Source organism: Lactuca virosa, chromosome 3 (genome assembly GCF_052849685.1).
Source record: "Lactuca virosa cultivar CGN04683 chromosome 3, Lactuca_virosa_CGN04683_v6, whole genome shotgun sequence".
Classification (NCBI taxonomy): domain Eukaryota; kingdom Viridiplantae; phylum Streptophyta; class Magnoliopsida; order Asterales; family Asteraceae; genus Lactuca; species Lactuca virosa.
In genome coordinates this window covers 112,949,506-113,021,594 of record NC_136428.1, presented here as the reverse complement: position 1 = coordinate 113,021,594, position 72,089 = coordinate 112,949,506, and the positions used below count along the sequence as shown (strand labels likewise).

Below are 72,089 nucleotides of genomic sequence, written 5' to 3'. Positions count from 1 at the left end.
ATTTTGCAGAATCTGGGCCTGCCATGGCTTCCTTGTAGCTTTTAGGCTCATCCAAATTTATTAGTGTACTGTCACTAATAAACGTATCACCTTCACTTGTTATATGAAAACCATATAACACAGGCGGAACACTAACTCTACTGGAACGTGTAAGAGGTAAGGACTCGTCAATTGGTTCAATAGGAGTTTCCTCCTCAGGTTGAGTGTCAGTGTTAGAGGTTCCTTCATCGTTCGATTCTTGAATCTCTTCAAGATAGATTTGCCTCCCATTGTCTCCTTGGCTTATGAGTTCTCGCTCTCAGAAAACCCCTCTCCACGCAACGAAGACAACATTGTCACTCGGTCTATAGAAGAGATATCTAAAGGACTTTTGTGGGTAGCCGATGAAAATACATCGCTCACTACGAGGTTCAAGCTTGTCGTGAGTCTCTCGTCTTACGAAAGCCTCACAACCCCAAACCTTGATATGTGCCAATGAGGGAGCTTTCCGTGTCCACATCTTGTGAGGTGTTTTGGCAACCTTCTTTGTATGGACTAAGTTAAGGATATGGGCGGTAGTATCTAAGGCATACCCCCAGAATGAGATAGGTAGAGAAGCACGACTCATCATGGAACCAACCATGTCCTGCAAGGTTCGATTACGCCTCTCAGCTACACCATTTAATTGTGGTGTCCTAGGTAGCGTCAATTGCGAAACGATTCCGCATTCCTTGAGGTAGTCGTGGAATTCAAGACTAAGGTACTCTCCACCTCGTTCAGATCGAAGCATCTTGATTTTTCCTGCCCAACTAATTCTCCACTTCCTGCTTAAACTCTTTGAACTTTTCAAAGGTTTCTGACTTGTGCTTGATTAAGTAGATATAGCCATATCTACTATAATCATCAGTGAAAGTCACATAGAAGCGGCTTGCATCCCTTGTGGTGGATCTAAAGGGCCCACATACATCTGTATGTATGAGATCCAATAAACCCTCACCCCTTTCACAAGTACCAGTGAAGGGTGACTTGTTCATCTTTCCAAGTAAACAAGACTCGCACACGTCATCGTCCCTAAGGTCGAATGAATCCAACACTCCATCATTTTGGAGTTGGGCTATGCGTTTCTTGTTGACATGTCCAAGACGACAATGCCACAAGCATGATTTGTCCAAACTATTGGAAGAATCGATACACAACACATCATTTACTAGATTGTCTACAACCATCACAGTTTCATATATTCCATTACAAGGCAATGCTTCAAAATAGAAAACACCATTAAGATAAGCATTAATAGAACCCTTTTCATTATCGAATGAATATCTAAATCCTTTTCTATACAAACCATGAAAAGAAATAATGTTTCTTTCCATTTCTTGCGAATAGCAACAGTTATACAAATCTAGTCCTAATCCATTACTAAGAACTAAAGAGTAAACTCCAATCTTGGTGACAGGCGGCGCTCTTCTGTTCCCCATGATCAATTTTATCTTCCCATGCTACACATCCTTATTTCTTCTTAGGCCCTGCAAATCAGAACAAATATGAAAACCACACCCTGTATCGAGAACCCAAGAAATAGCATGCGATGAATCATTAGATTGAATAATGTAAATACCTGCGTAGGATGGCTTGATCTTTCCATCCTTGATATCTTGCAGATATTTTGGGCAGCTTTGTTTCCAATGCCCTTTGTCGTGGCAGTGATAGCACTCTGTATCCTTTGGGTTGGAGGAGGGTGCAGTGGTACCAGCCTTGGTTCCACTAGAAGAGGTGCCATCGTGAGACTTTCCCTTATGGTGGCTCTTTGAAGGAGCCTTCCTCTTCTTACCCTTTCCTTGCCCAATAGCCAAGACTGGGGCAGCAGTAGGAGTGGGATTTGGTGCAACAGATTTTTCCTTGAGGTTGCTCTCAGCAGTCCTCAACAAGACTTGAAGCTTGCTCAAGCTGACCTCCTCTTTGTTCATGTGTTAGGTCATGCGAAACTGGTTGAAGCAGGGTGGCAGTGAGTGAAGAATAATATTAATCGCCAGCTCTTCATCGAAGTTAACATTTAACTTCAGCAGGCGGTCGACATATCTCTGCATTTTCTGCAGATGAGAAGTGACAGACTCTCCGTCTCTCATCTTGGCTGTGATCATCGAAGTAATGATCTCATATCTTTCCTGCCTGGCACTCTGGTGGTACCTGTCCAGTAAATCGTGGTGCATCTCATAGGGATAGTAGTCCTCGTAGGAATTTTGGAGTTCTGCAGTCATAGTCACGAGCATGATGCAATGGACTTTCGTAGCATCTCGCTCGTGGGCCTCAAAGGCAGCAATCTCCTCTGGAGTAACAGTGTTGACATTCACCTCCTTCAGTTCCTTGTCGAGGACATATTCCTTGTCCTCGTAGCGGGTGACCATTCGAATGTTGCGGGTCCAATCATTGAAATTGGTCCCATCGAAAATCACCCTCCCACACAAATTCATGAGTGAGAACAAGCCTGAAGAGGTTGAGCCTGAAGCGTTGTTGTTGTTCGAGTTAGACATCTGAAAAGAAAAAGAGACAAAGTTTGATTAGATAAGAGTCCCCAATTAAACACCCAAATAAGAAATTAGGGCTAGGATCCAACAACATTATTTGCAATTTAGAAGAGGGATGTCGTAATCTAAACAACAAATAATTTGAAGGTAAGTGAATGACGATTCACTAATTTTCACCATGAAAAACGAAAAAGAAATTAAGTTTTAGATGTATTGAAAACTCCTAGATCTTTTGAGATTCATTGAACTTTTCAATGGCATGTTTAAATCTCGATACGCCCTTCAAGTTTGTGACTGGGATACCGAGGATCACAAACAAGGTGTGAATAACCATGCGAATGTACTTGGTGCCCTCGATGTTACATTCACCTAATCAATGTGTCGGTTAGCCACACACGCTCCATTGATCTATGACAAACAACGAGTTACCCTTTGCCACCTTTGCTTAGAGCCAAATTAGTGTGTCGGTTAACCACACACGCTCCACTAACGTCTTAGCAAGGGTACAAAGTGGAATTCCATGGAATAGCATCAAATTCACATTTTTCCTAAAGTAACTAAGAATGGGAATTTTATAAAAACATTTAGTTACTTTATTAATCATTATAATTTTAATGAGGAATTAGTTGCCATATCCTACCCGTTCGGCTAACGACCCTCCACTAGTCAAGGGTGCGGTGGGTAAGAATGGATACCCAATGGCGGTCATTTTACAGGCCGCTTCCTTAAAAACCCCTTATAGACCAGCTTCGTGAATGAGGCCTACTAACGGTAAGACTAGCATTTATCTTATACATATATAATAATTATTCTTATAATATTATAATAGTATAGGGTGAATTTTTAAACTTGTAAAATTCTAGGGTTTAGAATTTAAATATTTCAAAATTAAACTTTTAATCCAAATATTCAAATTCAAAACTTGAGGGCAAGTTTAAAACATTTCAAAACTATCTAGATCAAAATTCAAATAATACAAATAAACAATAAATTTGGTGATTATCTAATTTTGACCTAATCCATTTGCATGCAAGATAATTGATCAAAAAATTCAAATAATTAAGATTTATCTTATAAGGAAATAATTATCTAATTAAATGACAAAAATATTTTATTTTGACAAAGATAATCATATAGAATCAATAAAATTCGGATTTTATTAATTAGAAGCAATAATGGAAATTATCCTAAGTCAAAATAAGCAAAAATCCCGAAAATTCGTCTGTCCGACAGCTCGACTCGCCGCGCCCTTTACTGGACTCGCGGAGTTCATCCTACTCGTCAAGTACCTCCTTGGGCTCGACGATTCTGTCAAGCAGAAAGCACAAAATTCAATTTTAAGCAATGGAAAAACATACCAAGCATCAAATACAATAGAAACCAAGCAAGGCTCTGATACCACTGATGGGTTTTGAACAAAAGAACATCCTATGTGCACATGCGAAACCCTAAAGCTTTGGATCTAGGTTTCTCTATTGTACATGCAAAATTTTCCAAAGCTTGTAAACCCTAATCTAGCATACTATGAAAAAGAAATCTGAAATAAAATAAGTTTAGATGATACCTTTCAATAGTTGCAAGAATCTTCAATCTTCAAGAGCTTAGTATCACAAGTGTAATACCTCTAATGGCTCACAAACACCAAAGCAAGAAGATGATCTAGAAGAGAGAGAGGAGGAGGCACAATTTCGACTATAGTAACTCTAGGGTTTCTTGGTGTAGCCGAAACTGAAGCCCTGGGGTCCCTTAAATAGCTGAGCTGCTAGGGTTTCAGTCAAAACCCTAATTGTATGACTTAGGTCCTAAGAAGCTTAAGAACCTTTTGGAAGAAGGCCACTTGGACGAAATTAGAGTGGGCTTCCACTCCAAATTTCGTCCCCCTTATGCCCATGAGGATTCACAGCCCAAATTCAATTATCTTATAATTGACAGTTTCAGTCCCCCTTATGTAATTAATTTCTTTTAGCCACAAAATTAGTTCTTAATTAATTCTTGACTAATATTAATTAAACTATATGATTTATCTTTGAATATATTATTCATATAATATATTAATAAACCATAATAACCTCTCTCTCCATAAATCATCCTGTCCAGTTGCTTCAGTGAAGGCAACCCAAAAGGACCATGCGCGACCGGGTCAAGTACATACCAAATATAATTACGGGCTTAGACACTGATCCAACAAGTTGTGGGTCGGAAGGAAAGTCAGACTCACACTGTGGGCCCAGGGGTTAATCCAGTCTGTAGAGTTGTGGACCCATTACATGTTGTTATTATGTGTGTTGTTTCTTATGTATCAGTATATTGGAGGAACTCACTAAGCTTCAGGCTTAAAGTTTCAGTTGTGGTTTCAGGTACCTCAGATGATCGCGGGAAGGCAAAGGCGTGATCATACAGCTCCTCACATTTTATGACTATGTTTCTGGGATACTCTAATATAGAACTATTTTGAAAACAAATTTGTAATAACTTTTGGTTTCTGAATGTTTTTAAAAGTTTAAATTTGGCTTGATTTTAATGGATGTTACACCCACTCAGTCATCGGACTAGAATACCCTCGGGTCCACTCAGTCATCAGACTGGAATACCCCCGGTCTGTTGACTCACGCACATAGCAGTAAAGTCTCGACCCAACACAATATGTCGACATATACAGATAACAAACATATTCAACCGACAAATAATCATGCAGACAGAAATCACAGTTAGTCCTACAGATCTACTGGTCACTACCGCATATATATCATGATACAGATCTAACAGATCACTACAACATAACAACATACTATCACAAAACAGGATATCCAATCCAATGGGCCGACCTTGGTGCCTTCGACCCATGAGTACAGTGAGGAAAACTCACCTCGCAGACTGATGAAAAGTTGATCAATACTCTGCTCTCGAATACCAGCTCAACCCAAATCCTAAATGTCAAAACATTTCCATCTAAATTAATAACATTTCCCCACAAATACCCTTGTTCAAAACTGGTCAAAGTGAACAAGTCAACTGAGTCAACACAGCCGAGTCAACTCAGCCGAGTTGACCCAGGCTTCGTACGCGGGGCGTACTTCGGAGGTACGCGGGGCGTACATGCATGTCCAAGGCATCAGGTCCAGATCTGCGTATACGCAGCTTACCCTGCGGTATGCCCATCGTACGCAGCAGCCCTCATCTTAGCCTATTAAGCACTTATATCTTCGACTTAACACGTCCAATTGCAAATCCAAGGCTAAAATACCATCATGAGTCGTAAAGTTTCCAACTTTATGACTTAACATGTCCAATAACTGCTTAAAACACAAAATCTCAACATCTTAATGCATTAAGACCTTCTATGGCATGCATGGAGTAAAACCTGTTGGGTTTTGAGCAAACTAACACTCCTAAGGTGTTCATGCAACCCTGGAAACCTTGGATCTATGTTTGTCTAAAATACATGCAAAATAATTTTCCAAGGTTCATAACCTATCTAGCATACATGGGGTACTTTTAAACATAAAAGATACTAGAAGAATTACATACCTTTGTTAGTGAGTTGATTCCTTGGGAGTTTGAGAGCCAAGCACCAATAATGTGAATGCCTCAAATGAAAATCACAAATCACCACAAACTTGGAAAACTTATGAGAGAGCACTCTAATACTCTAGAAATCGGCCACACCTTATGCACACACACATAGTGTCTTCTCAAGCACCATAAGCCTCTTTATATAGTGTAGATGATTAGGGTTATGAACCATGCAAACCCTAATAACCCATGTTTTTTCCTATTCCAAGGATCCATGGTTTAAAAGCTCCATGGATCATCCATGGACTCCCATTCAAGCTTAGCCCATTTCCTTATGAGTGTTAGCCCACACTATATAAGTACAATAGCCCATTATTTAATTAGTCACCTTATGATCACTAAATTAATTCATAATTAATTTAAGATCAATACTAATTAAATAATACAATTTCATATTAATATATTATAACTTATAATATATTAGTAGGCCGCAAATATACTCTTCTCATAATGTTATCCATATAAATAGTTCGGGTGAAGTGCAACCCAAATGGACCATGCCGGGTCGGGTCAAGTATATACCAAATAAGTTATGGACTTAGACACCTTATCCAACAGTCTCCCACTTGGATAAGTCTGATAACTGTATTTGCATATATAGCTTCAGGAACCAACCGGCAATCGTAGCTCTCGAAAACTCTGTTGAACTATGAAGCGCCATTTTAGATAAGTGATCACATAATCCTCTGCTCTTATGATATCAGCCGGACAAATACATGGAACAATGTCTTACTTATTGTCCAGCAGTTTTTTTCCCGATTTCCGATTTGTTTGACAAAGAACTTAATCGAACACATCAATTTAGTTCTGATCGGGCCCGGTACATAGGTCAAAACAAAATCATCAAGGGGCCCAGATATCGCTTCTATTTCTAGAAGGAACAGATAAACTTCGACTCATATGCTTGTTCTATTACTTATTGAATTGCACACAAAGGCACGTTTTATAACATCAAGTTACTGATGCGTTTACGTGCAATCAATGCACAACCAACTCATAGGTAACAACTCATATCTCTAGGTTTGAAGACTTATATGATATTACCGTCTCACGATCACTCGAGATAAATTCCATGAAGTGATACAAGTGAGTGTGGGTTTATTCCAATACTCATAACTTATGAGTACTCATGAATGTTGTAGCAACCATTGCTATGGCTAAACACCTTTAGTCATCTACAATCCCAATTCATGACAGTCTTGATTCATACCTACTTCCGACATATGACCGACTGTGGAGAGTTTGAATAAACTTATTATTCTGGAAGTCAAAACATGCAAAGCTGAAACAATAGTAAATAATTGACAATGATAGCAACACCTTACTCATGAATAAATCACAATTTTTATTCATCATCAAACGTCGATTACATTTTACAAGTTTCAGTAATAACTATCTAATCTGTAAAACGAATATCGTCCCTCAGCCCGATGCGTCTCGCATGCTGCAAATGCTTCACCCTCATCAGTCCCTTCGTAAGGGGATCCACAGGGTTCTCATCTGACGATACCCTCTTTGCCACGAGGAGTCCCTCTTCTATCTTGTGTCTTATGAAGTGATATTTTCTGTCAATGTGTCGGGATCTGCCATGATCTCTTGGTTCCTTGGCTAAGGCAACGCACTATTGCTGTCACAGAAAAGCTCCATAGGCTCCTTAATAGCTGGTACAACTCCAAAGTCTCCGATGAAGTTCCTCAGCCATATCGCCTCCTTTGCCGCTTCACTCGCTGCTATGTACTCTGATTCACAAGTCGAATCAGCTACAGTCTCCTGTTTGGAACTCTTCCAAGTGATTGCCCCTCCATTTAAGGTAAAGACCCAGCCCGACTGAGAGCGGAAGTTATCCCTATCAGTCTGAAAGCTAGCATCACTATACCCTACTACTCTCAAGTCATCACTCCCACCAAGGGTAAGGATCCAATCCTTAGTCCTCCGCAGGTACTTGAGAATATTCTTTACCGCAGTCCAATGAGCCTTGCCAGGGTTCCCCTGATATCTGCTGACCATGCTCAAAGCGAAGGCCACATCAGGACGGGTACAAGTCATAGCATACATGATCGAGCCAACAGCGGAAGCATAAGGTAATCGACTCATCTCAGCTATCTCATCTTCTGTACTCGGGCTCTGAGCCTTGCTCAGTTTGGCATTGCTTTAGATCGGTAATTCTCCTTTCTTGGAATTCTGCATGTTGAACCTTTTCAACACCTTATCCAAGTAGATACTCTGACTAAGTCCAATTAGTCTTTTACTCCTTTCTCTTAATATCCTTATCCCTAGGATATAGGCAGCTTCTCCAAGGTCCTGCATAGCAAAGCACTTCCCAAGCCAGGACTTAACCTCCTGCAAGGTTGGAATGTCATTTCCTATGAGTAGTATGTCATCCACATACAGTACCAAAAAGCTAACTATACTCCCACTAGCTCTGACATACACGCAGGACTCATCTTCACTTCTTGAGAAACCAAACTCTTTGACCTTCTCATCGAAACAAAGATTCCAACTTCGAGATGCTTGTTTCAATCCATAAATGGATTTCTCAAGCTTGCACACTCAGTTGGGGTACTCTGCACTGACAAAACCTTCTGGCTGATTCATGTAAACATCCTCAGCCAACTTTCCGTTAAGGAAAGCGGTTTTGACATCCATTCGCTATATTTCATAATCATGAAATGCAGCAATGGCTAGCATAACCCTAATAGACTTAATCTTTGCTACTGGTGAAAAGGTTTCATCATAATCAATACCCTAAGTCTAAGTAAAACCCTTCGCAACCAGTCGAGCCTTATAAGTGTGCACCTTCCCATCCATGTCGGTCTTCTTCTTGAAGATCCATTTGCACCCGACTGTCTTACGGCCTGGTACATTGTCAACCAAGTTCCAAACTTGACTGTCATACATGGACTGTATCTCGCTGTCCATAGCCTCCTTCCATTTAGCAGACTCTGGGCCTGCCATGGCTTCCTTAACACTGTTAGGTTCATCCAGATTTACCAATGTACTATCACTGATAAATGTATCACCTTCCGTAGTAATATGAAATCCATAATAAAACTCAGGTGTGTTCCTAACCCTTGTGGAACGCCTCGGAAGTATAGACTCGTCAGCTGGATCAACAGGAATTTCCTCCTCAAGTTGATTGCTAGTGTCTGAGGTTCCTTCACCAATTGAGTCTTGAATTTCTTCAAGGTCAATTTGCCTCCTACTGTCTCCTTGGCTTATAAATTCTCTCTCTCTCTCTCGAAAGACCCCTCTCCTTGCCACAAAGACCACATTCTCACTGGGTCTGTAGAAGAGGTAACCAAAGGATTTTTGTGGGTAGCCGATGAAAATACACCTTTCACTTCGAGGTTCGAGCTTGTCATGAGTCTCGCGCCTCACGAAAGCCTCGCAACCCCAAATCTTGATATGGTCCAAATTGGGAACTTTCCCAGTCCACATTTCATGAGGTGTTTTGGCAACCTTCTTTGTAGGGACTAGATTAAGGATGTGGGGGGCAGTCTCTAAGGCATACCCCCAAAAAGAGATTGGTAGTGAAGCTCGACTCATCATAGAGCGAACCATGTCCAACAAAGTTTGATTACGCCTCTCAGCTACACCATTCAGCTGTGGTGTCCTGGGAGGTGTCAATTGTGAGACAATCCCACACTCCTTAAGATAGTCGAGGAACTCAGTACTAAGATACTCACCACCTCGATCAGATCGAAGCATCGTAATGTTCCTGCCCAATTGATTTTCTACTTCCTGTTTAAACTCTTTAAACCTTTCAAAAGTTTATGACTTATGTTTGATTAAGTAGACATAACCATATCTACTAAAATCATCAATAAAAGTCACATAATAGCGATTAGCATCCCTTGTGGCGGTTTTGAATGGTCCACATACATCAGTATGTATAAGGTCCAACAAACCCTCACCCCTTGCACAAGTACCAGTGAAGGGTGATTTTGTCATTTTTCCAAGTAGACAAGACTCACAACTATCATCCGACTTGAGGTCGAACGACTCCAAGACTCCATCCTTTTGGAGCTGGCCTATGCGTTTCTTGCTTACATGTCCAAGACGACAATGCCACAAAGATGCTTTATCCAAGCTAGTAGAAGAATCAATACATAATACATTATTTCCTAAATTATCTACAACCGATACAGCTTCATACACACCATCACAAGGTAATGCTTTAAAATAAAGAACATTATTAAAGAAAGCATTAATACTACCAACTTCATTATCAAAAGAAAAGGTAAAACCTTGTTTGTACAAAGCATGAAAGGAAATAATATTCCTCGCCATTTCAGACGAGTACACACATTTATTCAAATCTAACTTTAACCCACTATCTAGCAACAAAGTATAAACTCCAATCTTGGCAACAGGTGCAACCTTCTTGTTCCCCATGCTTAAGTTTATCTTTCCGTGCTCCACATCCTCACTTCTTCTTAGGCCCTGCAAGTCACAAGAGATGTGAATACCACAACCTGTGTCAAGAAACCAAGAATGAGAATATGGTGAGTTATTAGACAATATAGTGTAAATAACTGCATGGGATGGTTTCACTTTCCCATCCTTGACATCCTGCAAGTACTTTGGGCAGTTTCGCTTCCAGTGCCCCTTATTTTGACAGTAGAAGCATTCAGCATCCTTAGGGATGGCAGAAGGAGTGATAGAACCACCTTTGGTTCCAGATGAGGAGCCTTCAAGGGACTTTCCCTTGGTACCCTTCGAAGGGTGCTTCCTCTTCTTCCTTTTGCCTTGCCCGATAGCCAAAACAGGGGTAGTAGTAGGAGTAGGAGTAGTAACCGACTTACTCTTAAGACCACTTTCGGCAGTCTTCAGAAGTCCTTGAAGCTTACTGAGTGTGACTTCCTCCTTGTTCATGTGGTATGTGATACGAAATTGATCATAACACGATGGCAAGGAGTGCAAAATGATATCAATTGCCAACTCCTCAGGGAAGTTCACATTCAGTTTCATTAGACGGTCCACATACCTTTGCATTTTCTGCATGTGGCTCGTGATTGGTTCGCTATCCTTCATACGGGTAGTGATCATGGAGGAGATTATTTCATACCGCTCTTGACGAGCACTCTGATGGTACCTTTCCATCAGATCCTGATGCATCTCAAAAGGGTAATAGTCCTCATAGGACTTTTGGAGTTCAGCTGTCATGGTGGCCATCATGATGCATGCCACCTTGGTGGCATCTCTTTCATGTGCCTGATACTCAGCGACCTCCTCAGGAGTAGCAGTGGACTCATCAAGCTCCTTTAGCTCCTTATCGAGGACATATTCCTTGTCCTCGTAACGAGTGACCATTCTGATGTTCCGGATCCAATCCATGAAGTTGGAACCATCAAAGATGACCCTCCCACAAAGGTTCATGAGGGAAAAGGAGCCAGTAGGGTTAGAGCCCGAAGCTTTGTTGTTGGAAGACATCTGAAAAGAAGAAAACAAGTTTAGATTAGATATATCGAATCCTTAATAATACACCCAAATGTAATATTAAGGCTAGGATCCAACACAATATATTATAACTTAGAAGAGGGATGCTGTAATCTAAGCTATAACATATTTGAAGGTAGGTGAATGACGATTCACCAATTTCCACCATGAAAACGAAATGAATTATTAGGTTTAATTGGTTTTGAAATTCCTAGATTCTTTTGAGATTCATTGAACTTTTCAATGGCATGTTTCAATCTCGATTGTGTCCTTCAAGTTTTGTGACTGGGATGCCGAGGATCACAAAACAAGGTGTGAATAACCATGCAAATTCACTTGGTACCCTTAATATTATCACCTAATCAATGTGTCGGTTAACCACACACGCTCCACCGATCTATGATAAACATTAAGTCACCCTTCGTGATCCTTACTAGTCCAAGTTAGTGTGTCGGTTAACCACACACGCTCCACCAATGACTTGGTAAGGTACAAAGTGTGAATTTCATGGGTTAGCACCATATTCACATTTTCCTAAAGTAACTAAGATTGGGAATTTATTAAAGGTTTAGTTACTTTATAATATTCATCATACTTCTAATGAGAATTTAAAGTCATTGTCCTACCCGTTCGGCTAACGACCCTCCACCGATCAAGGAAGCGGTGGGTGAGAATGGACACCCATTAAGTTGCCATTTTATAGGCAACAACCTTATATCCCCCTTATAGACCGGCTTCGTGAATGAGGCCTACTAACGGTAAAACGACTTAATCTTATACATATATATAATAATTAACCATTAATGTTATAAATAGTATAAGGGTTGAATTTTAACTTTTAAAACTCTAAGGGTTTGGAATTAAAGTATATTAAAGTGTGTGTAACTTTACAAATTCCAAAACTTGAGGACAAGTTTTGAAACTATTCAAAACTTTTCATTTCATAACTTATGAATTAAAGGTTCATAAAATGAAGACTCTTCATTTTCATGTAACTTATGTGTTTTAAGTGTGCATAAATGAAAGTGACCTTTGGAAATCCATAACTTGAGGACAAATTATGGACTCCATTAAAACACATAAATGATCAAGAATTATCAATAAACAATTTAGCAAATAATTCCTATGATCTAACAATAATTCATAAGAACATGAACATCATATCAAAAATTCCAAGAACATATGAACACATATCATCATGCATTTTGATATAAGCCATTGTAAATGGATTAGCATAAACATTACACCATCTAAAACAGGTTTTATAACACCAAAACAGTTTAGGGTAATGTTTCTAGTCCATTTCCAGCAGCAAAACTGGAAAATCTGCATTCTGAGGCTTCTACTCGTCGAGTGCACGAACCTACTCGACGAGTAGGATGAATTTACTCATGGACTCGGCGAGTCCCCCCATGGACTCGGCGAGTTCATGTTGCAGAATGCAGAAAACTTGAGTTTTTCAACAAGTTTGCAACAAGTATCAAACAAACAAGCCTAGGCTCTGATACCACTGTTGGGTTTTGAGCAAACTAACACTCCTAAGGTGTTCATGCAACCCTAGAAACCTTGGATCTATGTTTGTCTAAAATACATGCAAAATAATTTTCCAAGGTTCATAACCTATCTAGCATACATGGGGTACTTTTAAACATAAAAGATACTAGAAGAATTACATACCTTTGTTAGTGAGTTGATTCCTTGGGAGTTTGAGAGCCAAGCACCAATGATGTGAATGCCTCAAATGGAAATCACAAATCACCACAAACTTGGAAAACTTATGAGAGAGCACTCTAATACTCTAGAAATCGGCCACACCTTATGCACACACACATAGTGTCTTCTCAAGCACCATAAGCCTCTTTATATAGTGTAGATGATTAGGGTTATGAACCATGCAAACCCTAATAACCCATGTTTTTTCCTATTCCAAGGATCCATGGGTTAAAAGCTCCATGGATCATCCATGGACTCCCATTCAAGCTTAGCCCATTTCCTTATGAGTGTTAGCCCACACTATATAAGTACAATAGCCCATTATTTAATTAGTCACCTTATGATCACTAAATTAATTCATAATTAATTTAAGATCAATACTAATTAAATAATACAATTTCATATTAATATATTATAACTTATAATATATTAGTAGGCCGCAAATATACTCTTCTCATAATGTTATCCATATAAATAGTTCGGGTGAAGTGCAACCCAAATGGACCATGTCGGGTCGGGTCAAGTATATACCAAATAAGTTATGGACTTAGACACCTTATCCAACAAAACCAATCATCAAGACCACATTTTTATGACTCAAGACTCCTCATAAGGTCTGAAAGGACGACTTATTGGGTCAAGAACATGCCATGCTCAAGAATCATCATATTTGGGACCAAAGGTGCCCTAAATGAAGAAATTGTTGGATAAGGTGTCTAAGTCCATAACTTATTTGGTATATACTTGACCCGACCCGGCATGGTCCATTTGGGCTGCACTTCACCCGAACTATTTATATGGATAACATTATGAGAAGAGTATATTTACGGCCTACTAATATATTATAAGTTATAATATATTAATATGAAATTGTATTATTTAATTAGTATTGATCTTAAATTAATTATGAATTAACTTAAGTGATCATAAGGTGACTAATTAAATAATGGGCTATTGTACCTATATAGTGTGGGCTAACACTCATAAGGAAATGGGCTAAGCTTGAATGGGAGTCCATGGATGATCCATGGAGCTTTTAACCCATGGATCCTTGGAATAGGAAAAGACATGGGTTATTAGGGTTTGCATGGTTCATAACCCTAATCATCTACACTATATAAAGAGGCTTATAGTGCTTGAAAAAGGACTATGTGTGTGTGCATAAGGTGTGGCCGATTTCTAGAGTATTAGAGTGCTCTCTCATAAGTTTTCCAAGTTTGTGGTGATTTGTGATTTCCATTTGAGGCATTCACATCATTGGTGCTTGGCTCTCAAACTCCCAAGGAATCAACTCACTAACAAAGGTATGTAATTCTTCTAGTATCTTTTATGTTTAAAAGTACCCCATGTATGCTAGATAGGTTATGAACCTTGGAAAATTATTTTGCATGTATTTTAGACAAACATAGATCCAAGGTTTCTAGGGTTGCATGAGCACCTTAGGAGTGTTAGTTTGCTCAAAACCCAACAGTGGTATCAGAGCCTAGGCTTGTTTGTTTGATACTTGTTGCAAACTTGTTGAAAAACTCAAGTTTTCTGCATTCTGCAACATGAACTCGCCGAGTCCATGGGGGGACTCGCCGAGTCCATGAGTAAATTCATCCTACTCGTCGAGTAGGTTCGTGCACTCGACGAGTAGAAGCCTCAGAATGCAGATTTTCGAGTTTTGCTGCTGGAAATGGACTAGAAACATTACCCTAAACTGTTTTGGTGTTATAAAACCTGTTTTAGATGGTGTAATGTTTATGCTAATCCATTTACAATGGCTTATATCAAAATGCATGATGATATGTGTTCATATGTTCTTGGAATTTTTGATATGATGTTCATGTTCTTATGAATTATTGTTAGATCATAGGAATTATTTGCTAAATTGTTTATTGATAATTCTTGATCATTTATGTGTTTTAATGGAGTCCATAATTTGTCCTCAAGTTATGGATTTCCAAATGTCACTTTCATTTATGCACACTTAAAACACATAAGTTACATGAAAATGAAGAGTCTTCATTTTATGAACCTTTAATTCATAAGTTATGAAATGAAAAGTTTTGAATAGTTTCAAAACTTGTCCTCAAGTTTTGGAATTTGTAAAGTTACACACACTTTAATATACTTTAATTCCAAACCCTTAGAGTTTTAAAAGTTAAAATTCAACCCTTATACTATTTATAACATTAATGGTTAATTATTATATATATGTATAAGATTAAGTCGTTTTACCGTTAGTAGGCCTCATTCACGAAGCCGGTCTATAAGGGGGGTATAAGGTTGTTGCCTATAAAATGGAAACTTAATGGGTGTCCATTCTCACCCACCGCTTCCTTGATCGGTGGAGGGTCGTTAGCCGAACGGGTAGGACAATGACTTTAAATTCTCATTAGAAGTATGATGAATATTATAAAGTAACTAAACCTTTAATAAATTCCCAATCTTAGTTACTTTAGGAAAATGTGAATATGGTGCTAACCCATGAAATTCACACTTTGTACCTTACCAAGTCGTTGGTGGAGCGTGTGTGGTTAACCGGCACACTAACTTGGACTAGTAAGGATCACGAAGGGTGACTTAATGTTTATCATAGATCGGTGGAGCGTGTATGGTTAACCGGCACATTGATTAGGTGATAATATTAAGGGTACCAAGTGAATTTGCATGGTTATTCACACCTTGTTTTGTGATCCTCGGCATCCCAGTCACAAAACTTGAAGGACACAATCGAGATTGAAACATGCCATTGAAAAGTTCAATGAATCTCAAAAGAATCTAGGAATTTCAAAACCAATTAAACCTAATAATTCATTTCGTTTTCATGGTGGAAATTGGTGAATCGTCATTCACCTACCTTCAAATATGTTATAGCTTAGATTACAGCATCCCTCTTCTAAGTTATAATATATTGTGTTGGATCCTAGCCTTAATATTACATTTGGGTGTATTATTAAGGATTCGATATATCTAATCTAAACTTGTTTTCTTCTTTTCAGATGTCTTCCAACAACAAAGCTTCGGGCTCTAACCCTACTGGCTCCTTTTCCCTCATGAACCTTTGTGGGAGGGTCATCTTTGATGGTTCCAACTTCATGGATTGGATCCGGAACATCAGGATGGTCACTCGTTACGAGGACAAGGAATATGTCCTCGATAAGGAGCTAAAGGAGCTTGATGAGTCCACTGCTACTCCTGAGGAGGTCGCTGAGTATCAGGCACATGAAAGAGATGCCACCAAGGTGGCATGCATCATGATGGCCACCATGACAGCTGAACTCCAAAAGTCCTATGAGGACTATTACCCTTTTGAGATGCATCAGGATCTGATGGAAAGGTACCATCAGAGTGCTCGTCAAGAGCGGTATGAAATAATCTCCTCCATGATCACTACCCGTATGAAGGATAGCGAACCAATCACGAGCCACATGCAGAAAATGCAAAGGTATGTGGACCGTCTAATGAAACTGAATGTGAACTTCCCTGAGGAGTTGGCAATTGATATCATTTTGCACTCCTTTCCATCGTGTTATGATCAATTTCATATCACATACCACATGAACAAGGAGGAAGTCACACTCAGTAAGCTTCAAGGACTTCTGAAGACTGCCGAAAGTGGTCTTAAGAGTAAGTCGGTTACTACTCCTACTCCTACTACTACCCCTGTTTTGGCTATCGGGCAAGGCAAAGGGAAGAAGAGGAAGCACCCTTCGAAGGGTACCAAGGGAAAGTCCCTTGAAGGCTCCTCATCTGGAACCAAAGGTGGTTCTATCACTCCTTCTGCCATCCCTAAGGATGCTGAATGATTCTACTGTCAAAATAAGGGGCACTGGAAGCGAAACTGCCCAAAGTACTTGCAGGATGTCAAGGATGGGAAAGTGAAACCATCCCATGCAGTTATTTACACTATATTGTCTAATAACTCACCATATTCTCATTCTTGGGTTCTTGACACAGGTTGTGGTATTCACATCTGTTGTGACTTGCAGGGCCTAAGAAGAAGTGAGGATGTGGAGCACGGAAAGATAAACTTAATCATGGGGAACAAGAAGGTTGCACCTGTTGCCAAGATTGGAGTTTATACTTTGTTGCTAGATAGTGGGTTAAAGTTAGATTTGAATAAATGTGTGTACTCGTCTGAAATGGCGAGGAATATTATTTCCTTTCATGCTTTGTACAAACAAGGTTTTACCTTTTCTTTTGATAATGAAGTTGGTAGTATTAATGCTTTCTTTAATAATGTTCTTTATTTTAAAGCATTACCTTGTGATGGTGTGTATGAAGCTGTATCGGTTGTAGATAATTTAGGAAATAATGTATTATGTATTGATTCTTCTACTAGCTTGGATAAAGCATCTTTGTGGCATTGTCGTCTTGGACAAAATCACCCTTCACTGGTACTTGTGCAAGGGGTGAGGGTTTGTTGGACCTTATACATACTGATGTATGTGGACCATTCAAAACCGCCACAAGGGATGCTAATCGCTATTATGTGACTTTTATTGATGATTTTAGTAGATATGGTTATGTCTACTTAATCAAACATAAGTCAGAAACTTTTGAAAGGTTTAAAGAGTTTAAACAGGAAGTAGAAAATCAATTGGGCAGGAACATTAAGATGCTTCGATCTGATCGAGGTGGTGAGTATCTTAGTACTGATTTCCTCGACTATCTTAAGGAGTGTGGGATTGTCTCACAATTGACACCTCCCAGGACACCACAGCTGAATGGTGTAGCTGAGAGGCGTAATCGAACTTTGTTGGACATGGTTCGCTCTATGATGAGTCGAGCTTCACTACCAATCTCTTTTTGGGGGTATGCCTTAGAGATTGTCGCCCACATCCTTAATCTAGTCCCTACAAAGAAGGTTGCCAAAACACCTCATGAAATGTGGACTGGGAAAGTTTCCAATTTGGACCATATCAAGATTTGGGGTTGCGAGGCTTTCGTGAGGCGCGAGACTCATGACAAGCTCGAACCTCGAAGTGAAAGGTGTATTTTCATCGGCTACCCACAAAAATCCTTTGGTTACCTCTTCTACAGACCCAGTGAGAATGTGGTCTTTGTGGCAAGGAGAGGGGTCATTCGAGAGAGAGAGAATTTATAAGCCAAGGAGACAGTAGGAGGCAAATTGACCTTGAAGAAATTCAAGACTCAATTGGTGAAGGAACCTCAGACACTAGCAATCAACTTGAGGAGGAAATTCCTGTTGATCCAGCTGACGAGTCTATACTTCCGAGGCGTTCCACAAGGGTTAGGAACACACCTGAGTTTTATTATGGATTTCATATTACTACGGAAGGTGATACATTTATCAGTGATAGTACATTGGTAAATCTGGATGAACCTAACAGTGTTAAGGAAGCCATGGCAGGCCCAGAGTCTGCTAAATGGAAGGAGGCTATGGACAGCGAGATACAGTCCATGTATGACAGTCAAGTTTGGAACTTGGTTGACAATATACCAGGCCGTAAGACAGTCGGGTGCAAATGGATCTTCAAGAAGAAGACCGACATGGATGGGAAGGTGCACACTTATAAGGCTCGACTGGTTGCGAAGGGTTTTACTCAGACTCAGGGTATTGATTATGATGAAACCTTTTCACCAGTAGCAAAGATTAAGTCTATTAGGGTTATGCTAGCCATTGCTGCATTTCATGATTATGAAATATGGCAAATGGATGTCAAAACCGCTTTCCTTAACGGAAAGTTGGCTGAGGATGTTTACATGAATCAGCCAGAAGGTTTTGTCAGTGCAGAGTACCCCAACTGAGTGTGCAAGCTTGAGAAATCCATTTATGGATTGAAACAAGCATCTCGAAGTTGGAATCTTTGTTTCGATGAGAAGGTCAAAGAGTTTGGTTTCTCAAGAAGTGAAGATGAGTCCTGCGTGTATGTCAGAGCTAGTGGGAGTATAGTTAGCTTTTTGGTACTGTATGTGGATGACATACTACTCATAGGAAATGACATCCCAACCTTGCAGGAGGTTAAGTCCTGGCTTGGGAAGTGCTTTGCTATGAAGGACCTTGGAGAAGCTGCCTATATCCTAGGGATAAGGATATTAAGAGAAAGGAGTAAAAGACTAATTGGACTTAGTCAGAGTATCTACTTGGATAAGGTGTTGAAAAGGTTCAACATGCAGAATTCCAAGAAAGGAGAATTACCGATCCAAAGCAATGCCAAACTGAGCAAGGCTCAGAGCCCGAGTACAGAAGATGAGATAGCTGAGATGAGTCGATTACCTTATGCTTCCGCTGTTGGCTCGATCATGTATGCTATGACTTGTACCCGTCCTGATGTGGCCTTCGCTTTGAGCATGGTCAGCAGATATCAGGGGAACCCTGGCAAGGCTCATTGGACTGCGGTAAAGAATATTCTCAAGTACCTGCGGAGGACTAAGGATTGGATCCTTACCCTTGGTGGGAGTGATGACTTGAGAGTAGTAGGGTATAGTGATGCTAGCTTTCAGACTGATAGGGATAACTTCCGCTCTCAGTCGGGCTGGGTCTTTACCTTAAATGGAGGGGCAATCACTTGGAAGAGTTCCAAACAGGAGACTGTAGCTGATTCGACTTGTGAATCAGAGTACATAGCAGCGAGTGAAGCGGCAAAGGAGGCGATATGGCTGAGGAACTTCATCGGAGACCTTGGAGTTGTACCAGCTATTAAGGAGCCTATGGAGATTTTCTGTGACAGCAATAGTGCGGTTGCCTTAGCCAAGGAACCAAGAGATCATGGCAGATCCCGACACATTGACAGAAAATATCACTTCATAAGACACAAGATAGAAGAGGGACTCCTCGTGGCAAAGAGGGTATCGTCGGATGAGAACCCTGCGGATCCCCTTACGAAGGGACTGACGAGGGTGAAGCATTTGCAGCATGCGAGACGCATCGGGCTGAGGGACGATATTAGTTTTACAGATTAGATAGTTATTACTGAAACTTGTAAAATGTAATCGATGTTTGATGATGAATAAAAGTTGTGATTTATTCATGAGTAAGGTGTTGCTATCATTGTCAATTATTTACTATTGTTTCAGCTTTGCATGTTTTGACTTCCAGAATAATAAGTTTATTCAAACTCTCCACAGTCGGTCATATGTCGGAAGTAGGTATGAATCAAGACTGTCATGAATTGGGATTGTAGATGACTAAAAGTGTTTAGCCATAGCAATGGTTGCTACAACATTCATGAGTACTCATAAGTTATGAGTATTGGAATAAACCCACGTTCACTTGTATCACTTCATGGAATTTATCTCGAGTGATCGTGAGACGGTAATATCATATAAGTCTTCAAACCTAGAGATATGAGTTGTTACCTATGAGTTGGTTGTGCATTGATTGCACGTAAACGCATCAGTAACTTGATGTTATAAAACGTGCCTTTGTGTGCAATTCAATAAGTAATAGAACAAGCATATGAGTCGAAGTTTATCTGTTCCTTCTAGAAATAGAAGCGATATCTGGGCCCCTCGATGATTTTGTTTTGACCTATGTACCGGGCCCGGTCAGAACTAAATTGATGTGTTCAATTAAGTTCTTTGTCAAACAAATCGGAAATCGGGAAAAAAATTGCTGGACAATAAGTAAGACATTGTTCCATGTATTTGTCCGGCTGATATCATGAGAGCAGAGGATTATGTGATCACTTATCTAAAATGGCGCTTCATAGTTCAACAGAGTTTTCGAGAACTACGATTGTCGGTTGGTTCCTGAAGCTATATAGGCAAATACAGTTATCAGACGTATCCAAGTGGGAGACTGTTGGATAAGGTGTCTAAGTCCATAACTTATTTGGTATATACTTGACCCGACCCGGCATGGTCCATTTGGGTTGCACTTCACCCGAACTATTTATATGGATAACATTATGAGAAAAGTATATTTGCGGCCTACTAATATATTATAAGTTATAATATTAATATGAAATTGTATTATTTAATTAGTATTGATCTTAAATTAATTATGAATTAATTTAAGTGATCATAAGGTGACTAATTAAATAATGGGCTATTGTACCTATATAGTGTGGGCTAACACTCATAAGGAAATGGGCTAAGCTTGAATGGGAGTCCATGGATGATCCATGGAGCTTTTAACCCGTGGATCCTTGGAATAGGAAAAAACATGGGTTATTAGGGTTTGCATGGTTCATAACCCTAATCATCTACACTATATAAAGAGGCTTATGGTGCTTGAGAAGACACTATGTGTGTGTGCATAAGGTGTGGCCGATTTCTAGAGTATTAGAGTGCTCTCTCATAAGTTTTCCAAGTTTGTGGTGATTTGTGATTTCCATTTGAGGCATTCACATTATTGGTGCTTGGCTCTCAAACTCCCAAGGAATCAACTCACTAACAAAGGTATGTAATTCTTCTAGTTATGGACTTAGACACCTTATCCAACAATTTCTTCATTTAGGGAACCTTTGGTCCCAAATATGATGATTCTTGAGCATGGCATGTTCTTGACCCAATAAGTCGTCCTTTCAGACCTTATGAGGAGTCTTGAGACATAAAAATGTGGTCTTGATGATTGGTTTTGTTGGATAAGGTGTCTAAGTCCATAACTTATTTGGTATATACTTGACCCGACCCGGCATGGTCCATTTGGGTTGCACTTCACCCGAACTATTTATATGGATAACATTATGAGAAGAGTATATTTGCGGCCTACTAATATATTATAAGTTATAATATTAATATGAAATTGTATTATTTAATTAGTATTGATCTTAAATTAATTATGAATTAATTTAAGTGATCATAAGGTGACTAATTAAATAATGGGCTATTGTACTTATATAGTGTGGGCTAAAACTCATAAGGAAATGGGCTAAGCTTGAATGGATTCCATGGATGATCCATGGAGCTTTTAACCCATGGATCCTTGGAATAGGAAAAGACATGGGTTATTAGGGTTTGCATGGTTCATAACCCTAATCATCTACACTATATAAAGAGGCTTATAGTGCTTGAAAAAGGACTATGTGTGTGTGCATAAGGTGTGGCCGATTTCTAGAGTATTAGAGTGCTCTCTCATAAGTTTTCCAAGTTTGTGGTGATTTGTGATTTCCATTTGAGGCATTCACATCATTGGTGCTTGGCTCTCAAACTCCCAAGGAATCAACTCACTAACAAAGGTATGTAATTCTTCTAGTATCTTTTATGTTTAAAAGTACCCCATGTATGCTAGATAGGTTATGAACCTTGGAAAATTATTTTGCATGTATTTTAGACAAACATAGATCCAAGGTTTCTAGGGTTGCATGAACACCTTAGGAGTGTTAGTTTGCTCAAAACCCAACAGAAATGGCTAGATCTACAAGATGGAGTGATCAAGTTGTGAACTTTATACCTTCTGGAGGTTACTAACAAGAAGATAATCTCAGATCCAAGGTGCTTCCAAGCTCCAAGCTCTTCTCACCAACTTCTTCTTCTCCAAGAACACCACCAAAACACTCCAATGGGCTCAAAATGCACTCTTCTCACTTAGGGTTTGCTTGGGGACGATTTTTACAGAGGGAGGCTGAAGGGAAATGATGAAATGAAGACTTAATGATGTTTTTATATGGACCAAACCCTAAAATTTAGGGTTTGCACCTTCTTCATGTACGCCCCGCGTACGAGGTGTATGCCCAACGTACTAGAGCACATCCTAGTACGCCTAGCATACACAACGTACACTCAACGTACTAATCATGATCAAAATTACCATATTGCCACTAAGGGCCATTCTAGCAACCTTTCTCATACTCATGGGTCAAAAATGAAAACAATTCCCATACAAAGGGCTAAAAGGTAAATACTTGAAAATCGAGATGTTACAATTTAGGAAAGTGTGATGAACACACTTGGTTATTACTTTATTCTAGTTAATTTTGACTAATGTTTTATGCTCCATAAGATGATATTTGGTAATGAGAATTGAAATTGGGTCGTAAGAATTTGTTTGATTTCATAACTAAAAAAGTATATTGTCAATGCACCAATTGTTCCAAGTTTATGTAGTTTAGGAACAAAGATAGTTGGTTGAATCCACTTGTATTATTCCAACTTGTGATAGTAAGTACTTAATATTGTAATAGGTAGTTGTAAGACACTTTATTGCCAATTCATTAATTGTTCCTAATCCAATTAGACATAGGGAGTAAGAAAATTAGTTGAATGAACATATTTTTTACCCAAAATTATGTGTTACATGATAATAAAGCCCTATTGCATCTAAGTACTTGAAATGGAGTTTAAGGAAGAAAGTGTGTAAATCTAAACTGTCCAACACTGAACCGAGAGTACCTTAGTGTTTTTTTATTAAAATTTTTGTTCTAACTAGTAAAGTTCCAAACTTTTTGGTTTAATCTTTATTTAAATGTTTTTCGTGATAATCACAAGTGTGAACCCCATAATGTGTTAAATTATTAATACCCTAATTCACGTATAAAAAGATGTATAAAAGGGTGTGGTTTAATGCTTATACTAGATTATAACTCGCGTTAAACGCGGGGGAACGTATTAAAAAAATATAAAAACATTTTTATATATTGCATAATAATTATAAAAGAAAGTTTATGGCTATTGTTATTATTGAAATGTGAAGAAGAAACACTGAAATCGATAAATATCTATAAACGTTGCAGGACCTCTTTGTAGACAATGTTTTTTGTTTTATTAGTTGAACGACCTTCCTCGTCACATATAAGTACCTTCAAACCTTTTTTGCTTGTTACACGAGAAACAACTACATATTACTGACCATGGGTGAAGACAGTTCTACGCAAGTATAATCCAACATTTGATAATGACTGTCCTTGACTTTTGTTAATGGTCATAGCGAAACAAACTGCTATTGGGAATTGCTTACGTTGAAAATGGAATGGAATTTTTTTATCGGATGAGGTCAACTTCATGCGAGGTATATAAGTAGTCTCGTTGAAAAATCTACTTTGAAAACGGAATGGAATTTTCAGTAACTCCGCTATATAAATCAACCAATAACTGAGGTGGGTGAATCAAGTTTGGTAATTCTACTTTTCCATTGTAACAACATATGGAATAAGAGGTTTTCCTTAAATCTTTATTTCCTCTTATTGCTTCTCCCTTCCAAACCCTAGCTTTACATACAGAGAAAATGTATACCGCATCACTAGAATCCAAATAATCTATAAAGAAACAAAAAAAACTCATCACATAATATATACTATAAGCGTAATATGAAAAGGGTGATAACATATTGAAAGGATAATTTTCATTGGATAAAATTTTAAATAGAAAGAAATAGTACCTTTGCTTATGTCAATACATTTAGTTTGGGTGTCAATCCTTACATCATTTTGACCAACTGAATTATAAGGCACGGATGTTTGTTTCTTTTTTCTTGGTGCTGTAAAATAAACATAATTTAAATTATTAATAAGACAATGAATATTTATAAAATTAAGTGCCAAAATGTATAAGTGGATGTATTAACAAAATAGACGATAACATACATTGGTAATCAACCTTATTAGTATAACCGAAGGAAGGATGAGAACGAATAGTAGTATTGCTTGAGTTCTCCACAAAATCTTCATTCAAATAAAAAAAAGGAATATCCTTTGTATTGAACTGTTTTCGTTTCCCTCTTTTCGTTTTTGTTGTGTTATTTTCTTGAAATGTAGCACATTTTTTTTTTGAAAAAATAATGATTAGATAAGATCAATGATTGTGTTGGTAATAATTGTGAAGTAACTTTTAAACGTGAAAAAAAGGTATAAAGTGAAATATAGCGAATGTAATTATATGATAAAATAAAAAATACTATGTATTAATTAATAATGACATAATTTGAAATATATGACCATAGTTCAGATAGGTCTTGCCTGCATTGAAAGTTGTTGCATTTTGAATTGTTTGGTGATTTGAAATTGGCAACGTACTTGAACTGTTTACAACTGTTCATTCGTAGTTTTTTATGTTAGTAAATATTGAATGTATTAAAGTTTTTATATTATCTAAATTGTTTAGGTAAACATAATAAAAAATAATTATGAAAAACTTACCCTGGCCGGTGATATGTGACAATGACGAACTTGAGGAAATAAATGAATGTTGCACATTTTGCTGTATACGGTTATGAGAGGATAATGTTGAAGGTGATGGAGTAACTTCTCGAGTAACTTGAGAAACAGGCGTTATGAAGATACGATTTTCTGGAAAAAATTATATTGTAAATGACAATGAAAATATGAATATGTATATGTAATATTAAAGTACATATATTGAAATTAAATTTATAATCAATTAAATACAAAAAATATAATAAGTAGTAATATAACAATAAGATAACTATTACCAGAGTTGTGATGCGTCCTTACATCCTTCAAAGTTGTTGCATTTTTGTTTGTTTGGACATTTGAAGTTGGTGACGTATACGAACCGTTTATAACTGTTTATTAGTATCATAACAGTTATTAAATTTGGAAAAATTAATAGTCTTTATATGGTTTTGACTGGCAGTGGGAGAATAATATAAAAGTAATTATTAATAATTTACCCTGATGGGTTATTTGTGAAAGTGGCGACCTTGATGAAATTGTTGTAGGTTGCAAATTCGGTCGTAGGACGTTATGGGATGATGAGTTTGAATGTAATTCCGGGCATTTTCAAATAACTCGATAATTAGTGGGGATGTAGAAGTTATTTTCTTCAAAAAAAAAGTATGATAAAGGTGGATGAAATGAAAATATATTAGACATTAATATGAAATTTAACGGGAATATATATTACATAAAAAGAAAATCAATAAATTATATGTATTGAACATCTAATGATAATATTAAATTAAAAGTTTACCGTTTTTGATGTTCGATAGTGGTGGGCATGGCGATGTTTTTGATTTAGTTCTTCCATTGTTGGTATTCATATATGTTGTATACTGTAAAATGTAAGATGAAATACATAAAGTTGGAGAGAAGAGTAAATGCATAAATGGATATCATAACATACCATAAAAAATGATTATACAAAGAATTGAATTAAAGGATATTGGTGAAGATAATAACGAATTAAAGTTGGTTAACAAATATAGAGATATAATTGGAAAACATGTGTAGTGATTTTATATTAAATAAAAATATGTATCGAAAATAGATAAATTAAATCCTTATTAATAAGATTAAATTAAATGATGGTTTCTAAATTGATAAGGGTACATGATTTTGAAAAATTTAAAGATAATATTTCCTTATTAAACGATTTAATCATAAATGTTTGGATTCTATATATTGAAACATGATAAATATACATATAATTATTTTGGAAAGTGTTTATGATTGACGGTATAATTGGAATGATAATCTGTATAAATAAGAATATAAGATTCATGAAAGAAATTAAAATTTGTAAAGTATGTGCTCATGTTGACAATTACACCATTGGTCATAAGAAAATTACCTTTAAACTTAAAACAAATTGACAATAGTTGACTTGGTCAAAATAGTTTGTTATTTAAACTTAAAACAAATTGACAATAATAAACTTGGTCAACATAGTTTGTTACGAACAATAAAAAAAATTATTGTTATAAAATCTTGTTTGTGGAATAACAAACTCAGTGGCTTAAGCCAAAGATTAAGGAGATTACCATTAAACTTAAAACAAATTGACAATAATAGACTTGGTCAACATAGTTTGTTATTTAAACTTAAAACAAATTGATAATAATAGACTTGGTCAACATAGTTTGTTACGAACAATAAAAAAAATTATTGTTATAAAATCTTGTTTGTGGAATATCAATAATAATAATCTAGTAAACCTGCCATAAAAATTTAACACACATGCATTACTTAAGCGGTTAAGCCACACCATAATTCCAGATCATTAATCCAAAAATGAGTAATGTTTTTTGTAATCACACATATTTTCCTTTTTTTTTCTTTTTTTTCAATGTGTTCTATCATCTGGAGTACTGGGGACAACAACTTCAGTCGTCTCCATGCCTTTCCTTTTTTTTGTTTCTTGCAGCTTTTTTTCATCTTCTTTAGGGAATTTGCACCTTCCAGATTATCTACCAAGACTTAAATACATATTATATTATGTAATGTAGTCATATAAATGAAACAATGTCTTAATGGGGAAAAAAAGAAACAGGGGTATTTTAGTAAAAAATTTGTAGATGGCAATGGAAGTTTCCAAAGTTTTTTTTTTGTTCAGGCATTTTATCAAACAACTAATATGCATCCTACATAAATCTATATTAATGTTCAAATGGAAGCTACAAAAACCCAAAGCAATTAATTTCATAAAAAAATTCCTAATAAGAACTAAAACTTTAAAACTCGTAATAAATGCAAAAATAACCATACATCAGAATATCAGAAGGCAATTTCAAAAAAGTTACCTTCAGATTCAGATTCATTCATGTATTATGTTTAATTTTCTGGCAACAGATAGGGATACATTAGGCAATATCAGTGACATTTGAATTAGCAAAATCAATAGAAGATAAAGTAGGCAAGATCGATAACATTTTTTATTAGCAGAATTGAGACAAAAAAATTAAAAAGAATGCGTACCTTGAGAAGAAGAAAAGCGCACTGGGAATAATATTTGGTAGTCAATCTCAATTTCAAGTTGTTGGTGACAAACACGACGCAGGAGATGCATTGATGGAGAAGATAAGTGTCTCGTTATATATAATAAGATGGCTTAATGATCATTGATTTTGAGGAGGAAGAACATGGATAGAAATTGGAGAGATCATCGGCTCTTGATATTATCTTCATCAGAGAGAGAAATAGGAAGAGAGCAATCCGTATTTTGGAGGAAAAATGGTTTTAGACAGTAACAAAAGGCGTATTTGTAGTTCCCTTTTGTTATGATGACATCAGCGAAATTGATCTAGTGGTTTAAAATAATCAATGAAAAACATTGAAGGGGCCAGATTGTTTTAGGTGATGTAATTAGGTTTCTGGTTTAATATATATAGAGATAATCACATAAGAGAAGGTGTGTGTACAACATGATAATACAAGAAGGTTTCCAAAGTAAAAGTATAAATATAATAAAATATGTATATTATCTGGAAATGATTTAAGTAGAGTTTTGGTATGTGATGTAGGTGTTCAAAAAGGGTGTTCATCTTAGCCACTTTAGTGGTTTTATTTTGTGTTTGTTGCTTCAGGTGAGTTTTCTCACTTGATTTCTTATGAAATAGTTTTTATGACATCATTAAATGCTTAACTAGACTCGTAGGATATTGCTTATCTACTTGTATGATATGTTGGTTGAAATAGACATGTCGGTTGAAATAGACCTGTCAGTTGTTGAAACAGATATGACGGTTAAAATAAGCATGTTGGTTAAAACAGACCTATTGGCTGAAATAGACCTGTTGGGTTGAAACATAATCATTTCTGTTATGTATAATTATCTATGATGTATGTGGTATTTTGAGAAACTTACTAAGCATTGGCCTACAGTTTGTGGATTTAAATGTTTTAAGGTACTTCATCGAATCGTGGGAAAGGGCTTGGATTGATTGTACACACGCGTTGGCATCATGATTTGAGATTTTTGCATGTTAGTTTTATATACTCCGATTCAGATTTTTGGAACTCAATTTATCAAACAATGATTTGTTTGTCATGAATGAATGTTTTAATGAAATATTATCTATTAAAAATTGAAAATTTTGGTTTGGAAAATGGGAAGTTACATCGAAAAAAAATTGGAATTTCAAGAACAAGCCTGAAATCCGATGGAACAATAAGAGAATTTCGAGAGAAAAAAAATCGTTTTGGTACTTAAATCTAACAAAAAGTTTGACAAACATAGTAAATGTAAACTATATACGATATTAGGGCATAAAATTATATATTTGATTGAAAATTGATGACATTAAACACTTCGAAATAAAGAGATTTCTTTGAAAAAAAATCAAAAAATATCTCCGAAATTTGAAGATCAAATCCGGAAAGAAGCATCAGGGAGTAAGATGTTACTTTTCAAAAATTGCAAAAAATTGTTATTAAAAAAAACTAATTTATAATGGTTAGTTTACTCAATTTTTTTAACCTATGATACTTAATTTGTACTTATAAAACCTTTATATATATATATATATATATATATATATATATATATATATATATATATATATGATTTTTAGAATACACAAATTCTGTTTGGAGTGTTTCTATTTTTATAAAACGAAAAAAGAGGCAGACACACCTTTAAAATATATCAATTTATATAAGCTAATTCATTTTTAACAATTTCTATTATTGTTCATATGGTGTTCTCAAAAACTATGATAAAGATTACGAGTTCAATGAATGTTTTTAAATATGAAGAGAATATGTATTTTATACATTATCGATTTTAAATTTAAGTCAATAAGAGCTTGATCATTTTTTTTAATTTCGTATATGTTTTGTTCCTTAAAAAAAGAAATGTTAGTTGATTTTTTTCATTTGAAACCATATTAATTTGTTTTTTTAATTTATTAAACTTGTCTATCATTCTACTTTTAAAACTAACTCTTTAACTCTTAACATAATATATTTAAATTATTACTAATGATATGTTGTTGTATATAAAACATATCATTTTAATGTCACAACTTTTGAATTATTAAGATAATATATACTTAATATATTAATTAAAAAGAATATCTAAAATAATTAAAAGTAAAATTAAACTAAAAGTTATATTGCTAACTAAAAAACAATAACAAACAATAACGATGGTTGATATTTGAAATAATTATAATGGTCAAAATTTAAAAGTTAGAAAAGAAGTTATTTTTAAATTAATTAATCACAACAATAGTAAAAACCAAAACAAAAACCAAACCCAATATTAAATTTTGTTTTATTTATTTATAAACCTATGGAAGAAAACCATTAAGATGACCTGATTCTAATATATGTTTACCTAAATTTATTAATCATTTTCAATAATTAAAATAACACTAAATGAAAAGTTATATTTTCTTTTTCAGACACAACCTAAAGAGGATTACGATTATATAGTTTTAACATATGACTATCTTGTCATGTACTTTTAAAATAATTATATTATTATTTATTAAATTTGAGTAGAAATTATTGTTTGAAAGTTAATAACAATATAATATAATTCCTTTAATAACATATATTTATAAATACTTTAAGAGCACAATTGTGTTATATACAATGTACAAATATCTGTTTATAAAGGTCATGGATTTGTTTTGTATGAAAAATGCAACAAAAATTAAATACAATAAATTTAAAGAATCAATGATTATGGACATTTTAAAGTTTGTATTCATCTTTTATTTTTTACTTTTTATGTGTCATTTGAATGTCATTTTATTTTCTTCTCACTTTGCAAATCCAAAAAATTTTCACCTTTCACTTTACCTCACTCTTTTTAATAAGATTACTATAATTTAAAAATGGTTGGTATTTATAGAATTGTAATTATATATATATATATATATATATATATATATATATATATATATATATATAATAAAAAGATTAAAAATATATAATTTTGTAACGGCCAAAAAAACCATAGTTTCACATCATAACATAAAATCATAGTATCAAAATATAACACCTTTCAAAACTTAACGACCAACGGAGGATGTACACGGTCACACCTTCGCCTTGCTCCGGTCCTCAGAAGTATTTGAAACATTAAAATCCACAACTGTAAGCCAAAACTTAGTGAGTTTCTAAAATACCACGTACAACAATATACATATAAGTATACATGTTATCGGGTCCGTATCAACCCAACAAATGTCTAGACTCACAACAATCTAGTTGATCTTGGCATCAACCCGACCAATGTGAATGTCTAGACTCACAACACTCAATGTTGGTCTTGTAATCAACTCACCCCCTTGTTGCCCTAGCCTCAAGCTGTACTGCCCGCACTATTGGCCATCTGTAAAAAGTTGGATGCCTCAACCCTTTACAAATATGCCAACATATACATAATATAGATAACAAACAAATATGCATCACAAGTAACAATCTACAAGTCTACCTGCCTAATAGCATACAACAATCTACCACATCCTAGCACCCTATGACATATATTGTAATATATAGTATAGTGATAAAACTCACCTCTCAGACGAAAGATAATCACCACATCTCACACGGAGGTAAATACTAGCACTACGAACACTTATACATCAATTAGAGGCAAATCCTTAATCTATAGTCTAAAACCCACAAGTTGACCAAAAAGTCAACGGTCGAGTCGTCATGTCGTGGCCAACACCATGACCATGTCGTGGTGGCTACATGCCAAAACAGTGTGAAACTTGCCACCACGCCGTGACAAGCAACACGCCAAGTCATGGGAACTAGTTCTAACAACTTAATGGATTAAGCTCTTAACCCTTAATCTACAGAGCTCAAAAGCTCAGATCTGATCCTTCTCAAGGTCTTAATGGATAAAGTTTTCAACTTTATCCATTAAGTCATCCCAGTAAGTCAAGATCTTTAAACCTAAGTTCTTAATGGATGCACCAAAAGCATGGACACGAAACTAATTCATACAAGCCATCTTTTTAACCACCACTATTATCCAAAAGCTATAAAATGCACTCAAGGGTTCTGGAGTTCACTCAAACTCCAAGAACAAGAAGATTTGGACCAAAAAGCTCATAAAATGACATAACAATAGATATAGAGTAGTAATGAGCAATATAGCAACTTTATACCTCCAAATGATCATAAATGTGATGAAGTTGATGGACCTAAGTTGGAACCAAGCACACAAGCAACAAGAGAGACTCAATTTTCCTTTAACCTTCACAAAATGGGCGCATACACTCAAAACTCACACAAGGAGGCTAGGGTTTGGGTGGAATACAATCTCAGAGGGTGGAGGCTACCAAATAAGGCTACCCTAGGAGTTAGTGCCTTTAAATATGACACAAATCTTGATATCTAGGGTTTTAAACCCCAGTCGCCACCACGTCGTGGCCACGGCCTTGCCAGGTCATCGATCCTCGCGAATGCGCATCCATTAAACTGGCAATGCCACGTCGTGGTCCCTCTACCGCTACACCCTGGTCAAGCCAAAACCTTACAAAAATTAGATTTAATGATTTAAACTCGAAAGAAACTTACTTGGAAATCGGATGTTACAAATTTCTAGTCATTGGCCAATCAGGGAAGGAAAGAGAATGTGGGGAAGCCTCCTCGTACGAGAAAGAATATCACCTAAACCGCACACAAAGTATGGTGTTACGTGGTGCGGTGAAAGATGCACATCGGTATTCGGTAAATCATTGTGTACGGTTCAAATACACCGTATTACCTAACCTACCTCCAAATTTCATTTCTTATTTCATACCTCTGTAACTTTACTCAATTTAGTGTAACTGTAATGAATATGCCATTTTATCTTTAAAAAAAAATGAAATGAAACTTTTGTTATTGAATATTGTCCCTTTAAATTTTGACTTATATATTTCTAGTATAATTTATTTTACTAATTTTAATTTAAATAAAATATTTGATACTTCTAATATCATATTATATATTAAATGATATTAATAAATTATAAAAATAAAACAAAATTTTATTATATCAAATTCATATAAAATTTTAAATAAATAGAAAACTAATAAATAATAATGTTATAATTTTATAACAATATATTTTATAAAGTTATTGTAATTAAAATTAATATAAAAACTAGATATCATTAGAACTAGGAAAATGCTCATGCGTTGCACGAGTGAAAGTTTAGTGGCAAAAATATAAAGAAGCAAAAATAAAGTGCCAAAATTATAAAGAGGAAATGTTTGTTGAAACTTTAGTGGCAAAATTAGTAAAAATAAAGTACCAAAACTATAAAGAGGAAAAATTTGTTGAAACTTTAGTGACAAAATTATAAAAAAGTAAAAATAAAGTGGTAAAATTATAAAAGAATAAAGGAAAAGGGTTTTAAAGAAGTAAAAGTGAATGTTTAGTGGCAAAAATATGAAGAAGTAAAAATAAATTGGTAAAATTATAAAAAGTAAAAGTTTGTTGAAACTTTAGTGGCAAAATTAAGAAAAAGTAAAAATAGAGTGTTCAAATTAGAAACATGGAAAGTTTCCTATATATATATATATATATATATATATATATATATATATATATATATATATATATATATATATTGTCTTTAAAATATATATAAGTTTATAAAAAAGTATTAAAATAATAATAGATTTTGATGTTAAAATTAATATAAAAAAATAAAATTGAATTGAATACAAAACACTGTTTATATAATTTTTTTTATTCCATTTTAATGTTAAAATCTATAAGCTTTGATGATCAATCCAGACCCAACGTGTCACCACTACCCCTCTCTTGTCTCTGCCACTTGTCCTTTCTTTATGTCCCCCACCTTCTTCCAAAAGGGCATTTTCGTCCATTCATTTATATTGTTGTTGGGTTTTCAGTTTCTTACCAAAAATATCCTTGTAAAATAAGAAATTACGATAACATTCTTTCAAATTTTAAAGTTTCTCTAACTACCAATACTTTGATATACGCGTTAATATTTATGATAGGACCTTCAACATATGCGCGTTAATATCTATAGGAATAAGGATCAAATAGTCAATCGACAAATTATGAAACAAAATAAACACAAGTATTCATAATTTGAAGGACCTAAAATGAAATTTTCATTTTTTTCCTTCTTTCGTTGTCAAGTTTTCTTTTCCCTTCCCCACGAATCTCTTCCTGATTTGCTACCTCTGTATCTCCTTCTCTCTCCATAATATCGTTTCACCCATTGTTTCCGGCGATTGCTTGTCTCACTATTTTAACATAAACCCATCTTGTGTTGCCTCTTTTCAGTCTGATCACTCCTGAAAAACAATTTGATTCCCAAAGAAGATGCGGATTGTAATCAAGTTTCCCCATCTGAGTTTCCACAAATCAGGTCATCAACTGCTTCAATTTGATTTTACTAAATTAGCAGTCTAATCCAACAAATTCAATCATAAATTTCGTTTTGTGTGCGATATGGGCGAAAGAACAAGCAATGAGATGGAAAACTTATCAATACAAACAAAAACCAGATTTCCTAGAGATTTATTACGAAGATTTACAGTAGGCAGCGCCGATGCCGGACCTCATCGAAGATCCGATCCGGAAGAGGATCTGGGTTCGGGTTCCGGCGACGAGGTGGAGTTGAATCTAGGGTTGTCGTTAGGCGGACGATTTGGTGTTGACAAGAGTAATACTAAGTTGTTGAGGTCGTCTTCAATTGCTGCAATTTTGCCGGTTGTAAGAGACGACGACGTGTTAGCTAGTGGTCAAGGGAGTACAGGTCCGGGTCGCTCTTATTCCGGCCTTATCCGAACATCGTCCCTACCGGTGGAGACGGAGGAGGAATGGAGAAAAAGAAAGGAGCTTCAGAGCTTAAGAAGACTCGCCGCAAAGCGCCGCCGGTCGGAAAAACAGAGAAATTTGACTAGAGGTGAACGAGATGAGTACGTGGCAGCTATGAGCCGCGTCGGGTCCTCACCGGGACCGCCATTCGGGTCGGATAAATGGCCGTCGAGTGGTGGAACAACGACAACCGGTGGTACTGGTAGTGGTGGTGGTGGTGTTGGAGGGTTGTCGTCGCCGGCTTCACAGGAGTCGCAAGGAAGTATGTCAGAATATCAGAGTACGCATCGTCAAGGTAACGTGGATATTTTTCGTGCATTGCCATATTGTACTTCGTGGAGTTTTGTTTGTACTTTATATAAGTGCAACGTGTTTTTCCAATTTAAGTAGTGAACTTGATTTATATTTTCGTTTTGTTGCCCTAATTGTAATTCATGGTTGGTAAAACGCTCTTTCCAGACATTAAATTACCAAATCCAATCAAAACTCCTTTGATGACATGTACATTGTGCAGAAGAAACTGTACATTGGTTTAAAATAAGACCAATTTTTTTATAAGATTATGAGCACAAATAGTCCACTAACTATGAGCTTAGTTACATTTCAGTCCTTTTAATTTTTTCATTATATACTCGCAATCTTCGAAGCTTACAAGCAATAATTACACTCGATGATTGATGGTTTTAATTTATGTAGAAATGAATTTGTTTTCCCATTTAGGATCAAGCGGAAGTGGTGGAGAAACAAGCTCGCTACAAGAACGTAATGATCATCATGTGATTGGTTCATCATGTTCAAAACCACCGGCGGGTGGTGGTGGTGGTGATCACCGGGAAAGTACTCCGGCGAGGAATCAGGGGAAGGAGACAGGGTCGAGTTCAATGGAGGAGATGCCTTGCGTTTTCACTCAAGGAGATGGGCCAAATGGAAGGGTGATTGAAGGAATTTTGTATAAGTATGGAATAGGGGAACAAGTGAAGATACTGTGTGCTTGCCATGGTAGCTTTTTATCTCCGGCGGAGTTTGTGAAACATGCAGGCGGAAGTGACGTTCTTCATCCATTGAGACACATCGTAGTTAAACCTAGTTCCTTCTCATGATCATCGATGAAAAATGGTGGGGTCTTGATTCTTAATTAATATATTAATATTGTTTTAGATGTTTTTATAGAGTATTATTATTATTATTATTATTATCATCAATTTTGATGCAAGATGATAGACCCTTAGAGATGAGTGATGTTATATGATAAACGATATGTATGGGGCTTGTAATTTATCAATGGAAGTGAAAGGATTAGCAATTCATGATTAATAGAAAAGTGAATAGAACAAAATGCATGGCTATATTAGTTTTTGTTCTTTGGATATATGTATATATCTACAAAAAGAAATACATATACAGTTAATATATATTAAGTTAGTGATGTAATTAAACATACATATATGAATATATAGTATGTGATTGTTAAGTTATTAATATGTGAATGAACATGCACGTTATATGTGAATGAACATGAATTCAATATTTAGGGTGATTACAGTGTGGTGTTATGCAGTATTAAAGTCAAATTGCAAACCAAAGTCAAACTGCAAACAACACTGCGTAGTATGGTTTAACAAATTAGAAAATCAAAAAACCGCACAACCAAGTTCTAAATTGCAGTATGGTTTGATTTGGACCTTCTCATTTATGTTTATTGTTTACTAACGGTTAAATTTCACACTTAAAATCAACAACAAAAAGCTGAAGCAGCAAAAAAAATCAAACAAGCAAAAAGAAGTAGCCTGCAACAAAAATCCAGCACCAATGAAGAACCAAAAGGTAGTACAAGTATTTGATATTTTCAGAAATATTAAATATTTTCAAAACCATATACAATATAAGATAAGTGAATTATGAAAATTTTTCAAAAATAATAAATACAAAATCATATTTGGATGCAATAAACATGCTTCTAATTTTCAAACCGAATTCTTAACTCTCAAACAAGTCCCGGTCCTAATAGATGGATCATGAAGATCAATAGTACAAAGACAAACAAGTCACGTAGACAAAAGAGGATTAAATCCTTATAAGTAGGGGTGTTATTCGGTTTGGTTTTTTGGTTTTCGGTTAAAACGGTTCGGTTTTATCGGTTTTTTTACATTTTAAATTTAACCATAACCAAACCAAATATGGTTCGGTTTAATCGGTTTCGGTTTATTCGGTTATGGTTTATTCGGTTCGGTTTAACGGTTAAATCGAATAAAATTCTGCACGTAAAAATAAATATTAAACTAAAAGAAAAAAAATTTACTAAACTATTACCAAACAAAGAAACTACATTAATATGTAAAATATTATATTTAAGTTGTAGAGATATGTTAATATAATTTTAATCGTATATGAAAATGAAAGAAACGACTAAAAGTTATTTGGTTAATTTGCATTTGCTTCTTAATACAAAATATAAAACAATTATAACTTTATAATGGTTAATAACTAAAAAAGTCATGAAAATCTTGATAACTAATCAATAAATTTATATATATATATATATATATATATATATATATATATATATATATATATATATATATATATATATTAAATAGTTTATTCGTTTTTTCGGTTTAACCAAAACAATGAAAATTTAACCAAAAACCAAACCGAATAAGGTATCATTATTCGGTTAACCAAACCAAATTTACCGAAAACCAAATAACCCGAACCAAATAAACCAAACGTCATTTGGTTCGGTTTGGTTATTCGGTTTTGGTTTTTTATGACACCCCTACTTATAAGTGCACAAAAATCACTTGCATCAACCGATCCTAAGTGGTATGCATTTGTATTTTCAATGAAGAAGTTTCCAAAATAAGTGTCATCTCATAAATCATTGTTAAATAAAAACATTGCAAAACCTCTAAATAACATCATAGTAAAAACTTCGTAAAAAACATTGTATTTATATGCAGTATATGACATGTTCTTGAAATTGTTCTCTCTCTCTCTCTCTCTCTCTATATATATATATATATATATATATATATATATATATATATATATATATATATATATATATATATATATATATAGGCTTAGGTTATTCTATTCAAAGTAATTATTGTGTTATTGTATATATAAATGTGGGTCAATCAATTTTACTTATTTTAAGAAAGTGAATAATACATATTATTAAATTAAAGATAATTAGAAAATACCATCTAATTTCATTTTAAGGGTATTTTAGTCAATTAACATAAATTTAAAAAAGAAAAATTGCATATTTTAAAGGATAATAAATTCTATTAATTTTAAAAATCTGATTGTAGTGATGATAATTCTCGGATATTCTGACAGAATATATTTATCAAAAATAAAAATATTCTTGAACCATAAAATAATAAAAATATTTTTGAACCTATTTCTTGATTATAACTTTAACAACTTCTTGGAGAATAACAAATTCTTGAACCATCAATTGAAGAATAAAAACAAACATTACATTAATTCTTATAGAACGCGGGTAACAATTGCTAAGAATTACATTTATTGTTAAAGAATAAAACTAAAAAAACTTTCAAATCGGGAAAAAAAACATCAAAATCTAACAAAGACACTAATAGATTCTAAAAGAATAATGTTGCTAAGAATCACTTTCAATTTCATGGTCCATTCTTCAAGCATCAGCTGCTTCTGTGGAAACAAATCAAATGCATAAATCAATGAGAAAATATCCATATTCCATTCCAACAGAATTGGAATTCATGATTCCATTCTGATAGAATTGGAATTCAAGATTCAGTTACGATCTGCCACCTGTTGGAAACAAACAGCCCACCTACAGTTGATGGCTCCATTGAGGCAGCTGACCCCACACCTCGTCCATGCATCCACTGGGTCTGATGAAAACCTTCAGCCACACCGAGACCTCCTTTGCCCTCGCCTTCTTCCTCTTTTGTTCCCAAAAACCGTAAACCTTCGAAGGTCTCATCTGCCCCATATTATTTATAAAAAGATCAACTGAGTTTTTGTATCTTCATCACACTGTTACCACAAGTGAAGCCAGTCAATTCCATATCAATATTTTAATTAGATAAGATCGACATTCTAATTCAGTTGTGATATGAATATGCCAACAAAATATGATTTCATGGTCATTGTCTACTTCATACAACCAGGTCTTTTCTCATTCTGCTATTGAGATCAACAAAACATATTAATTCCATGGTCAACTAACTAAACAGAATGATAGACTTAAAGATGCCTCTACTTTTCATAAGCATTATAAACACATACATGTGTGAGCATGAATATAATTGTATGCACCAATTATTCTAAAAACCACTAAAGGTAACTTCACCATACAGGTGCATCTACTTAACATAAACATAACACACGCATGGGCTGGGGTATTATGGTGAATTAGGGCAACTAATCTATAATCGTATGAACCAACCATTAATTATCCCAAGTTTCAGTAAATCAAAACAAAATTGACTTACACAATTTACTTCCACTGATAATAAATAAGACTGAGACTTCGTGAATTTCATAACAGGTTATATTGGCATCAGTTCATACTAACGGTGACCTAAAAATCTCGAACAATAAAATAATCTACGGTTGTAAATCATGCAGGTAAAAAATCACCACCCAATTTAATATCCTCATTCGAAAAATCTTTCATGACTTCATCATTACTACTAACATAAAGATTCACTAACTTGTCAGGAACAGAGACTGTAACAGAAGGGAACGCTACCTTCACAGGCACAGATGGCCTAACAGATTTTGGATCAGGAACCACAGGTTTAGCGCCCAAAATACCCTTATCTTAGATCGTATCATTCATAGAGGGAAGAACTGATGTCTTAGAATTACTAACCTTGGATATCGAAGAATTAAATCCCTCTACCATATCTGGAGTAGCTTGAATCAGAACAAATCCTTTTTCCTCCACCAATTCATTAATAGTTTTGTTATTCCCAGTAGCTTGATAAGAAATCTCGAATTCTCCACTTTGGTCACCATCGATCACTTTATCCATCGCTTCCAGCTCATATTTGATGAAATTTGGATCAATATTCTCTTTGCCACATCCAGATTTGATGACATCTCGAACCCCAGCTCGTAATACGTATTTCGCACCCTCCTTAGGATTCTTCGATTCCAGATATTTCTTCTCTGCCAAAATGCGATTGACCTGCATCTTAATTTTCTCCTTCAAACGTGGAGGTTTATCCCCAGTATAGGGAGTATTTTCCTTATGCAAAGCTCTTCTGCCTCTTCTAATTGCAACAGGCTCTGCATCAGGATCTTCTTCCGAACACGATCTGAAAGCGATCGGCGGCAACAACACATGATGGTGGTGACGATCTTCTGTGGGCGATGGATTTAACCTGGTAATTTTGGGAGACGTATATTTTATCTGTTTTGGAGCTAGGGTTAGGGAGGATCGAATGGGATAGAATACAGTGATTGTTGATCGTTTTAAAAAGGGATAAAGGTAGGTCAAAGTAATTACCATAATTATAGGAGTATATTTGTAGAAATTATTTATCAAATTACTAAATTACCCTTATTTATTTGTTTGATTATTTATTTATTTTTTAAATTTTGATTGGCCCACATTTATGCATACAATAACACAATAAATACTTTAAACACCTGAACCTATCTCTCTCTTTCTCTCTCTCTCTCTCTCTCTCTCTCTATATATATATATATATATATATATATATATATATATATATATATATATATATATATATAAAAGAATAGTTATTAGTGTCACTTGTTATTTTCTTATTATTTTTTATTTTTTTTAAAAGTATTAATATTAATAATAAGTTAGACAACTATTTATTTGATCCCTGATTTTTAGGTGATATTAAAATTCGTCTTGAATAAGTTTCGGTTATTATTGCCGATAATTAATTGTATTTCTATATTAAAAATCCTACAAAATCATGTTTAATTACTAATTTATTGAAAATAATTGATTAATAATTTTGAGTTTTACTATAAAATTTTAATTATTTTTGTAACCGTAGTGGGTTATAATCTAGTGTGTATCTACCTCCTCTAATAAACAAAACTCATTTTTGTCATGTGTCCCTATTCTACCTTGCCACTTTGCCACGTGTCATCTTCTTAAATATTCCTATAATTCCGATTTAATTAAAATAATTCAAAAATAAATCATAATTATTCGATCTTGTTTATACCGCTAAAATCTACCTCCTCTAATAAACAAAACTCATTTTTGCCATGTGTCCCTATTCTACCTTGCCACTTTGCCACGTGTCATCTTCTTAAAAATTCCTATAATTCCGATTTAATTAAAATAATTCAAAAACAAATCATAATTATTCGATCTTGTTTATACCCCTAAAACAAGTTGTATTCCACGTTTAAACCCCTCAGTTCAGCATATCAATTATCAAAATTACATGATTTCATACCAACATTACATGTTATCGATTATAATTGAAATTCAAATTGAAATCCATTTAATCCTATGCTGTAGTATTAAAAAATCCTTGAAAATAAGCCTCCGATCTTGAAATCTCATATGCTCTACAAATATCTTCAGATTTTACCATATCCCTGGAAATGAGCAAAAAAAATTTGAATTATTTTATCTTATACCAAATATATCTCGAACTGATAAGGAAATTAAAAATTAAAATAAAACTTACACGCATCTAATCTAATTTTCGAATGAATCCCTATAAATCAGGTTCAAATTAATTCATATACTTATATATTTTCATCCAGGAATCTGCTTCGTATTTTTATTTGCAATCGGTATTGTGCCTCAACCCTGTTATCCTACAGCTTCATTCCTATTGATCATAACTTCCATTAGCCATTAAAACTAAGAAGAATGGATGAAAAGAACAATAAGTTAGTGTTTTTTATCGATTTTTGTTATGTCATTCTGCGGAAACATAACCACCAATTAAGAAGAAATGTAAAAGAATTCAACAAAGAATAATCAAAGAAATTTACTCTTGAATGTATGTGTTTTGTATGCGAAATTACAGAGAAGATCAAAAAAAGAAAGAACTTTACTGAACTTGTTCCTAAACGGAGACAAAAGAGACCAATTTAAGCTATTTACACTAATGGCCCTATATTATAGCATTACTTACACATTATACCTTAAACTTAGTTTTAAGCTACATTTTACTACAATTTTTTTATATTTTTTCACTATGTTTTATCAATGATGAAATTACATATCTTTGATTCTTGATATCCAAACCTTTTACATTTTCTGCAAGTATACCCGCTTGAAACCAAATTTTAATGATGTTTGAAAAAAACCTATTAAATTTCATGCTAAAATTTATTTTGTTCTTTTTTTTTCTGTGAATCGAAACAGCAATATACCTTCATTTACACAGTTTATAACTTAAATACTTTTATACTCAATCATTTTAAAGCATTGTACTTTATAGCATTTTACTCATGTTACATGAATATGTAGTTATTTGATTCCTTCTAGAAAGTATAACGTTATTATTAGTATAAAAATTGTTTTTTCTTAATATTTCATTGTTTGTAAAAACAAAGACTATTTCTGCTATTATATTTTACCAAGGTACCATTTATGAAGTTATAGTTAAATAGGGACAATTTTCTATAAGGGCTTTACACAGACCGTTTATGTTTTTAAGTTATAACAGGGACCATTATTTTGAAATCCACACTTTACATGCAACATTTATGTTTTTAAGATATAACTTCCTACTATCATTTACACAGTTTATAACATTGTATTTTCATACTCAATCATTTTATAGCATTGTGCTTTATAGCATTATACTTCCTATTACATGAATATGTTTTTATTTAATGCCTTTTAGAAAGTACAATGTTATATTTGGTATAAACATTGTTTTTTCACAATAGTAATTTACCACAATAAAAGCTCATTAAAAGGAAGTCTGTAACAATTACTTTTAAATTATTAATTTTATTTTTAACTTTACAAATCATAACGATCTAAGATATCTACAAATACAAATTGACGATCGGATATTCAAACCAATATATTTTTGTAATTTCAACCAATCATTATATTATTATGAACTTAATGACAAAACATTTATATTTATAAATTATTAAAAAAATATTTATCATTGCTTAATAATTACCCTATAATTTAAATAATTTTTTTTACCTTTCTAATCTGTGGTGTCCACGGGTTATAAAAGTCAGGGCCAATCATTGAAAAGGGTTGGGTTGTTTTTGCGAGAACTGGTTTTCTCACACGGTCAATTATATGTTGCTTTATTGAGAGTAAGATAGAGAAGGATTGAAGGTATTAAATTTAGATAAGGATGATAATTTGACTAATAAAACTTCCAATGTTGTGTTCAAGGAAGTATTTCAAAACATATGTTAAAATCTTATGTTTGTTTTACTTATCAAATAAAGTTGTACTTACTTACCATCCAGAATTAAATGCTTTTTTACAGTTATTAACTTTTTTGTTGTATAAATTTTTTTTAGAGAAATTAAATTACCTCCTACCTTTTATGTCTACAGTTATTCCTACCCACTAAAATTATGACAAATCACAATTCAATTTAATTTTATTTGATATATTCTTAATATAGTCTTAATGAGTTAGTTAAAAATATATAGAATAATGACACTTGTCATAATTTTATTGGATAGAAACATTTGTTGGGTATAAAAAATAGGAAGCAATTTAATTTCTCTTTTTTTTAACTTACCTCCCGTGGTTTCCACGGGTTATAACCTAGTATATATATATATATATATATATATATATATATATATATATATATATATATATATATATATATATATATATATATATATATATATATATAACATGAGGTACAATAGATCGTCGTGTAGGAGAGACACAAATATAAGAGAGTTCAATGCATTTCGATTAAAAATGGTTGTAGATAATTTGTATTTAGGGGGTGTTTGTTTTAGCTTATTAAGATCTTATTTTATAAGTTTATTTTTTCTAGCTTATTTTTCATAAATTTGGCTTATTTTCTTTGCCTAAGTCATAATAAGCTCATAACTTGAAACATAATGTAGAAAATAAGCTGGGAAAATAAGTTCTTGATAAACTAAAACAAACACCCCCTTAATGACCTTAATGACTCAAACATAACTAAAATTCTTAGTTGTTAAATTTTGTTTAATGGAGTTCAAAAAATTGAAAACACGTTAATTTTCAGATACGAAAAAGAAAGATTTTGGTAAAAAAAAATCAAACTATTGATGTTATAAGTCTTACAAACTTAAGAAACTTATATTTATATAAAGGCTTATAAGTCTTACAAACTTACAAAACTTATATTTATATAAACACTTTTATTTCTGTCACACGTCTATGTAGGATAGCTAAAAAGTCATTTAACAATTAACATCTTCTCCAACCGCTTCAATCATACACCAAACTTTGATGATTAATTTTTTATCAACTCGAATGTTGTTATTATGGACGTATAGTATACCAAAACAAATATATCATAATATCACAAATATGTAACCATTTATCTATTTTGAAAATGTATAAGGTTCACAAAGTATGTTCAAACCGGAAAACCCTGATTTTCCAACCTATATATTACTCATATATTACTCACTATCTTTGTTTAAGCCTAGCACTTTTTTTGATGTTTCTCTCGATTAAAAAACGTTTAAAGTAACTTGTATCGTGAGATAAAAGGATATTTTATGAAGACTTGTAGTTGTATGGATTAATAGAAGTAGCAATTGGATGCTGATGTTTAAATAAGATATTGGCTTTTAATGATTGTAGTAAGAGTATTGTTAATTGCGTTATGTATGAGTTTGGGGCTTCCACACTTCATTAGGTTATTTCTTTATAAATGACTACGTATTTCCTAATTTGAGGAGTGTTATAAAGGTCGATTGGATTGGAGACAATATTGTGTGGATTCTTGTAAACATTTTGACAGAGTATTAAGTTTTACTGAATTAATTGAATAAGAGAGTTTATATATATATTTTTTTTATTTTTTCTGTTTAAATCAAAAGTAATTTTTTATTTCAAAAAAAACTCTTAATTTTTATTTCGATTTGACTCATTTAGGAGGTTCACCGGTAATCTTTTCTTTTTACATATTTTTTTCGGAAAAAAACCTCAACGTTTTTTTAAACACTCATTTTATTTTTCGAAAAAAACTCACAATTGAAAAAGTTTTTCATTTGTATCAACTTTTTGTTTTGGTTGATGATTTCCTGTTTTTCATTGTTTATGGTGTTTTTGATATTTTTCAATATTAAAATCCAAAAAAAAAAAAAACATTTTTTTTTGTAAACAAAGAGGAAGGTTGTTGTGTCTAATTGTTGTTAAGAAAATACATATCAAAATCTATTTGCTAGATGTTATGAAATAGTAGCATATGAGAAACAATGATATATGTTACTTAGCATGTTAGATTGTTTTCATAATTAAACAGGAAAAATAGGTTCTAAACTCCGGTCTATGCTTAGAATTTAATTTCAATTTTCATATTTTTGTTATTAAAACATTTTCAATCTTAAAGATTTTGATCCACAATAAGCATTTTGAGACTATTTTTTTCCCATTAATAATTATATCAATAGAGTCAGCAAATTCTTTAAGCATTTTGCATTAATATTCAGCTTCAAAGTAGCATACACAAAACCTACAATTAGCAAATGTAAGGTTTTGGAGACTAAAGGTTTTGCATTTGCTATTCTTTTCCTACTAACTTGAAATCGAATAATAATACATTGCTTAAATAATTTGTTGAACATGCTATTATTGATATGATTATTAATGGGGTAAATGAATTTTAGAGGAATCCGATGAGATTATTTGAGACCGAAAATGTTTCTAACAAGGAAAACAGAAAAAAGCTAAAATTGGAATCCAAATATAGATTAGACTGTTTTATTTTGAAAATAATCTAAGATGCTAAGCCAATCTATACTCTCTAGTAAACATTAAACTCAAACACAAGCATTGAAATTCACCTTTAATTTGTTGCACACTACTCAGGAACATATAAAGATACGAACCCGAGTTCTACAATCTTGAATCGAATTCTTCTTGACCTACTTGAGTCGTATATATGTTTCAAAACTTTTTGATCAAACTTTAATCAACAATTTTCATTGATATATTCAAACTTTCTAATTGAACTTGTTTTATGGAGTACGATATTAATAGACATTTCTTAACCCATCTTTTTTCAAGCTTACACAAATTTTCATTTAGCAATCTAATCGAGTTTGATTTTAGCTTACGACCATCAAACTTGAGCTCGAGCTTGAATTTAAAAATGACGGGTTCTTAAGCGTGTTAAGATACACGAAGCTCTCGAACATCAAAAAGCTCGATCATTTTCTTTCGTTCTTGGAATAAAATCTCAGAACGACATAGAACAACAAACGATACAAAACTCCCCAAGCCAACAAAATCCCAATATCATACCACACGTTCTCCAGTTTTATATCCATCGATTTCAACACGTCTTCTCCAATCAACAAACAATCAAGCCCTTGCTTTGTGGGGTCGTTCTTATGAGCCTGGCTTATCTTCACTTCGCCAAGAGGACCCGGCGATAACTCGGAGAAGTTTCCGGTGTAACATCGGCTGCCTTGAAACTCGTTCACCAACAACGCCTCAAAAGGGTACTTGATCGCAGATATATAGTGCAGCCAGATCCAGTAAGGGGGGATGTGAGAGGCCTTCAAGAAGAACCCACAAGTCAAGAAAAACAGAGCAGTGGTGGCTATGACCACCGCGTAGCCGGTGATGTAACTCGGAACTAGAGCGCTCACGAGCATCACGTAAGCGTTTGTGGTGATGAGCGATGAGTAAAGAATAACCCAAAAGTGGAACAAGTTACTGTTTAGCCGGAGGATGAACTGGGTGATGGCGGCGAAGGTGAACCCTTGGATCGCGAAAAACGGGAGGTAAACGATGAGGGAAGAGATGACATACGAGGATGCACGATAAGCGTTGTGGGAAGTCTCACGGATGAATATGAATCGTTCTTGGATGAAAGTTGGGACTGCGTCGTTTGATGAAAAGAAAACCAGACAAACCGCAAAGATGTAGAAGTTGAGAAGACGATTGATTGTTTTGAAGTCATAATGGCTTAGGTTTTCAAAAAGCGAAGCTAAGATGAGACCCATAACAGTTAGAACGATCTCACGTGAAAGAAATAGTTCAGGTGTACGAATGACATTTAGCGCGGTTCGCCATGAGAGAACCATGACTTCACGTAACCACGGGTTTGCAAATTTGGACCCAAGGTCCGGTTCATCAAGGACCTCCGGTTCTAACACGTTTTCATATGATACGTAAGAATCAGAAGACGGGCTGAAAATCGGTGTAGCCTTGGTGGGGAGGCGGCGGTTTAGGCTCGAAGATACTGATGTCATCTGGCTGTGGCTGTGGCTATGGTCAGGGGTAGGTGTACCCCTAGCCGGGGTCCATGATGGTGCACGGTGTGGAGTACCTTTCACACCGTGGTACAACCAGACTGAAAAATCTTTGTAGAACTGTGAAGCTAAACGTGGATGATACGGTCCACCTACCATACTCATTGGCGTATGTGCGACTTTACGTTCTCGAGAATTGTCAAACTCGTCATCAGACTCGTTTTCATGATAGTCAAATGTAGTGGAATTGCCACGAGGGGTAGTATTGCCACTCGAAATATTCATGCTACGTAGTGGTATGTGTTTTTGGTTTTGTGGAGTTTTCCCGTATGGTGTTCGAGGTGTTCTCGGCGTTTTTGGGACCGGAGTTTGGGCTACTTGATCGGGCTTGAGCCCGTCTCGTTGGTAGAACACGAGTGGGTCGAGCCCGATAGTGGACTCGTCATACTCCTTGATCACATCCAAAAGATACTCAATATTGTTCTCGTTTTCCGGGACAGGTCGCTCGAATCCCTCAAGATGTGCGGATAAACCATTCGGGCTCCCTAAATATATCAACTTCCCTCTGAAATAATAAAGATTTATTAAATTTCAATTGAAATAAACTCAATTTTGTGAATTAAATTGAAGATTGTTTACCTTGCGAGAACTGTGATTCGGTCAAGAAGCATTTGGATCCTAAACGAAGGTTGATGGATCGTCATAAGAATAATGCTTCCACTACGGGCGATATCTTTCACTTTTTCAACAACACTAAACGCACTAGTTGAATCAAGACCGGATGTCGGTTCATCTAAAAACAAAAGTGATGGTTTGTGAATTATGTCGATTCCGATCGAAACCCGCCGCCTTTCGCCACCGGAAACACCTCTCCTCCCTTCATCACCGATATACGTATGGGCAGTGCTCTGCATTCATTAAAATCGTGATTTTTTTTTCAAAAGACAAACAATTTGTTTTGGGCCAAATTGGTATAAAGATCAAAGATTCATACGGTTAAGCCCAATTGGTCAAGAAGCTCGACCACTCGGTTTTTCTTTTCGGCCCGTGATAAAGAAGGTGGAAGACGAACTTCGGCTGCAAACATGAACGTCTCGAAAACCGTCAACATAGCAAAAAGTTGATCGTCTTGCATAACATATGATGATATCATCTTCATGTAGCTCGCAGTTACCTAAACCAAATTAAACATCAGGGTACACTTCAACATATATATCATGTATATCTTGTGTATCTGTGTCTAGCTAACGTGGGACACTGACAAATCAAACCATGATGTTTAAAGGTACTTACCGGCTTGCCATCAATCCGGACGGACCCTTCGAGACTACCTTGAGCAATCCGGCCAGCCAACGCATCCAAAAACGTCGATTTTCCTGCTCCACTAGGGCCCATGATGGCCATAATTTCACCTCGCATGGCTTGACCAGACAAATCATTCAAAAGATAAGCTTCTTTAGTGATCCACACCCCATCTTTCTTCTGTTTCTTCATCACACTATACGAAAGGTTACTGAACTCCAACCCATGACCCGCCTCCATTTTCCGGGTCGGAAGCTTGCCCATCATCTTCTTCGTTTTGTTTGATGATTTGTCCAGATCCAGCAATGTCTCAAGACTCCTGTTAGTATCTGTCCTAGCAAACCTTCCCGCCATTGAAATGGACTTGTAAAGACACAGTCTTGTTTGAGTTCTTTAAAGCTCTGAGGGTATCCAGCTATGGCGGATGATAGTTTTATAAGTCGAAGAGAATGGATGGTGGAGATTAAGACAAAGCTGATTTGGAGGGTTTCTATCGGCGGACGGCAAAGCCCAAGATTACACTTCTTGATGGTGTCGCAAACAGATTGCTGGATTTTGTTTCTTTATTATCATACATACTCATACGTCATTATGATTTCTCGGTTTTACATAATTAAACTCAGTAAATTAACGTTGACTTTCATTACTCAGATTTTGACTCCAAGATTCAATTATATGTATTATTATAATCTAACGACTAACATTATAACTTTACTCCCCAAAATTCAAAATATTTACATGCCAACATTCAAGAATCGGAAGAATCAAACAGGTTGAATTTGCTTCAATTTCCGAACAACTTGTCTCATTGTAGGTCTCCCTGTGACAGAATCTCCAGTACAAACCAAACCCAAATGCAGCAACTCAAGAAGAACATCCTCCGGGCCCGCTTCCCACAATCCGGCAGTGAAAACCTCCTCCGGCCGCCCCTCTCGCCGGAGCATCCACGCCCACGAGACAATCGTGTAACCGTTCTCCTGACTCGAAAAAGACGAATCCAAAGCTCTCTTATCAGAAATCAACTCAAGCAACATCACTCCATAGCTGTACACATCAGCTTTTTCCGATGCCCGACACGTCAGCGCGTATTCCGGCGCCACGTAACCGAAAGTCCCGGCCACTCCCGTGGTGACATGTGTCTCAAAATCATCTAGCAAACGGGCCAACCCGAAATCCGATAAATACGCGTTGAACTCTTCGTCTAACAAGATGTTACTCGGCTTCACATCACGGTGTAGGATTCGCGGTTTACATTGATCGTGAAGAAAAGAAAGCGCGTTTCCGATTCCGAGGGCGATTTTGTGAATTACATTCCATCCGAGGGCGTGGGCCGGTCTTTCCCGGATGAATTTTTCTAAGTTTCCTCCAGGGAGATAATTGTAAATTAGGAACATTTCGGATGGGCTTGCGTAATATCCAATTAAAGTCACGAGATTTGGATGTCGGATTCTTCCAAGACTTCGGATTTCAGCATTGAATTGTGGGACCCCTTGACACATTTCAACTGTGAGTCTTTTAACAGCCACGATGGTTCCCGGGGAAATTTCGGCCCGATAAGTCGACCCGAAACCACCCGACCCGATACAGTTTCTTGAAGTGAAGTTTCCGGTTGCTTGAACGACTTTGTCTAATGTCAATTGTACCCCTATCTCTTTGAAAACGACAACTGGTTGTTGACAATGGTGAGGAGAACGTGGAGGAGGAGGAGGAGGAGATCGGGGTGGTGGGAGTGAGACTCCGGCGACCTCTGAGGTGGGTTTTTTTTTCCTCTGGTAAAGATATATGAGAAGGAGAGCAACGAGAATGATGATGATTACAGATGGAACTATAATCAGAATTAGCTCAAAATAATTTGTACCCTTTTTCCCTTGATTTGAATCTGATGAAACTGTACTGTTTAGTGACTCGAAACCCAATGCCAATGGTTCTTGTGGTGGGACTGATGACAAACTAATGAGCTGGCAACGATGGAGTAATGGGTTTCCAATGAAATTTTTACAGTTTATGGAATTTCGATCCATTGTTATTGATCCAGATAAGTTATTGAATGAAAAATTGAATTTTATTTTCAAAAAACCCGAAGGAATTTCACCGGATAACTTGTTGTTGTTGAGAAGAAGAGCTGTTAAATTTCTGAGATTAACAAGACTTTTAGGGATTTCACCTGCGATCTGATTCTTTGATGCATCCAAGAACTTCAAACATTCCCAATTTACACCAACATTGGATGGAATTCTATCGTATATGATGTTGTTGCTCACATTTATGAAAAGCCTGTTTAAATTATGACAGTTTTTAAACGGATTTTCGCGAAATAAACCACTGGAAAGCTTGTTCCCACCTGCTAGAAATGCGTAATCGATCTTCTTCCCTGTTCTTGATATCATAGGAAGCAATGGGATTGGACCTGTGAAATTATTGTCACTGAAATCATGGATCATGGCAGGGGTAAATCGGGAAAAAGGAAGACGGGTTTCTACTCGAGTTTTATAAGTGAGGTGGGAGAGATATTTAGCGACAGGATCAGAGTGTCGCGAAATGTTTAGATGACAAGGGTTGATGAAATCAGGAATGGATCCAAACATGAGATTTCTGCTAACATCAAACACTCGCATACAACGAACAGGAAGCTTTTCATCAAGAATTCCACTGATTCTGTTTCTGGAAACATCTAGAACTTCAAGCATTTGAAGGTTTGTAAGCTCGAAAGGAAGAACACCAGAAAATCCATTTGAAAAGAGCAACATTGTTCTCAAATTGCTGCAATTTCCAAAACTTTTAGGGATTTTACCTGTCAAGAAGTTACTGGAAAAATCAACGTGCTCAAGAACATGACAATTATTCCAGAATTCATCTGGTAATGATCCGATAAATTGATTTGATGACAGATTAATCCCTTTTAACTTCACAAAGTTACCAAGAAAATCAGGGACATACCCTTCGATTTGGTTTCCAGCAAGATTTAATAAGCTTAAAGCTTCACATTCTGAGAGAGAATTAGGGATTTCTCCAAATAATTTGTTGAACCCTAGATTAAAAACTTGCAAATTCTTCAAGTTGTTGAAGTTGATTGTAGATAAATTTGCAGTAATCGAATTCCCTTCGATGTCAATCACTTCAAGTTTCGTTAACCCCCAGACCCCATTAGGTAATTCACCCCTAAATTCATTAAATGGAAACGATAGAACCCTAAGCTCTGAAAATTTCCCAATTACATTCGACAGTTTCCCCCCTAAAAATCTCCCTTTCTTTAACGAAGAACAATCCCTCACAATCTCAGAACCATGCAATGCAAGATCAGAATATTTACTACTCAAACAAGAACCAGAATGAACAAAATTACCTCCTGGTATCCTCAACTCAGAAACCATACCATGTGAATTGCACGTGATTCCAAACCAGGAACAGTGATTTGGGTTTGAAGATTTCCAGGTTGAGAGCATGTTATGATGGTCAACAATGGCGTTCTTCAACTCCAGAAGTTGACTTATCTCTGAAAATTCCGCAGCTTTTCCAGAAATCAAACAACACAGTGACAGCAAGATGAGAACCACTACTCCCATTGCAGACACACCCACCATTTTCTTCCTTGAATTCGAAAAAGGATGAAAGAAAAACAAAAACCCAGAAGCGAAAATAGAGAGTTTTCTTGATTTGGGAACTAGAAACTATCGAAAGTTGATAAAGGTCTCTTTTTAGGGAAATTGTGGAGAAACATTCATGGGTTTCATAGTTTAATTTCCAATCTTGTTAATTGTCATGAATCTGTTGGTGTTCTCATTACTTTCATCGCGTTGTGGGGTCGTGTATTGGGACCCACTGTGGTGGTGGATAGTCAAGAGTCAACAATTTACCGATTAGCTCGTCAACATGGCGGCCTAGTGTGAAATTGTGAAATGTATGATTCACTGGATGAGCCGATGAAAGAAGACTCTGGCGACGTGTTGCCACCGTTTACAGGTCAGCATTCCATGTGGGGTATGACGTACTCAGTGGTCGAACCACCAGATTTCTTTTGCCTTCGTAATCATAGTATTCTATTTTTGTCGTCTTATTACCAATTTAAGAGTGGAGAGAAGGCGATTTTTTTTTTTACTAAAATTATCTTTTTTTAGTATTTTTCAGGGAAGAAGTCCCGAAAAAATTATATATTTTTAGTTGTTTTTTTGTGATATTATGTTTTTATAAAGGAAAATACTAGCTATAGACATTTTCTAAGAAATAGATACAAAAAATCGGATTTTCGGGTATCAACGTGGATTCCACGGAGGTAAGCTCTGCGGAATGGCAAAATTGTAATTAAATCAGGTGTATTAATGCAACAACAACAACAAAAACAATAACAAAAAATAAAAAAATAATAAAAAAAACCTCGATGAACAGTTCGTGGAGGTGCCTCTGCGGACCTCGTTAGCAGCTCTACGGAACTGTTCATCGAGTTTTTTTTTTAATATCCCTGATTAATCGTATAGGTTATAATTATTACAATCCTTCTCATTATACCAAAATAGGGAATAATCTCATTATAATCCTCCGATATCGATAAGCGATAAACATCATCATTATATTAATCAGTTTTATAATTATTACAAAGAAAAAAAAATAATAAGATATGTTGACTTAGTGGGACCAAAAGAGGGAATAATAATCCTCCGATCTTAATCTGGGTACTTATGAAAAAAAAAACTCGATGAACAGTTCCGTGGAGGTGCCTCCGCGGACCTCATTAGCAGCTCCGCGGATGTGACATCCCTAAATTCACGGTTATTTTAAAAAAAAAATTATGCTTATTTGAAAATCAGAGTATCATTTTTAAAGAATAATATTGCGGAATTTGTTCCCAGAAAAACATGATAAATATACTATCAAAGCATTTCCGAAGAAATATATTTTGGTTTTATAAAAAAAATTGGGATGTCATCGTTAATATAGAAACATAAGCATAAACAGACCTTACATTCATTTGCACTAGTGATCTACATCTCTTTTAATCTCTGGTGAGTACATAGGGTTTTCAACCCACAATAATATAATTATTATGTTTAATCATCAAAAAATCAACCCAATTACCCATCCCGATTATCTTCTTTAATCTTAAGGATCTACCCTAAGAATCATGTATCATTCATTCATTCATTCATTCCTAAGGATTGTACTAAGGAATAGGCATGAAGTCCATCGATGCCAGGGTTTATAGATTACAACTGGTGAACACGTAGTTCAAAACATCTGGTGAACACTTAGTTCAAAAATACTTAGTGAACACTTAGTTCAAAAATACTTAATGAACACCTAGTTCAAAAACACATACAGGTTACGAGTCTGCTAACGTTCCACTAGACTGTCTAGAATAGTCTGTGGTCGTTGTCTATACTCTGCTAGATGACTTGATCATCTTAAACATCGGGATCTCTCATCAATTTTTATTTCATCACACGTCATCTAATTCATCTACACATGTTTTACCCAACATATTTGTAGATATAATACATATACAGTTTAAATCATTTAAAACATGTATAAAACGTTCATCCAACATAGATATCAAGAACACAAATAATATGCACACATAACACGTAATTTATATTAAATATTTCATATCTATGTGTAAGATGAAAGTAACTATGCACTCACATTAGTAGCGTGATTTGGTAGAATCTAACTAGAAACAGTCAGCGGTTCGTGATCATCGGGCTCGGGATAAGGAACGCCTTCGGCAAACGAGAGAGGGAAAGAGGTTTTGGTGTAAGGAGAGAAAGGGTCTCACTTGCTATTTATAGGCTGTTCTAGGCCCATTCACGTCGTGGACTTAATGTTCATGTCGTGGCGCATGGTTGAATCACTCGTAGGCTTGCCATCTGCGTTTTAGCTTCGAAAGGTGTCTGAATGACATTTCCACGTCGTGAAATACCTAAGTTCACGTCGTGAACTTCCATGAGTCATCCCGTAGCCTTAGCACGTGTTTTCTAGCCTCTATTAGTGTCTTTGACTACTTTCATGTCGTGGACTTAATGTTCACGTCGTGGACTTGAGGTAGCTACGGTTTCTGACACGTGTCATGCCCTCAGACAGCTGCATCTTCGGAAGGTCATAACTCTTGCATACGAGCTCCGTTTTTGATGTTCTTTATATCCACGCGTAAGTGGAGACGTACTCTACAAATTTAGTTTAGGTCACTAAGGCCAAAAAGTACTTTATCATAAACTCACTTTTTACGGTTCCCGGTGTCGTGCCGGTTTTGTCGCGAAACTTCGACAGGTCATAACTTCTTCGTTATAACTCGGATTTCGTCATTCTTTATATGTACGGAACCCTTGTGACATATACTATAACTTGGTTAAGATTATTTATTATAAATAATCTTCCATCAAAAAGTCATTTTTGACGCTTATTGTCTCTAAATTTACTAGCCCGAATCTGTGGGCGTTACAGCGGAATTGTTCATCAAGTTTTTTTTCTCATTAACACCCCTGATTTAATTACGATTTTGTCATTACGCAAAGCTACAGTAGATTCCACGGAGCCCTCAGAGCTCACCTCCGCGGAATCCATGTCTATACCCAGAAATCCGATTTTTTGTGTCTATTTTTTGGAATTCAACCCTAAAAAATGTCTATAGCCGATATTTTCCCTTTTTATAAATAGTCATAGTCTTATAAGTATTTTTGGTTATTGTATGTGCCACCGGCGGACATGTGTAGAGCCCGGTAGGTCCCGGACCACTACTCCAATTTAGTCTGTAAGTGTAAAAAAAATATATAGATGCAACATCTTTAAATATAAGTGCCATTATTATTTTATATTTGAACGGAAAAAAGAAATTATGTAACTACTATCATAACTTTCTTCGTCCGCCACTGTATGTCGCTTTGCGTAAAAAATGACAACTTTTGATGAGGGTTTTTACAATATATTTCATATAAATGGTGATAGATTATAATTTATAAGTTAATAAGTTTTTGTTTGATAGAGTTAATAAAAATTTTATATAGCAAAATAAAAAAGTTATGCATGAAATCAATGACTACTGATGCTCTAAGTTGAGCAAGTGCACAACTATAAATCCAAACCTAATAAAATACCTTATGGATACTATGTGATTCATAATAAAAATTGATGACATAGTAAATTATTAATAATGTTTTTTTGTTTTATAAAACAATATGGTGGTATCTAATATAGAGTATAGAATGAAATATAATTGATAGACTAATGTATAACTCGGCTTGTTTGGCTAATGTCTTGTCATTTTATGTATAGCTTAGTAGTACCATATAATGTTTATATAGTATTATTAATGAGAGAGATCATATTCATGGGATAATATATTACATAGGATTGGATCAATTCTCTACTCCTGATCTTTTAATCTCTTTCTTTCCATTTCCTTCTTAAAATCAACATCTTGAAACATAATCCTACTTATTGTCGACAATCATGATCGGCACAACATCTTTCTTCTCCAATCAATCTACACAGAAGTCTTAGGGTATCACAAAAATTAGAGAATTCATTCCTCTAATTATCGACCTTGACCATTGAAATTACAATGCATTGTGTAAACTCTTTTAGAAGTATTGCGTTGGTTTCATTGTTGTTGATCAACTTAAAGAAACCATTTAAAAAACTCATTCAATAATGCTAATCCTGATGATCCTTAGTGAAATTGAACTTGAAAATGAAATGTTCACCATCTCTTTTGACGGTTCGACTATCAAGTAGTGTTGAACTGGACTAAAAGTCTCTGACTGCTGTCTCATTGAAATCCCGAACTATCCAAAATAACAAATACTAAGTTAACAATTAGGATATCAATCTTGACCAAGGGTCACACATAGGGTAATTGTCCATTATCGTCTTTTCCTAATTTAGGCCAAGGCCCAATACCAAATCCATAATCCTAAGTCCATATCTACAAGGCCCATTATTGGCCCAATTTCCTAATTGGGCCCAACTCCCTACTTGGGCCTCATTTTAAGATCCATTATCCAAAACTGGCCCAAAACACATCAAATCAAAAAGTCCATCAAGGCCCAAGTCCAAATGGTCCAAAGGCGGCCCAATCCCGAAGCCCAGTTCGTCAAAAGCCCAACAGTGGGCGTACGCGGGGCGTACTCCTCTGGTATGTTGGGCGTACTTTGCCTTGCGTTGACCACCATCGGGGTGGTTGACCCAGTACCCTGGGCGTACAGAACTTACGCGGGGCGTACATAAGTTTTACCAAAACTCTAATAAGTTCTTAATGGCTTAAGCACTTAAGCCCAAATTTCAGATCCATCGACCAAATGTGTCTTAGAACCATAAAGTCTCGAACTTTAAGACTTTGGACGTCCATAAAGCTCTTAATACATGGTCTTAACCCATTAAGACCTTTCTACTACATGCATGGGATACTTTAAGCCATTGGAACATCATTTTTATCACTTAGGACCCTTTCTAGGGTCTGAAAGGACAGCTTATTTCGTCCAGATCATAACATGCACCAACTTGGGACTTTTGGGACAAGAAATGGTTTCATAAAGCTAATATGGCAAGATCTACATCATACAAGCATAAAGGTTGGAGCTTTTTACCTCCTGGAGCTTCCAGAGCACAAAGAAACCTCAGATCTACAAGCTTGTCTTCCTTCTCCAACTTCTTGATGCAACACCTTCTTCTCCAACTACTCAAAACACACACTTTTAGCGCACACACTCAAGAAAGGGGTTAGGGTTTGGGGGAAACGACTCAAAACTATGGAGGCTGGGGTGATGGAGGGTTTTGAGCTCATAAGGACGTTTATATAGCACCCAAATCCTAAATAATATGGTTTCCATTTGTCGTGAGTACGCCCAGCATACACAAGTGTACGCCCAGCGTACTAGGGCGCGCCTAGTACGCTCAGCGTACCTTATGTACGCTTAGCGTACTCTTCTTGGTCTCAAAGTTTCAACTTTAGCCCTTAGGCTTCTCATGGCTTCACTCTTCCATCCCCAGGGACTACAAATGACAAAATAATAATAAAAGAGAGGATTCAGAAATACCTGAAAATCTCGGGATGTTACACTCAACTTAGAGAAAAATGGCCAAAAATCTAGATCTAGCATGCTCTTACATAAAGCTTGAGTCTTGGATACTTATAATGGCCCAGAAAGCAAACAAGAAGATGATGATTAGACTTGCCAGCTAAATCAATGCTTCCTCTATGAATCCTTCTCCTTGAAAGCACCAAAAATGACCACACAAACTCAAAATCTTCCATAAAGGTCTAGGGTTTGGATGGGGGTAGTTTCTCAGAGGGTGGAGAATGCCAAATGTGGCAACCCGAGGAGTTAGTGCCCTTAAATAGAGCACCCGCCCTACAAATTAGGGTTTTGGCCCAAAACAGTCCCCACATCATGGCCAACATGTCGCCACATTGTGGGAGACTTAAATGAGACATGTCATATCCTGGTATTGCAATGTCATTGTGGTGCTTCCATCATGTCGTGGCCTTCTAATTCAAATAAAATTTAAATAAAGATAATACCATGAAGGCTTAGATGTTACTCTTTTCTCCCCTGATCGAAGTTCAGGCTAGCTCTACCAATGTGATCCGTAGCTCCTTTTTTACTTTAAAGAAACTCATTTTTCATATCCAATGACCTTTGATGTTCCTATTTTAGTATTATTACCTGTATTTACCGCAAGTAATCTCTTTGTATGGTACGACCAAAACAGGATAAGGTCGTGACACGCGTACATATAACTAAATGAGGTTTGAGGATATTACTATCTTAATATTAGTAACATATAAATTAACATTCCATTATTATTATTATATCCTCGTCGTACATTTATTACATGGGGTTAAAGTCTAAATACACTATTAATTTATCCGATGTGATCATATTTACATTGGAGCTTTTCCTTGCTCCGAAGAAAAACCAGCTACGAACTCTGATGCTTCCCTTGCCTCCTCTATCATGAGTTGAAAGGCTCGCCCTTTAGCCCTTGGGGCTTCAACTCTGCCTTTTTTTCCATCGGTTATCCTTAAAGTTGCAAGTTCTGGAGCTTGTATTGCGCTTGTTGGATTCAAAAGAGGACAGTTAGCCTTGATGTGATCTATCTGGTTGCAGTGGAAACAGATACACACTCCATGTGCTCCCTGCTTACAGTCTCTATTGTAATGTCCCTCTTTGCGACACTGGTAGCATATTATAGCACGACAAACTCCTTCGTGGGACTTTCCACACTTATTACATCGAGGTCCCCTCTGTCCCGCAGACTTTGAATCGTCGTGCTTGGATCTCTTGGTTATTGGTTGAGAAGGAGCCAGATTTGGCCTCTTCTCCTTTTGCTGACTTTCCAACTCGATTTCTCTTTTCCTAGCATGCTCCTGCATCTCTGCTAAAGTTTTGTATCGATTGTTCGATAAAAACTCCTTGATTTCCGTTTTGCGCATACTTAAGTATCGATACATCCGAACCTATTCTAATAAGGCATACTCTGGACAAAATAAGGCCCTTTTAATAAACATCTTGGTGATCTTAGTCACCGATTCAGTGGTCTGTTTGAGTGACAGATACTCTTGAGTAAGTCGCTCTCTCTCTCTCTCTCTCTCTCTCTCTCTCTCTTTCTCTACTGGTGGAACATACTCTGCCTTGAACTTCTTAGCAAACTGCTCCCAATTCACCACACTCTTCTCTACAGGTGAATAGTTATTAGTGACAAAGTTCCTCCAGTCCTTTGCTCCTAGACGTAGAAGATTTTGCTCATATCTAAACTTCAGGTTCGCTGAAAAAGCACAAGTGTAGAAGCATCCTTCCACATCCGAGATCCACCTCATGGTAACAATTGGATCTTTAACACCATCAAACTCTAGGAGCTTGGTGTTATTGAACTTTCGATAAGGCATCTCCTTCTCTCCTGATGAAGCTGCAGCAACGACAGCAGCAGTTGCTACGACGACAATGGTATTGGCAACATCAGAGTACCGTTCATAAAATAAGGTGATTAGTTCGGTTTTGATATTTACGAACATTTCTAGAATTATCTCTCTTACAATTGCTGATACCGCCGCCTCAATCCAATCGCGTATCTCAATCTCGCTTGGTCCTGACCCTTCAGATCTAGAACCCGATCTGTTTGCTCTTGTAATCATCACCATGTTGGGAGCATAGTGGGAATGGGTTAATATGAATCGAACTAACTATAAATTGGTATTCGAATCCTCTCCAGTTCCTTAGCAACTTTGTGGATTTTCTTGATTCATATGGATCTTGTGCTTCCGGTAGTACGGGTTCATACTACCTTCCACACCTATCCATACTAGATCCAAGAATTTCTCCAAGGTTTCAAAGTCACTACACTCTGCTATTTGGTAGGCCTTTTCACACAAACAGTGTTTCAAGGACCTATTTATTTCTTTTCTAAACTTTACTAGGTTCTTGTGTCTCTACCGACGCCCTGCCTTACGAATATATGCCCTACCAAGCATATATTGTGACAACCCAGAGAATACATCACCAACCATTGTTAGTATTTAACGATAGAGCGTGAAAATGTAATAAGGACAATGGCATATTTTTATATATTCGAATTTTTTGTCCTTAATTACGTTAACGTTTAGCCTAAAAAATGAGTGTGTAAAAAGTCGCGACATTTTGAGAGAATGTTAGCATAATTAGACTCTTTAAACCGTCTCGATTCCAGAAATATAAATTTCGCAAAAATCCGACTCAGTATGGGTGAGATATGACTTTTATAGTAAATAAATATATACCGTACTTAAAAAGTTACAACAACGAAAACTACAAGGAGAATGGTTGACTTCTAGAAAAAGTCACTACTTAAAGTAGGAATTATGAGACAAAGAACGCCTAAAACATAAGCCATATGAGAGAGTTACGGTTTTTATAAAATCATAACGGTATTAAAAACTAGTCGAAAAACGAAAGTCAAAAGTAGCCAAAACGACCAAAAGGAAAGTTGTTGAGAATGACAAGACCTACACGGATATATAAGAGTCGTTGAAAGTGGGGTTCATATGTGAGAGTTATCGAATTTCAAATGTGGATTTTTACCGTCACGCGCGCTCATGTGCAGTGCGCCGCGTGCATTCTGACAATCGATCCGTCTGGATACGAGATGACGTGGCACGAGGAGATGACAACATGTGGCAGCCCATTGTCGCTCACACGCAAAAGCGCAGTGCACACTCCAAAAATTGTTATAAATAGCATGCTTCGAAAAATCATTTTCCTCACCCCTTACACTCGTTTTCTCTCTGCATCGATTCTCATGTCACTGCCCCGAGCGCCTCTCGAAGTGCTGACTTGTGGTTTCTACCCTAAAACAATGTTTTCATAACTCACATGTGAGTTCACGGCCCCATTTTCCAAACCTCTTTCGGGGTGGGAGGGAATACATTTTAAAATGTAACTATACGTAGTTATTACTAACTGTAGTTACATAATTATGCTCATAACATTAGGATGATATTATGTCTGGTAGATACTCTGCCTAAACTCTTTAGCTAATATTATGCTTAGTTGTTATATTGAGTCACAACGATATATAAGATCATACCTAGTTGTCACGCTGGTCAGTTGCCAGGAAACGTTGATACTCTAGTCGTTATTATAGCCATCCTTTGGATAAACCTAGTACCTAGTGGTTACTCTGCCCAAATACTCGGCTACACAAAACACACTAATTATATATATATATATATATATATATATATATATATATATATAAGATAAATAATATATCATAAGTAACATGTATGAACACAACAAGATAAAACAACACGACCGACCATGGGAGGCCCCCACAACAAGAGTTAGATGAGACTCGATTCATCAACACGCTAAAGATATTTAGCTAGATCCCAGCCTATAATCATTAAATCTTAAGTGAATGGGAGAGATATGTATAGATCTATAGGGGATTGACACTCCCACCTGTGGTTTCTAGCTACAACCTGACAGCAAGTCGAAGCAGTCATAATTTTATAAACACATTTGTGACGTCCGATAAAGCGCCGTGATTTTCGGGATCAACAGTCATAGCTCGATTATAGGTGATCATCGTAACTTTGTTAAACTAAAACTAACTATCTTATACTACTACCTAGGAACCAACCTAAGAAACTAACTATCCTAACGTAGCACATCCTGGCGTTTCCGCCGTCGGCTAGGGGTGTGACATATATCAAACCAGTGGCGGACGCAAAATGTTTTAGTAGGGGTGTCACTCGTACTTCAAGCCAGTGCACTTAATAGAAAAAAATAATAATAATAAAATTACACTACGTTCCGGAAATTGAACAGTGGCTCGGGACCCCCCAGGCTCCACTAAGGTCTGCCCCTGTATCAAACTCCCTAGACTATCCTTCTAGGATTCCTTCCACTCATTTCCACTGAGGAAGAACTTCTACTAATATTAACTAATTATCGGACGAATACGATTACATGCCTCTAAAATCAAACAGTCTGTCAACTGAAAGATCCGACACTACAATGATTAGACTCAGACAAGAGCTGCTTAATAGCGCCAAATCAGACAATCTAAAACTATTTAATTTTGGGAGCATGCAACCTAATATATTTGTCGGATAACTAATTAATATTAATATAGGTTCTAAGCAGCAAATAACAAGCAAATATGTAACATCCCAAAAATACTAAGTAAAAAAAAATTAAGTCAACCAAAACCATGAATCATTTGTTCAAAAACCATCAAGTATGATAGTGTATAAAATAGTTATCATATTACAAATCATTTTATCTAAGGCGGAACACTAGTGAATGCGATGCAATCATGTCGAGCTCTTCCCCTTGGAACCGGAAGTACCTGAAAACATTTTAAACATAAACTGTAAGCACAAAGCTTAATGAGTTCACCAAAATACCACATCCCATACATACATTGCCATGGCTACCCCCATGGTCTTACATACAAGTGGCATGGGCTACCCCCATGGTCTTTCCCTGGAATGCCATGGGTTACCCCCAAGGTCTTACAACCAAGTGTCATGGGCTACCCCCATGGTCTTTCCTTGGAATGTCATGGACTACCTCCAGGGTCTTAAACACAAGTGTCATGGGATATCCCCTTGGTCTTTCCTTGGAATGTCATGGGCTACCCCCAGGGTCTTACAACCAAGTGTCATGGGTTATCCCAAGGGTCTTTCATGCAATTTCCATGGGATACCCCCATGGTCTTTCATACAAATGCCTCGGGCTACCCCCTAGGTCTTCCATGAAAGTATCACAAAGACAACTAGCATCCTACATAGTATAGTGAGGATACTCACCTGACTCACGAATCAACTAAACAACATCTCCAAGCCTTGAAACTGCTGCTATATCACTCCCAACACATCATACAAGGTCCAATCTCTGTCTACACACTAAAACCAACCATTTTGACCAAAAACAACCCATATCAAAAGTCTACGACCAACGTTGACTTCAGTCAACTGCTACGTCGTGGCCTTCCTTGGCCACGCCGTGGCCCTCATACAATTGATCATACAGACAATTCCCAGTCACCACGCCATGACGACCTATGGCCATGTCGTGGGCGATGGAATTCCAACAACTTAATGGATTAAGTCGTTTCCTTCGATTCCAAGAGCTCCAAAGCTCATATCTAGTCCATTCTATGGTCTAAATGGATAAAGTTTCCAACTTTATTCATTAATACACCCAAAGAGATCAAGATCTCCAACCCTAGGTCCAAATAAAGCCAAATACCAAAATGTCTTAACCGTTAATGCCTTAACCTAGGAAAGTCCTTAACCAACCACTCCAGAAGGGTTTATAATAACATGTCTATCATAAATTTGGAAGCTTTATGGACATGCATATCCAAAACATGTCTAGAATCCACTTTAGGTCATGATAAGCTAAAAATGCCCAACACTCATGCAAGTATAAGAACTCCAACCAAAGTCTAGATCTACAACATATGTTGCTCTTGGGACTCAGGAGAGTCATAAAGTTACCAACTTTATGAGTTCCTTCCTTCCATAATTGCTCAAACATGAAGAACATGGGACAATAACCTAGATCTAAACACTTTAAGATATAAAGATTGAGCCTTTGACACTTGCAAAGGTCTAGAAGCTATGAGAGATGTTGATGACGTTGATTCCTTGCAAAAGTTCCACCAATAGAGCACATTCTTCTCCTTCTTCTCTTCTTCTCCAAGCCAATAATGATCCAAAAAGGTCACAAATCACCAAAGAAATGAGAGCTAGGGTTTCTTTGATGTATAAGGGTGTTGGAGGATGGTAATGAACTGTCACAACCCGAAAATTTCTATCTTGTAAGGTCAAACACATCAACTTAAGGTCAAACTTATAGGTTTCTAGACTGAGTATACATAAGGGTTGTGTGTTAGGAAGTGAACCACGTAAGAACCGAGAGCTTAGATCAACATTCGAGCCATAAAACCTCATCAAGTGAGGTTCACGGCCGCAAACCATGTTCACGGTCGTGAACCCTCCTTAGGTCGTGAACTCTATGTGTGTGTGTATATATATATATATATATATATATATATATATATATATATATGTTTCGTTCATTTTTCCTTCACTTCTTCTTCTGGCCATGATCCTCCCATTCTCTCTCAAGGATCATCCTCAAGAAACACTCTTTTCTTCCCTTAAACACCCCTTTTTCTATTGTATCTTCTTGGAAAACAACAAAGGGCCTTCAAGCACTTGCTAAACACCAAAATCTTCAATACCTTCAAGAGTTCACGGCCGTGAACCCTTCATAGGGCCGTGGACCCTTCAAACTTGGTCGTGAACACTCATGTGTTCTTAGGCCGTGAACCCTTCTTAGGGTCGTGAACCATCAAGCTTGGCAGTGAACTCCCTTTCGGCCTCCTAACTTGCTTCTAATACTCCTTTGGTGAGTTATTCTTGCATCCTAGGTTGTTTCCTAATCGCCTTTGTAGTTAGATTCACTAATTTCATGCCTATATGTATCATTACATTCTATTTAGGACTCGTTTATGCTTCGGGACTTCATTCTTGGAACTTATCATCCTTATTCGAATCTTCAATTGAATCACCCATATAAGGTGAGTTCATACCCCTATAATCTATCTTTTAAATGGTTTTAAATGCTTTTGAGGGGGGGAATACAAGTTGAACACAATTAAATTGTGTTAATATTTACCTGTAATAACCATCACACAAAAAGGAATTCTTATGTTTTTATAAGTTATTAAATCAATTCAAAAGCTCTTTTAAAAGATGTTAGATTGTTGTTTATAAAACCCCATTTTTAAAGTACACGCTTAGCTCAGTTTGCTAATTGAGTCTTTTCTACAAATCAGTAGCAGTTCAAGCAAACATACTAGTAAACTATAATAGGTATAGTTTAGGGATTCAATGCATATTAGATTCTAGAACAGAGGAACCATACATGATTCACGTACATATACATTACACTCCCAGTAAACTAGGAAAGGAACGTACCATTAATTCATTTGTTTAAAAACAATATATGATAATACATTTAGTATATGGTTACATATATATATATATATATATATATATATATATATATATATATATATATATATATATGGGGTACATCTACAAAGTACCGGGTTATATATGGGGTACATCTACAAAGTACCGGGTTATATATGGGGTACATCTGCAAAGTACCGGGTTTTATTTAAAAGGGTACATCTACAAAGTATCGGTTAATAATAAATAAAACATAATAATATATAAAACTCACAACAGTATCGACTAAGGTGTTTAGAGTACGAGATTTCATAACTTCTAGTGGTTTTCCTAACAACAGAACTACGCCACATAACTTTCCTAGTAACAAGAACATACAGTTTGAAAGGGGCCTATAATGCTAACTCTGTGATTCCTCGGTAGATACATTAGAGTTATATATTAATCGGATCCGACAGGCAGTAGGATGTGTGCTTTCCGCTTCATTTCTTGTTCCTTGTTTGGTTGTGGGCTTAGAGCAGATTCACACAGTCTACTATCTATTCGATCTTAGTTATATATATATATATATATATATATATATATATATATATATATATATATATATATATATATATAGCCTGTATACACCAAGTAATCATAGGGGGTAACAGGTATGGGTCAGATCATAACATACAAATACAGCATACCACTTTCTAGTACAAAAACATAATTTTCGTATAGAACATTAAGTAGGTGAAACTAGAAACTTATCTATAAAAGGTTTAATTCGTTTTATTAAACTAGTATAACATAAAGGACCTTAAATGGTTCATTCTATAATTCCTTAGTTTATACATCATGGTTATATATAATTAATATCCGATAGGCAGTGGAATGTGTGACTTCCACCTCATTTCATGTTCCTTGTTTGGTTGTGAGCTTAGGGCAGATTCACACATTTAACTGTCCGTTCGATATTAGATTATATATAGCTAGTATAAACTAAGTGATTATAGAAGGAACTATTGTGGTTACCATTTTACTAAAGAAAATATATGATTTTCTTAAGGAATGTTTTCTTTAAATATAAAAGAACTATTACAGTTAACTCCGTAAGCACCTAGTGGATACGCCAGGGTTATATACAATGGAGATCTAACCAACAATGGGATGTATGACTTCCGCCTCATTTCCTGTTCCTTGTTTGGTTGTGGGCTTGGGCAGATTCACACAATCGATTGTCTGTTTGATCTAGATTGTATATAACTTGTATTCATTAAGTACTCATAGAAGGAATTGCAGAGTCATTTTTACTTATCATGTTATCATATCAGAAAATATAGGATTTTCTAGAGGAACAGGCGAACTTTTCTAAAGAACTTATAGTATACTTTTTATAACATAAATACTTATGAACTCACCAGTTTAAAATGTTGATCTACTTTTTCAAAATAACTTGTATTCTTAGGAAACTAATAGACAGGTACGCACACCAGGATTCAGAAGATGGAGCATAGTAGCTTCATGCCTTTGTTTTGTCATTTACTTTTGGAGTCAATCTTTTGTGAATCAAATATAATGTAAACACTTTATTATTTATACAATGGTTGTTTGTTACTTTGATTACTATGATGCATGTGTTGTGATACTGAGCATGACGTCCTCCGCCCCCGAACGTTTCCGCCGTTCCGGTTTGGGGGTGTGACATGAACCCTGAAAGTGGCTTAGAGGGGTTTAAATACGAAGCAAAACCTAAAAGAATCATGGGCTTGGGCCAGAATAGCTTCCACGTCGTGGCCATCCTTGGGCACGCCGTGGTGGCTCACTAAGAGACGCGATCTATTTAATCAGTGCCACGTCGTGTGCATCCTTGCACCACGTCGTGGCACATAGTTTCCCCCAAAACTTCATCTTCGGTCCCTGATAAAAGTAAGCTTAACCAATTTGGAACACGGGTGTTACAAAATCCCTAGACTATAAGGCATCTTAAGTATCAGACAATTTTAACCGACAATTCCTGAAAAGATCCCTAGACTACATACTAGCATGAATTTCTAACATCTCATATATTGGTAAACATAACAAATATGGATATTTTGGGAATCACTTTCCTTTCTGAGCTTTGGCTGACTGCACGCACCATATTCTTTCCTTTTTGTATTATTCTTTTTATGAAAAGATTTGTTAATTACTCAGATCCTTAGTTTGAGTCTAGAATCGCACGAGTGTTTATCCAGTTCACTCAAACCAGGGCTCTGATACCAACTTGTTACGTCCTGATTTTCAACCCAAAATTTTCATTTTTATTTATGAAAATATATCAAAGTGTAATTTACATTATGCGGAAACATGTTGCGAATGCGCGTGTGTATAGTCGAACGTTTCCCTTCTCATAAGTACCTAAAAAATATTTATAACAACTGGATAAGCACTAGGCTTAGTGAGTTCCCCAAATTACCATATACCACAATATATATACATGTATACAAACAATAACTCATGATCTGCCAATAAGATTGTATTTTAGAATGGGCTCCTGACCTCCTTAACCGTTCCACCATCATACCCTAACTAAATATATGTGGGGCTATAGGCTCCCGACCTCATTAACCGTTCCACCCTCACCCTCTATATAAGTCAAATGTTACAACAATTACGCATAGACACTGCACTTTAGATTCTACTAATACATGCACATTTATACTGTCTACTCTACTAGCTATCTATCCTAACAGACATGGATATATATTGTACTACATGGTATAGTGAGATTACTCACCTGGACAGTTTCTCAGAATATTAACAGCTTTTTGGATGATCCCACTGGTGGTTAACGCGCCTAACAAGTATTAAAATATAATACTATTACTTATTAGTTCCTATGGGATTCTGGTAATGGAAACTAGATTTTCACTAATCCCAATGAATACCGAGAGTTCTATCAAATAAGGATCGGCTAGGCAAGACAGTTGGGAGGCAGGATCATTTAGGCATATTGATTTTCTAAAATCCAACAACCAAGCCAATGTGATCATTCTAGGCACCTCTCCTGTAAGTTGATCAATCAATATTATAACTGGAATTACTGATAAATCTTATTTATAGGTTCATAATGACGACTATGAACATAAACATAAGTTACACTTGAAACAAAATAAGTGTAGCTTAACTTACAAAGATTTTAGCAAAAAACCTGGAAATTGCGCGGATAGAATCCCGACCCGAAAGCTCCTATTTGTAGGACCCTCTGACGCACTAGAAGCTCGATACTGACGAACGAAAATCCCTAAAATTGGGCCTAAAGAATTTCGGAGGTTTGAGAGAGTTTTAGAATGATTTGGAGTGGAAATGAAGTGAAAATCAGAAGAATTTATAGGGGAAAAAGGGATGCGCGTCGCGCCCATGCGTGCTGCTGGCTCCACCCGTCGCTTGCCACATGTCTCGTCCGGGTTCGTCCACATCACCTTTTCTAGAAAACATGCCACGTGTCAAGCTTGTATGGCGACACGTGTCGCAACCTTGTGGTGCCACATCATCATGTCGGGTAGAGGGCCCAACGCGTCTTTTTCCACGTGGCGCACTCTAGTTCCACCACGTCATCGTTGAAGTCATTTTCCTGAAATCTTCAGACGACCATAACTTTCGCACACGAGGTCCGTTTTCAACGTTCTTTATATCCTCGGAATCCTCTCGATGAGCTCTACAATTTTCCTTTAGGTCTCAACAACTAATTCTCAATCTAACTAAAATTCATATTTAGACCAATTTAAACTGTTAAAGTCCGTGCGAAATTCATAACTCCTTCATACGAACTCCGTTCTCGAATGTCTTTATATCGACGAGTTCATATTCACGAGATCTTCAACTCTCATTTAGATTGTGTCGGCTAACAATCATTTAATTTGAATTCTGATTTCTGTGTCCGCACTACTATGCTGAAACTTAGAAAAATCATAATAACTTCCTCTCACGAAGTCATATTTGGACGTTCTTTATATGCACACTCTTTGTTTTACGACTACTACGACTTTCGTTTAGATTGATTATGCTAATAAGCAACCTATCTAAAATTCACTTTTTACGATATGTTAACCCGTGTCGGTTTAATCGCGAAACTTTGAAAAGCATAACTTTTTCATACGATGTTGGATTCGGGCATTCTCTATATCTACGGAAATCGTATTGGCGTTTCCTACATGTTTATGATGATTAATTTTTCTAAAAAGTAATATATTTTTACTTCGAATTTTATAAACGACGATTTATTTTGAATTTTATTGGAATGCGAAAATGGAGTGTTACACAGTACCGGTACCGTATAACACCTAAAGGTTTGCTGTTCGGTTCCTACAAATTTTCCAAATCGGTTTCTGTACTTTCAAGTTCAATATTGGTCCCTACTATCAATTCACATAGCAGGGATATTTTTTCTTTCTTATTTTTTTATCATGCATAAAATGATATCATACAATTATAAACGTATTTTTGTTTGTAGAATTCTTACAAAAATCCCTTTTAAAGCTTGAGAATTCTTATTTTTTTCATAATTAAAATAAAAGGATAGAAATATAGTTTAGTGTATTGTAAAGTAGATGAAACCTTATTTTAATAATCATTTTTTGTAAATAATAAATAAAAGCTTGCTTGACTAGCTGTTAAACCGACAAATGCATAGATATATTTCAAATGGACATCGAATATGTGTATTAGTAAGTTATTTAGTGGTAACTGCTAAGGGAAATTAAGTAATCTTACTATTATAAATGAGATTTAAAAAAAAAATTATTAGTTTTTGAAAAAGAACCATTTTTTTCCGGAATGCCCTCGTTCTGAAGTACCGTTCATATTTCGATTTTTTTTTTTTTTATAATTTTCAAAGAAATCTTTTTTTTTTTTGGATTCTGAATGCTAAATCGCGAAATGTTTAATGTCATTGTTTTTCAATAAAATATAGTTATGCACTAATATCATATATAGTTCACATTACTATGTTTGTTCAAGTTCTGGTTAAATTTAAATAAAAAAATGAATTTTTTTTCTCGAAATGTAGGAATTGTTCTTCGGATTTCGGACAATTTTTTTCCGAAATCCGAAACTTTAGTCCGGAATGTTGGTCCGGAATGTCGTTCCAGAATCAGTAAAAAAAAAGTTTTTTCTTGTTCCGGACCAAATGGTTATTTTGCTATTTGTTACACATTAAAAAGTTGTTAGATTACTTAATTTCCCCATATTGAGATTAAAATTTAATTTTTTCAAAAAATAGCTTTTTTGTTTTTATTTATTAATTTGATATCATTTTGGTGTCTAGTTAACAACTCATTTGGATATTTTGTTCACTCGTTTAACATATTTGGATGGCTCTTTCAACCTCGGTCTACCAACCAAACATGATAATATAACAACTCATTTGGTTATTTTGTTCACTCATTTAGTCATTTATTTTGTTAATTAGTTCTATTTTGTTGTAATTTGATGTGTATATAATTGTCTAGTCACTGAAATACTTCTAATAAAGATAAAAGATACAAAATATTTACGTACACAAGAAGCCGGTTCATAGAAACACGTTAGTCAACAATGGTGAGCTTGGGTTCTTGATCATGAGACTTGGTCGACTACCTTCTGATGTTGCCTTTAGAAAACATACAATAAGTCATCTAACACATAAAAAGATAATTTACATTACTCATCTAACCACTCATTATTATTATTATTATTTTCTTTTATCTTTTTCAATGGTAAGCCGGTGTTATAAGAAACATACATCATGTTTAAAAGACTATAAAATAAAGCTATAACCACATAACATGAATGTAAACATCCGTCCCCTAAATTAAAAATTGGCTTAAATACGTTCCTTTTGCATGCTATTTCCTCACACAAAAACTCTTCATTAACCTAACAGTTCAAAATATTCAACATTTTGCATCTTTCTACCTCTTCATCTTCTTTACACTTGATCCACACACACACACAAACAAATATAGTATTTTGAAATCCCATTGTTTATAAAAGTTAATATTCAACAAAATAGAACTCAAAAGATGGAACTAATTTGAGTTCAAACATTGATGAATATACAAATTTAAACCTAAGAAGCTAGGATTGTGGGTGGGCAACTATCAACCGAACAAGCCAATATATCTTTATAAGCTCTAGAAATCGCAAACGAGTCATAAACTTTACCATTACTACTCTTCTTGTACTCAAACAGAAGGTTAGAATGGTCAAATGCCGTGAGTTTTAAGAACCCATAGTCAACATCTTTGACTAAACTCCAAGTAGTATTGATGTTTCCAAAATTAGTAAGACTCGCCCCTCCACCTCCCGCCACCACATGAATTGTCCCATTTAAGCTTCCCTTGTAATTGTGCTTCTCGTTGCTCGTGCAAATATTCTGAATCATACAAAAAATATTACAAATGACCATTTTCTTTTCCAAACAACAACAGTTTATAAGTTGTGAGGATATATACCTCATAAATGGGACACGTTCTTTCATAATTGTGTGCATGACCATAAATGGCAATATCAACTTTATACTTTTGCCAAAGCTTTTGAAGGCTCTCTCTTCCCATTGGTTCACCAAATGCTCCATCAACAGCATAAAATGAAGTGGATGAATACCCCAATACACGATGAGCAAGAAAAATAAGCCATGGTTGCTTTTGTCTATCAACAGACGCCAAACACTTCTCAATGAATTTATACTGTTCGCTTCCCTCTCTCCAATCATGTTCAGTGTCAGCAATACAAAATCTAAACATCCCATAATCCGTAGAGTACCTTCAACAATCAATCAAACATTTTTTTTTTTTTTAAATACGCTTTTTTATCGTATAAAGATTAAAAGAAAAAAAAAACTCACCAAAACTTTGCTCGGTTTTCAGCAGGAACATAAAACATAGTTTCTGCCAAAACCCCACATTCGCCTCCTGAATCATTGTTTTCATAGAAAGATCCTGAATTCGGCCAATCACGCTCATGATTACCACTGCAAAGTATGATTTTTTTTTTTAATATTAAAACATTGTACTTTTTATATTTTCTTAGTAGAACATTTAACATTATACTTTTTTTTTTGAGAAGAAATACCTAGCTACCATATAAGGTACTGTAGAGGAAATTGGTTCAACTTGAGCAGTGAATTGATCCCATTGTGAGAGGTACCCATTGGCATAACAAAGATCTCCAATATGGAAAACTATATCATAATTTTTTAAGTCTTTAATAAGTTGTTTAGTTGTGTTAAGGGATCCATGCTGATAATTGTTATAATCATTCGACCCATCAGCTTCATCCTGC

The 72,089-nt window shown here is 35.6% G+C and overlaps 4 protein-coding genes across 4 annotated transcripts in view; 1 reads left to right on the top strand and 3 right to left on the bottom strand.

The window, feature by feature from the left end:
* The first annotated feature begins 33,931 nt into the window (after positions 1-33,931).
* LOC145166406 (ninja-family protein AFP3-like) lies at positions 33,932-35,912 on the top strand. Its single transcript, XM_079085377.1, has 2 exons — positions 33,932-34,904; positions 35,330-35,912. Exons 1-2 carry the CDS (start codon positions 34,241-34,243, stop codon positions 35,707-35,709), a joined length of 1,044 nt encoding a protein of 347 aa, XP_078941503.1. The 5' UTR covers positions 33,932-34,240; the 3' UTR covers positions 35,710-35,912.
* A 9,837-nt stretch (positions 35,913-45,749) lies between these two features.
* LOC145166405 (ABC transporter G family member STR-like) lies at positions 45,750-48,868 on the bottom strand. The gene is made up of 4 exons (XM_079085376.1): positions 48,335-48,868; positions 48,036-48,215; positions 47,681-47,949; positions 45,750-47,606 (listed from the first exon to the last, which is right to left on the bottom strand). Exons 1-4 carry the CDS (start codon positions 48,695-48,697, stop codon positions 45,992-45,994), a joined length of 2,427 nt encoding a protein of 808 aa, XP_078941502.1. The 5' UTR covers positions 48,698-48,868; the 3' UTR covers positions 45,750-45,991.
* Positions 48,869-49,023: 155 nt separating this feature from the next.
* Positions 49,024-52,081, bottom strand: LOC145166404 (LRR receptor-like serine/threonine-protein kinase RPK2). Its single transcript, XM_079085375.1, has one exon. It carries the CDS (start codon positions 51,922-51,924, stop codon positions 49,108-49,110), a length of 2,817 nt encoding a protein of 938 aa, XP_078941501.1. The 5' UTR covers positions 51,925-52,081; the 3' UTR covers positions 49,024-49,107.
* Positions 52,082-70,592: 18,511 nt separating this feature from the next.
* Positions 70,593-72,089, bottom strand: part of LOC145166403 (putative inactive purple acid phosphatase 1) — a 3,308-nt gene continuing 1,811 nt past the window's right edge. Inside the window, exons 9-12 of the mRNA XM_079085374.1 lie at positions 71,880-72,085; positions 71,653-71,778; positions 71,261-71,570; positions 70,593-71,181 (exon numbers count right to left, since the gene is read on the bottom strand). Coding sequence (XP_078941500.1) covers positions 70,876-71,181; positions 71,261-71,570; positions 71,653-71,778; positions 71,880-72,085 — 948 coding nt within the window. The 3' untranslated portion in view covers positions 70,593-70,875. The remainder of the gene's footprint in view (positions 71,182-71,260; positions 71,571-71,652; positions 71,779-71,879; positions 72,086-72,089) is intronic.

Excerpts from the sequence above, each read along its gene's own strand:
- LOC145166406 (XM_079085377.1), top strand. The coding sequence starts at position 34,241 with ATGGGCGAAAGAACAAGCAATGAGATGGAAAACTTATCAATACAAACA. Across the intron at positions 34,905-35,329 it reads TCAGAGTACGCATCGTCAAG|GATCAAGCGGAAGTGGTGGA; the intron begins GTAACGTGGATA and ends TTTCCCATTTAG.
- LOC145166405 (XM_079085376.1), bottom strand. The coding sequence starts at position 48,697 with ATGGCGGGAAGGTTTGCTAGGACAGATACTAACAGGAGTCTTGAGACA. Across the intron at positions 48,216-48,334 it reads TCCGGATTGATGGCAAGCCG|GTAACTGCGAGCTACATGAA; the intron begins GTAAGTACCTTT and ends AATTTGGTTTAG. Across the intron at positions 47,607-47,680 it reads CGAATCACAGTTCTCGCAAG|AGGGAAGTTGATATATTTAG; the intron begins GTAAACAATCTT and ends TTATTATTTCAG.
- LOC145166404 (XM_079085375.1), bottom strand. The coding sequence starts at position 51,924 with ATGGTGGGTGTGTCTGCAATGGGAGTAGTGGTTCTCATCTTGCTGTCA.